At 43.2% G+C, this 72089-nt stretch overlaps 1 protein-coding gene across 2 annotated transcripts; it reads left to right on the forward strand.

The window, feature by feature from the left end:
• Positions 1-11602: 11602 nt before the first annotated feature.
• On the forward strand, positions 11603-18646 carry CBX4 (chromobox 4). Of its 2 annotated transcripts, XM_081943912.1 has the most exons (5): positions 11603-11798; positions 11923-11966; positions 13064-13129; positions 15592-15658; positions 16572-18646. In XM_081943912.1, the coding sequence occupies exons 1-5, from the start codon at positions 11730-11732 to the stop codon at positions 17931-17933; spliced, it is 1608 nt and encodes a 535-aa protein (XP_081800038.1). In that variant the 5' UTR covers positions 11603-11729; the 3' UTR covers positions 17934-18646. The 2 variants fall into 2 exon arrangements, with proteins under 2 accessions (XP_081800038.1, XP_081800039.1); XM_081943913.1 differs by lacking the exons at positions 11603-11798; positions 11923-11966; positions 13064-13129 and adding an exon at positions 13716-13821.
• Positions 18647-72089: the final 53443 nt, after the last annotated feature.

The raw sequence follows: 72089 nt of genomic DNA on the forward strand, positions 1-72089 counted from the left end.
TCTTAATAGAATAACTCTTAGTTATTAAGATAAATAAAAGCATTGTTCTAGTGAATGTGGCTTTCCTGTGGTTTCTTGTAAAATGGCATATTTTTCAGGAGATGGGTATCACAAAGCAAAAGTTCGTGAAACTCTCAGATACGATGAAGCCAAAGACACATTATAAGCCTGATTGTAATCATTACAGTGCTGTCAAATTAAGTGCAATAAGTCTGGGAAAAGAAGGAGGATGAAAGTCCTGCCAAAATCTATATGTCATACAACACTGGCTTTTTAGCCATTTGGACTCCTTATGGAATGGAATGATTCTATTAGTGAATGCTGAGATGCATCTTCTGCTTTTGTACATGGCTAGTTCTCCCTTGTATTTTTACCTGAAAAAGAATATTTCTTCTGAAGCACAAAGAATTTGTGTGTGTGTGTGTGTGTGTGTGTGCGGAAGAGGCCTTCATCCTACAGTGAATAGACAATGTCTAGAATAATGATGATGATATATTAGTGATTAATTGGCACTTTGGTCAGCATTGCCACCGAAGAGGAAATGGTGAGTTTTGTGAGATGCGATCATGAATTTAAAATTCAGAGGACTAAGGTGGATCCTGCAGAAAGGCCCTTGTGTACAATTTCACTTTACCTGTACACACACACACACACCTGCAAATATACCAATATCTGTGCACCTAGATCCAATGACTTAAGAGCATATGTTAGGTATACATGCATATGTATTTTTCTAGATTATAGAGAAATTTAAGAATTTCTCTTGTGTCAGAAGGAGTTTAACAAATTCTTAGCAGAAACATGTCGGTAGAAAAATTAGCATTGCTTAAAGAAAGCACTGATCTTTTTCTTTTAAGAAACCGGCCCTGCCATATCCTGTGGGTCCTCTATGTCAGCCTCTGTTCACAATGGATAATAATTCTTACATTAAGCCCCTTCAGGCCCTCTGGGAAATCAAAATTGTAATATCAGTTTGGTTTTTATTGGTTCAGGTCTGTGACAGTGCAGAGGCAGAGTCTTTGTTCAGCGGAACGTCCGAGGTGTCCACAAATGATTATCTCCACCCACCTCTTCCAACTGCAGACTCAGATCTCTGTTCTTGTTCGCTCTCAGGAAAAGGGGGCTGCCCTGTCTAATACTGAAAAATCATTCAGTGGCAATCCTTTCTTTTCTACTCAATTCTCTTTCATCCACTTGATTTGGTGATTTATTAACAGATGCATGCTCATACACGCATACACACACACACACACACACACATTTTTTTAATTAGAATTTTTGTCTGACAGCATCAAGATTGTTGGTTGCGAGTGATTTATTTTTTAAAATCCTTATTATTTTACAGCATATCACCCTTCCTTAGATTCTAATGAATATCCCTGAATTACTTTGAATGGGATCTGACCCAGCCCAACATATCTTATGCCTCAGGCAAAGAATCCAAATTATGCTTTGCAACCGTGCCCATCTGATCCACCATAAACCCAGGAGCACGCACATATCTGTACGTTGCTCATACTATGAAAAGTTAGACCATGAAATTAATATATAATGCTTCCCTCCTCCATTGCCTCAATGCATTAAACATCCATTTTTTGGCATTAAGCTATTGCATTATAGAATGGTTTCTATATGTAGATGTACATGTAAGAAAGTTTGTTTCGTCCTTCGAATCAGTCTTTGACTTCTGCTGACTACTTGGGCAAGTCCACACAGTTTTCTTGGCAGCGTTTTCCTAATTGGCTTTGCCATGGCCTCCTTCCTTTGATTGAAAAGGACTTAGTAGCTCAGAGTCACAGTTGGCTTCCATATGTTAAATAGCATTAGAACTCTCATCTTCCAATCCCGTACATTATTCAAACACACATATATGGCCTTTTCTCTCTGGTGAGTTGAAATATTATCTGCCGATTCATGAGTTAGCTAAATCTTTGCCAATATAAAATCTGCTATCTCCACTGTCAATTCCTATTCTGCCCCTCTTTCTCTAATAATGTGCTTCAAGGTTGCCCTTGAATGTGGCCTTGGAGCTTAAGCTATCATAGAATATAATATTTTTCTAAGCACAGGTCCCATTACTGCTATTGGACTTTCGTATCCATAAATTATTTGGATCCAAAATACTTAAAACAACATCCATATTACTGAAATATTCAGGTCGTTTTAAGCAGTCTCAGCTTTATCAATTTAGATTGGCAAAAGATTTTCTATTGTTTTCAAGAACGTCTTTTCTGCTCTGCTATTGTGACATAGTTTTAGATTAAGTAAGTTTGTTAGCATCATTTTGTTATAAAGTGTTGATGAATAGTGCTGAGTTACAAAGGAAGTCATTTCCTCACCAATGGACTTTAATGCACCAAGAAAGTGATTTGTGATCATTAAAATATTGCAATGTTCTAAAAGTGACGAAAGAATATAGGCCAAGACACCAGGGATCTATCTAGTTCAATTTGTCAATACAAATTTATAATTCCTCTCTGAAAAATGTTGGTTTGGGTTTTGTTTGCAGCTGTCCTGCCACCAAGTTGTCCCACCACTACAGCCTCAGTTCCTATTGCTGACATTTACTGCAATTTATGCTAACAATTTTGTTCTTAAAACACTGGTTTAACTCATATTCATTTGTCCTTGAATTTTCATTCTTTGGAATCCTATTTCAATTTATTAATTTAAATTGAAAACATGCCTTCACTTAAACACACACATACACAAAAATTTGGCAACATTTTATTCCATTCCATTCTCCCTTTTTCAAAAGCATACCTCAAATACACGCACAACTAAACAAGCCTACTTTCCAAATTAATGTAAGATGGGGGGGTGAGGGGCGGGAGCGATGGCTTGTCGCAATACCTGTCCATTTCTCCAGTTGTTTCACCAGGGTCTTCCCACTGAGAGGATTGCATTTTTAATAGACGGAAATATGAGCTGTTTTTTTTTTAATGGATACTAATATCCCTCAGTCTTCCCCACCCATTTGGAAGACCCAATGCTTTGTGCAATGATGTGTTTGCTAATTGACTCAAGGCAGGACACGGTACATGAAGCGCAACTCTGCTGCCCTTATCTTTTCATCATTTCTCTGTTTCCGCCAGTCTCCATGCAATGCCTTCACGCTTGTCAGTATCAATGGATAGCTTCTTCCATACATCCCTCCCCTGGTAATTCTAGGTCTGTCACTATCATTGTCATTACTGCAGGAAGATGTTTAAAAGACACCAACTAGTGAATAATGGGATATCTTCAACCTTCATTAACATTTGATAGTAAAAGAGGTAACTACAAGGGAAGTCCAAAATATTTTTAAAATAATGTAAATTGCAAGTACACACACACACACACCGACATATAATTAATATTATTGTTCTATGTTACTACTGGTCATGGATACATCATCTATTCTACTTACACAACAATACATTTGCCACAACTCATTCTACTTGCTGTTGCCATAAGAGAGTAATAATGGTTACCACTTTGGGACTTTTAAAACTAATGCAACTAGTTGCATGGTTATTGAACTTGCTCCAATTAATTTTTTGGGGATGGGTGTGTGTGTGTATGTGTGTGCATGTGTGTGTTTGTGTGTGTTTGTGTGTGTGTTTGTGTGTGTATGTGTGTGTAGATTGTTTTGCTTGGCTTGTTTTCATGTGTCACAAAACACAGACAAAAGTTAATGCAGCAACTGCTTTGTATAATTATAAGTGTTCTCTAGTATCACCAAGTAATTGTAATAGTTATTCCAGGGCTCATGTTTAGAGAAGCAACACATTTCTGTGACTGTCTGATTGATCCATACTATTTTTTGTAAGCTTATGCGATTCTTGCTACAAGATACATGGAATGGATCTTGGCTTCCCAACGGCTTTGAGAGAAAATGGAGACAGCATATCATAACTACACAATACACATGCAGACAGTCCTTAACTTATAACCATTGATTTAATGACTGTTTGAATTACAACAGCACTAAAAAAAGTGTCTTATGACCATTTTTCACACTTACAACCATTACAGCATTCCCATGGTCACATGATCAAAATCTGGGTGCTTAAACTGGCATGTATTTATGACAGCTGGTCATGTGATCACCATTTGCAACCTTTCCAGCTGGCTTTCAACAAACAAAGTCAATAGGGGAGGCAAGATGACTCACTTAACACCTGCAGTGATTTGCTTAACAACTCTGGCAAAAAGGTCGTAAAATGGGGCAAAACTTACTTAACAACTGCCTTGTTTAAAAACAGAAATTTTGGGCTCAATTGTGGTCATAACTAGAGGACTACTTGTGTAAACTTCCAGCATTGAAGGTAATACAGTATGTCTTTGAGTATCAGTTACTGGAAAAAATGACCTGCAGTGACTATTGCTTGTGGGATGGTTGATTACAATGCTTATTTTCTTCAAGCCACGACTTTACGCCAATCCCATTCTGGAAAATAACTACTTTTTTCTGCTTAAACTGGCAGAATCTTCCCATATAACACCTCAGCATTCTAATGTCAGGTGACATTTATAGGGAGCGATCAGGGGTGTATTTGGAGGAGATAGTCTCCCTGTTAAGTAATTAGCCAGTATGGGCAACCACGAGTAGGACAGGATGACAACATATGATGACATCACAAAAATGCCACAACTTATGTACTAGCATCAAGCAGGACACACATAACTACGGAATTTGATGACATCATCACACACCTGTAACCATTCTGATATCACTGGGGTTTGTTACAGACACTGTTGTCAGACAATGGGATTTACCTGCCATATCGTTAACCGGACATTAAGGAAACTCTGGGTTGAATATATTAGAACTTAGAATATAAGAGTAACAGAGCTGGAAAGGAGCTTCTAGTCTCATTCCTGCTTGGAATCTCTTCTTGAAAACTTCCACTTATGGAGCCCTCACAATTTCTGGTGGTAAGGCATTCTGCAATTGTTCTCATTGTGAGGAAATTTCTTAATTCTGGGCTGGCTGTCTTTTTAATGCTCTCCCACCCATTACTTCTTCTTTTTAAAAATATTTTTATTGAACAGGGTTTTTTCCAGTTTTACAACACCATTGTCATCTTTGCAACATTTCCACATTGGTATACCTCCATTATACCATTTTCCCTTTATATCTATACATGTGTACATATACTTTTTTTATACATATTAATCTAATGTACTAATTTATATACAATACATTTTATATCATATCTATTAATGTGGTTTTGCAATTATTTTCTAATTCCTTAATCTTTCTTCCCTTGATGCTTTCCTAATCTTTACATCTTTCCTCTAACCATTTATACCATATATTCCATACCAAGAAATATTCCAATTCTCCTTTATCTTTTCTTTCTTTTGTAAATCTGTCCATCTCAGAGCACTGTAACTCTTTTCTTATCACATTTTCCTCTGATGGTATATTTTTATTCTTCCAATTTTGTGTGTAGATAATTCTAGCTTCAGTTATGACGTGTGATATTGAATTTTTTTCTCATAATGCCCTGTAATTATTCCTAATAAAAATAGTTCTGGTTTTAATTCTATTGGTTGTTCAATTATCTCCTCAAGCCATTACTCCCACCCATTACTTCTTGTCCTGCCCTCTGGTGCTTTGCAGAATAGGTCGACCTCTCCTTCTCTGTGAGAGACCCTCAAGTACTAAGACGACTGTTATATCATCCCTAGGCCTACTCTTTATTAGACAAGACCTACTTCCTTCAACCATACATTGTATGGTTTAGCCTTCAGACCCTTATTATCTCTGTTTCTCTTCTCTGTATTCTTTCTAAGATTTTAGCTCTCTTTTTTTGTAGCATGGAGACCAGAACTCAATGCAGTATTTCCCAGTGTGGTCTCACTAGTGCAGTCTAAAGTGGCACCAACATTGATGCCCAAGCCATGAAGAAGATAAATTTGGGAGATGAAGCACTATGAATACGGAGGAGGCCACAGTCCGGGAAACTCAATGTATGTGATCAATACTTATTGAATCAGCAGTTGTTGGATGAGCCATTAAATTAATAAAGAAAGCGCCTTAGAGCTGGCTCAGCCTAATCATCATGCAAGTCTTCCTGAATGTTATGAATGGCCTTCGCAGAAGTGCCATCCATTTGAGAGGAAGGAGCCAGAAAGCTGGAAAAATCCAATTATACATTTGATCAAGCGCACCTTTTCCTCAAAGCACCTCATAACCCTGCAATCAGATAGTGACCTTGCAAACGTAAACCTCCCCATTAAATGGCGGGACACCCCCCCCACACACACACAATTCCATAGCGGTTTTCTCTTTTCTAACAAAAGTCACCAAAACTGCTTTCGGCTAGCGAGGCCCGGCAGCTTCCCGCGCGTTTCCTCAAGAACTATCCGCGGCCTTTTCTCCCGCGTTTGCGATCCCGCCTTCGGCTCCAGGGCGGGGAACGGATTGGCACGTTTCCCCGCCGCTCAGCCAAGCCGCTGTCGAGCCACTCGCTGTCCCAGCGGACGGCGGTGGAGACCGGGACTGCAGGGAACGATCGGCGCTGGCTTTCCTCCCCTCGCGAGCGACGCACGTGGCTGCCAACTCCGGCCTCATTTGCATGCGGGAAAGTTTAACCCCTTCGGCTCCCGGCAGACCAGGCAGCTCCCGACCGGGAAGAAGAGCCGGCGCCGGCGCCGTTTCTTACGTCGCTGGGAAATGTTGGCGGGGATCCTGGGATTGCGGGATTCAAGGAAAAGCCTGGGACGCTTCGAGACCGGGGATTAGGCCCCGCTTCTTACCGCTGAGTCTGAGGGAAAAGCAGCCGCGTTTGGGAATCCGGTTGAAGGGGACGAACTTTTTTCGGGTTGCATTAAATGCAAGCGTCGTTTTAAGCACCGTTTCCATCTTTCCTGCCCAGACTCTTATAGATCAGTTCTCCAAGTCGGTCCTGGTGGAAACAGGGTTCAGTCGAGTTGCGGGGGTTGTCGGGGATTCCTTGCCATTCATGTCTCCTTATCTGGCCTGTTCCGTTGGGCCTGGGAGCGACCAGCAACGTATTCTGGGGTGTCACATCGGAGCATCCAGCGAAACCCCCATTCAACAAGCGACCGAACCCCCAAAAAGCTGCCACGCCGGTTGCCTGCTGCTTCCAGGCAAAATCGGGGTTCCCTAGATATCCCAGAATCAGAGGCGATCTAATGATCAGTCTAATGAAGACTCCTGCCGAATTGTTTCTTTCGCCCACTGCAAAAGTTATTTGCAATAGTAATGGAATTTGCATTCAGGTATTCACAGCAGCTCAGTTCGGGGTGTGAACAGCTTCCTTTTAAACAGAGCAGTTGATCGATATTTCTGAATTGGAAGCTTGGTTCGGTCGACAAGCTTCAATAAATAGACATTTCGCTGTAGAAAGGGTTAGGGGGAGTTTAGGGTGGGTACATGTGTGTCCATTTATGACCCGCTCTCCTAAGGATTATTCCTTGGAAAGAAGTTCCATTAAACTCAGAGTTTATTTCTGCATAAGGACCAAGTGTCTATTTGCTGATAGCTACAAAACGTGCAGATCCCAATTCGGCGCGTATGTCTGAACGAGGCAGTCGGAACTAACAGCTCCTAATCCCTCTACTTCTCTAGGCGGAGAATTATTACACGTACGTTCTGCCCATGTTAGCCCATAATCACCGGCTACCTTTTTCCTTTGGTGTCTGGATTTCTAGCTGAGATTCTGCTATTCCCTTAAATGTTGTTGTTGTTGTTGTTGTTTTAAAAAGAGGCTATGGTCCAGGAAATAATTGAGGCAGAGTCCTACAAACAGAGAGCAGAGATCCAGCGTGGAAGCCGATTTAACGCAGTGGTGAGAATAATACGATCCGTATTAGGATCCCTAAAGCCTACGTTTCTCAGCAGGAATGCAACAGAAACCAGGAGAAAAGATCAGGACTAAGAGAGCCTATTTTGCCGGAACCTGGACCAAGAACGCTTCCTCAGCAGAAACTGACTGATAATAAGAGGCTGAAGTGAACTCAGGAAGTTATCGATCGGTCCCTTGCTAAAGTTCTTGTTGCTGGGCGATCCCGACTGCAGATGAGGCGCGCATGGAAGGAAAGAAGGCAGATTCAGTTCTCGGTGTGGGAAGAGGCTGCTGAAACAGGCTGAGATAGAAGAATCTTTTGGTGCCTGTTACCTTGCGATGGGGAGGGGCGGGCGGTTGTATTTTTCCAACACAGGCAGCCATTTTTCCTTGGTACATTAAATTATTACAGTCTTTTCAGTCGCCTTCCTCAGTCGCTTCCTATCAGCTGCCAACACTTGGTTTCGGCAGGCTTGATTCCCTCCAACTTCTGGAGGGTTGCGTATAAGATTAAGTCACGTCGGATGTTAGTGACGGAACAGCGAGTCCATCTCAGAATGCCGGCAGACGTTGGGGCTTCTACTGGACACCGGGGGGGGGGGATCTTTACCCTACCTAAATTACTCCACTTGGGACGAATCAGTTAAAAAAAAGATTTGGGGGAAGAGATGAATGAAGCAGTTACATGTAGCCGTTTTAAAAGTGTGCCATTTGCCATTTCATTTTGTTTGGGCTATTTGGAAGCGAGAGGGAATTCAGCGCACCCTTTCTCTGGTTTGCAATCATCAGCCCCAAAACCATTAGATTACCTGGCAACCCACCCACCCACCCCCCATTTCAAGCTGCGCTAAGAATGTTCCACGTCTACCTTTCCTTTTGCCGACAGCTGACGAAATCAGGCCGGTCCGCCCGAAGAAAGAAAAGATCTATGACGTTGCTTCAGTCATACTTGCAAACGGTATCTATAAGCAGTGGGATAAATCTTCACGCTTTAACAACGTATCCTAAAGACTGCAGGGCTAGAGCTACTCACGCACAAGCCTCCCAGAGCTCAAATGGGCGGGCTCCCAGGGGCTGACTTGAAGACTTCATCAGCCCCCTCCCTCCACCCCACCTGAAGCATCCTCACCGCTAGGTAGCACTCAGAGGACTCAGAATCTTAAAATGTGCCTCAGATTTGAGACGCATCTATGTTGGAAGGTATTGCGGACGAACGCTGGAGAGAGAAAGGCGCAGCCCACGTAAACTCAGTCTCGTCCGCCTTGAGAGTGAGACGGGAGGGGACGGGGGAGAAATCTACGCTGATTTGAGATGATTGACTATTACAAACTTGGGCAGCCCAAATTCACTCTCTCTATATTTTTGCAGGGGCACAGGAAGACATCCTATATAAGTCCTCTAACCGCTCTGTTCCTACTAAACTTTCTGATTCTCGGTTTTGTTTTGTTTTTTGACATTTCCCCCCAGTTAAATTAAGTGTTCAGATAGCCGAACGGTATTGAATTGTGCTAGACGACGGTAGGGGGCGCACTGCCGAGGAACTAGAATTTAAAAAAAAATCCAGCCATTCGCACGGAGAAATATATGTATAGAAAAGGGGGAAATGAAGAGTGAATTCACCATTTTAAACGCCCCATCTTCTTGTGTTTTGAAGCCAAAGGTGCTTAATAGCTAATGACGAACGATCGAAACCCAGCTATTTTTCCAATGGCTGAATGTGTTGGAAAAGCAGCGGGCGTCCCCGCCCTCCACTCCAGACGCCAGCTTCCCGGCGACTCCTTTTTCTAACATAGATGCAGATTAGGGGTCCCTTGGAGCGAGATCAGCCCGGATTCAAGTAATCCAGCACTTTAATGTCCGCGGGTTCTGTTTTTCAGGTAGTATGGAAAGGTCTACTCCCTTACTATTGAAAATCCGCCCCTTTATTTAGATTAATGCGCTTTCTGGACTCTCTATGGATTCCACCTGATCGCAGACCCGAAGCTGTTCTGCAACTCCCGTTGACACGTCGCATTCCGATCTTGGAAAAGAATTGCCCTGCGCCCTTTCCAGAATCAATGCAATATGGAGTGCGTGCTCCTTTTGTGGTGTGTTGGCTCTGTCTGTATGAAATAAATAGCTACGGTAGATTCCTGTTCGCATTGCCCACATAATTGTATGGAAGATTGACTGACTCAATCTTCCATACAATTATATGGGTTTCTGCCATAAAGCACCCCCATTAACCGACACTACTCTCTAAAGTTATTCCGGATAGAAAAGGGCATTTCTTGGACCCTCCATTTTTCCACTACTAGCCAAGAGATGGAGCTTTTCCCTGACACCTCCTTTTTGCTGACTGTCCCATCAGTTGTAGCAGGATTGCTCCGCAGTACTCTGAAGATTCTTCTTTGCTTAACTCCCGGGTTGACAATTTCGGCTCTTCACCAAACAATTTATTTTGATTCGCTCCTAAAATCTATGCCGATTTTGGGAAAAATAGGTGGTATTCCCCTCCCCCCCATCCCAGATTGCTGCTTTCCGTTTCTCATAGTGTGCGTTGATTGGCTTCCATGGTCTCTTTAGACCCAACTCAGGCAGTTATCTTTCTCCTACGCGTTGCATTGCTGTGTCTTCGTGGGATCGAGACCTGAGGACAGATAATGCAACCCTTGCGTCAACGCAGACGCCCATCTCTGCCGCCTTGGCATCCTGCCCGTTCTCCGCCTTTCCAGCTTCTCCCGCTCACCTTCCACTCTACATCCTAGAGCTCGTCACATCCCTCTCTTTCGACTTCTTCCCCCCCCCCCCTCCCGCCCGGTGCGCGCGGCACCAGTTAAAGTGGCCGAGCTGCGCTAATCAGGTGCGATAATCGAAGAGATATTCCTGATGTTCGGGGAAATGAAACCCCAGGGGCCTCTTTTGAAGGAGATCACAGCTAGACGAATTATTTTATGCATCTATTGGAGATTAATCCGGATTAAGAGACTTAAATTAATCCCGCCGCGAACTCGACGAAACTGTTGACTCTCAAAAGAGAAGGGAAAATGTCAGAAAGCCTACACAAAGAACTTCGCCTTTTCCAAGTTAGCCCCCCCCCCAAGCCAGCAATCTGTCCCGGGACCACCCTCTTAAATCACCAGGCCTTCCAATCCAAAAACTCATCACTCTTAGTCACCCCCAAAACTCTTCTCGCATGGCAGAAGGACTCCGTGGGAAGGGAAAGTAAACATAGAAATAAGAACACTAATTAGGTGTTTTTTTTTGAGGGGGGGGACTCCCAGGGTGATCCTCTTTGCTGACAGCGCCACACCGAAGCATCCCTGAAGTAGGTGCTTAATTCTTCAGTTAACTTTTTCTCCTGGTTGGTCCCCGGCGTTAAAAATCAGGGGTTCTGGGCTGCATCAGTAGGACCTTCTGGTAGGACAAGACAGAAGATTGGTCGGTCTCCACAGCCCTGCCGCTGCTATTACATCGGGACTGTATTGAATCCTGGCACTGCCCGCGTGGAAGCACTTCGAAACCTTACGGGCGGGGGAGGGGACCGAGCGACGGTAGTTTGGTGAGCAACGGAACAGCCAAATCTTTGCTGACACGCACACACACACACACACAGTCGCCTGCAAAAGGGAAGGGGGGGGCAAAGCCACTCCTCAGCCCCTCCTCCCTCAAATCCTCTCCCTTTTCCCTTTTCCCAGCCCTCGAAAGCCGGCGAGCCAATCGTCGAGCCGCCTCCCTTTTTGACAGGCAGCGAGGTCCCCGCCTCTTCTGACGTCCCCAGCAGGATTTGCATGAGTTGCGCCGCTGCGAAAGGCTGCAGCTCAGTCGTCTGGAAAGGCGAAGTGAGTGGCGAGCAAGAGCCGCCTGTCTGCAGGACGCCAGCCCCGGTTCCCCTTCTCCGGATCGCGTCCCACATCCCCCCCTCCCCTTGAGAACAATTCTACAAAAATGGAGCTGCCGGCGGTGGGGGAGCACGTCTTCGCGGTGGAAAGCATCGAAAAGCAGCGAATGCGGAAGGTGAGCGACCAGCCAGCCTTGGAAGCTTCAAGGGTGGAAACTAGAGAAGAGCCGAAGGGAGGTTTGAGGGAAGCCTTCTAGAGATCTCTCCGGATCCTGACATCTTTTATCCCTTCTCTTGCAGGGCCGAGCGGAATACCTCGTCAAATGGAGGGGATGGTCCTCCAAGTAAGTCCCGGGGAAGGGAATCGGGGCACTGTTAAGGACCCGGGTGTCCTTAAAGGCGGACTCCGGTGTCGGACTCAGCCCCCGCGGATATTCTGCTATGCTCCAGGAACCTAAAAAGTGCCTTAGTTTTTTATGCATGGCTTAAAAAGGGAGAGCTCGTTAATTGGGGGAGGCGGCAGAATAGAAAGAGGGCCGGGGAGGTGCAGAGCCAGCAGCTTCAGGGGGAAGAAGGCAAGGCGGACTGATGTGCAGCAGTTGCAGAAAATGGCTCCTTTCCCTTGGAAAGCAGGCTCCATATTGCAGAACCGAGCAGCCCCGGAGATCGGGAGGGGAGGGGGGAGAGAGGGAGGAAAAAACCCATTTTAAAAAAAACGCAAAAAAAAAAAAAACCACCCCACCCATGCTTCAAATCCTTGAATCTGCTCGGGATGAAGAGGGCGGCGAAAGGCGATCCCTGTCACCAGGTTGCTGTCCTGCTGGCAGTGAAGCTGCACGTTTAACCTGAGCAAAATGTTCCGCTTGGGCTACTTTTGCTGGATCGAAGGAGCTGCAAATGTACTGAGGGATATGGAGCGGGTCGGGGGAGGGGAGGGGGTTGAAATCTGGAATGATGGAGCCTGCCCGGGTGGACCGGGGGGGGGGGGGGAGATGGGCCAGTCAGATTTAGAAATAGCGGATGGAAGGATAAGCCTGGGAGTCTTTTGGCCGGCTCCCTGAGGGGATCGGCGGGGCTTTGAACCCCCTTCTCTATAATATGCATGGAATTCCTCTGGAATAATAACTGCACTAAATAAACAGATCGGCATAACCTCCTTCTCTCCCGCCCGCCCGCCAACCAACCCATCCCCCTCCTCGGGTTAGCGCCAGTCTTGAATGCGCAGTTTGAAGCAGGTCCTAGAAAACGGGAGGAAAGGGGGGGGGGGGCGATGGCTATTGCAGGCAGCTTCTAAAATGGCCCCACCGCACAGAGGGGGGGGGGATATCTGCGAATAAGGGCCCCTTTCCCAAATACTGCTGCATGCATCGTTTTCAGCTATTGTTCACGTTTTAAAATAGACCAATAATGCCATGTTTCCATTTATTTATTTTTTTGCAAGATATAACACGTGGGAGCCGGAGGAAAATATCCTGGATCCCAGGCTGCTAATCGCTTTCCAAAACAGGTGAGTTTGCCTCGGCCTTGGGGAGCTTGGGGGGTTGCTGACGCGGGGGAAGTCTGCCCCGATCGGGCTTCTTCGGAGGAGAAGGAAGCCTCCTGCAGCGCGGGTGGGAAGGGGACGACGACACGAAGGAGCCCGCGACTGTGGAAGAAAACGCCCCCCTCTTTCGGTCTGTGCAGGGAAGGTCGGCGGGAGCGTGGCAGCCTTGTGCAAGCCGCGCTGCATGTTACGGAACTTCGGGGGGGGGAGGTTTAACCCCTGCTTGGCTGCGTGGCGGGACTTCCTTTGCAAGCGCGAAGTTGCCTGGCTTAAGCTGGTTGCTGGGCTTGTGGTGCCTGCACGTGACGGAAGGGGGAGGCGGCGGGGTGTGCGCCGCCTGAGCCCTGCTGCTTCTGCGCTTGGCAGTTTTAGCCAAGCCTCCCGGGGTGGAATCGCCACCGCAAAAGTACCCGCGCAAGAGCCGCCGCCCCCCCTCCTGACAGCTCGCAAAATGCATGCGTACCGGGCGGGGCCTGGGGAAATCTAGGAGGAGCATCGCGAAGGTTGAAGGGCTGGGCTGCACACACACACACACACACACAAACACACACACACACACACACCCCGCTGTCCCTGGCTGCGCAGGCCTGGTTTCCTGCAGGATCTTGACTTCGAGGCAAATGTCATCTTCAGGCCTTGAGGAAGAGGCTGCTAAGGTCTTCTTGCCTCTTGCCTTTTCCCCAGCTCCTAAAATGCCCTTTGCCGGAGCCCCTATCCTGCTTGGAGGCTCTGACCTGACCTTATTCCTCTCGGTCTTGCAAAGGATTCAATGCGGGGGTCTCTAAGTTGCAGGGGGTGAGGAGAACCTGCACCCCTTGCGTGGTTTCGTCTCCCGCTCTTCTTCGTTTGTGGCACTCTGGCCAGTCCCTGTGAGCAAAGGCGGCACCTGGTTGGGGAGATGACCTTCCCTCTCCTGCATTAGGTTGATAATTTGGTTCCTTTGCCGTTAAGCAAACCGGAAGGGGGGACTACCAGAATCCCCACCCTTGGCCTTGTCAGCGAATGGGCGGCCTCTGAGGCTGCGGTGTGGAGAAGCGCCTTATGTGAATCCTAATGAGGTGATTAGCATCCAGTGCAGCGCCTACTGCAGCCGCCCTGGCAGTGCCTGGGTGGGAAGTTGGATGCATGTTGCTGATAGTTCCTACAGCACTGCAGCCTGTTCTTCTGGCCCGAAGCTTATCTGGTTTGCTGTTTCCTGCAATCGACTGCGTATTGCTGTTTGTACAAAATCTGGATTTGCCTTTTGGAGCCTTGCCTGCTTTTTTAATATGGCATGCTTGAGTGCTTAATGTGATCCCACTTCACTGACTAAAAGTAAGTGCTGGTTTGTTCTTGAATGGGAGAACCACCAAAATACAGATTTTGAATTAGAGGAATGCCTCCTGTGGCAAAGAGTGAAGGGGGCAAAGCAATGGATGTGAAGAATAGTTTTTCATAGTCTAAATAGTTTTATTTGGTTCGAAGCAGCTGTTTGTTTTCCAGGAGATTTGAAAGGCTGGCATGCACATCTGAAGCTGCTCCTTTGCTTTCAAATAAAAGCAGGTTGTTTGGCTGAGAACATACTTGCAGAAGCTTCATAGAACATGGTGGGATCTTACTTTTGGGGATATATGTAAAGCAGCAGTATTGGTAAACTCAAGAGTTTGCTTGCAGGTTCGGGTTCAAACTTTTAACAAAATAGTAGCCAGTTTATAAATCGAAGTGCAACTAAGGCCTTCAGAAGAAGTTTCTAATTTCAGCTCAGTTGAAATTTGAGCAGATAGATGAATGGTTTGCAGGAAATGAAAATAACTAAAATCTAAACTGGCTCTTTTGGAAGTCTGAGCAGCACTGGTGACATTCTGGGCACTGTGGGAAGGAGAAATTTTCAGACTTGCCTGTGTCTTCATAGATCTTAAAAAAGACTTTTTTTTTGGTCTTGGTGATTTATATTTGGAGTGTGCATGCCTTTATTGTAGCTCATTCCTGTGTCTTGATGTATGACATAACCTCCCCCACCCCCAAATCTTGGCTTTTCCACTTTCTGATCTGCCCATTTAATATGTGCTGTATGAAAATACATAAATTGCCCCTCCCTTCCTGCTTATTTCTGGATGTCATTGCTCTCTACAGCACAGGCCCTTGAGGGGAGCCATGCTTACTGACTAGTATTAATTCCTGTGACCTTTCAGTGTTTCCTCGTGTTTCCTGTAGTCTCTTCCTGCTGTTCTGTTCTAAACACTCAGGGCGGTCCCATGTGTCTCTCCTTAGAAAGACACAGTGATTCAGCGACGCTTATTCCCGGGAAGTCTGCTTAGGATTGTCACTTTCATCTTCTGTCTGTATTAAACTAGCATGATAGTAGTGGTCCATATACATATACATATGCCTCTGAGGTCAAACATTTCTAATTGTATCTTCGTTGATTTTTTAAAATCTCTCTTCAGGGAGAGGCAAGAGCAACTTATGGGATACCGCAAGCGAGGACCAAAACCAAAGCCACTGGTAGTTCAGGTAATTAATTGTGCTGCTTTTCTTTCATCGGAGAGTAAAATGAAATGATCTATACTAAAAGTGAAAGTAATTGACTCCTGAAGGTGGAATCTTCTGAACAGGCTGACCTGTTTTGTTTATTTCCCTTTCTTTTCTTTCTTTTCTTTTTTAAAGAGAGGCTTTGTTGGTGACTAGTTTGTTTTCCTTCAATTAATTAATATTCCCTTCCTTTTCTAGTGCATATCCCAAGGGGGAGAATTTCATCTTGATTTCATCATGTTCTCAGAAACCCGTGTCACACTTGCCTTGTTAGCTATCAATGCCTTAGGAAGCCCTGTTCTACCCATTCTTTGTCTGTTGCAACCAGCACACTTCACATAACAGCAGCTTCAGAAGGCCCCAAGGCCAGTGCAAACTCTAACATGGCACAATATTGGTCAGGCTTGGGCTGAACCCTGAAAGTCCATCACTGTGTCTTCCAGATTTAAAAAGTTTCTGGGAAGCAGCAGAATGAGGCCAGTTGGCTGCAACTCACTGGCTTGCCTTCCCTAAAAGAAATCCTAGCAGTTAGGAAGGATGATGCCTAGTTGGGATGTAAGGATTAGCAAAGCAAAGGCCCAAGGAACAACTGGCCAGAGAAAAGGCATGCAGCTGCAATGGGTAGGATGTTTTGTTCATCTGTATTCCTGGCTGCTGCTTTTCCTTGGCTTACCACATTTGCTGCTTATGTAGTGTTTCACCTTTGTGCTTAAAGGGGGGATTGGGTGAAAGAATGCCTTATTTGCTCTACTCTCCTTTATAGCTCTGTCAGGGGAAGGTTACAGAAAGAGTATCCCTTTATCGTGACTTTGTAAGGTCTTCTGAGCTGCTTGTTCTGAAGAGTTCCAGAAGCTTTTCTGAAATTCCTAATGTATTTTTTCCTCCCCACTTACAGCTGCCATCCTTTGCACGTCGCTCTAATATCCTCAGTGGCCTGCAGGACCCAGCCGTGGAGAACAGGCCCAAGCTGGATCTCAGCAGCTCAGGCAAAAGCCAGCAGCATCAGTACGAACTCAACAGCAAGAAGCACCATCAGTATCAGCCCAACAACAAGGAGAGCAGCATCAAACACCAGTCGCACAGCAAAGGGAAGTACTACTATCAGCTGAACAGCAAAAAGCACCACCACTATCAGCCAGACCCCAAGATGTATGAGCCTCACTACCCGCCTAACAACAAGGAGCCACAGCAAGGACAGGCCTGCTTGGAGCACAGCAAAAGCCCCTTAATGTCCCAATCAGACAAGTGGTCCCATGGCTCCACAAAGAGTTTGCTGAATCCCATCAAGAGTTTGACGGGGGCTGAAGGAAAGAACGGGGCAGAGAAGAACCTCTCCAGTGGTACAGGGCCACCAACACCATCTACCCGGGAGGGCGTCACCAGCAATGGCATTGGTGGCAAAATGAAAATTGTGAAGAACAAAAATAAGAATGGACGCATTGTGATTGTCATGAGCAAGTACATGGAGAATGGCATGCAGGCAGTAAAGATTAAGTCTGGAGAGGTCCCAAAAAAGCGGGTGGCCGAGGAGAGGACTACTAAGAGAGGGTCTGAGGAGAGGCAAGAGTCCTGGAAAAAGCCCGGGGAGGAGAGGTGGCTGAACAATGCTCTCAGAGGGAAAGCTGGCACAGAGATCAGTCAGCTTCCTTCTGAGACAGGGAGCAGCCCTTCCAAGACAGTAGCCTCCAGCCAAGAACTTCCTGTTCCTGAACAGCAGCCTCTGCAGCTGACCACCAAGCCCAACCTGGTTGCCTGGACCCTGGATCCCAACCAGCAGGAGCAGACTTCCCCTACCCCAGGGCTGAGCCTCTCACCTAATTATGGTAGCTCCCGGAAACGCTGCCTTTCTGAGCCCCAAGGAGACAAGGAGAGTGGCAAGAAGCGCCTCACTTCCCGGAGCATCAGTGCCCCCACCTGCCTGAACTCTCCTGCCCCGGAAAAACTTGAGTCCCCGGCCTTTCCCACCTCTCAGCCTGAGGTCATCCTGTTGGACTCTGACTTAGATGAGCCCATAGATTTGCGTTGCGTAAAGACTCGGGGGGACAGAGAGCTTGGCTTGGTGCAGGTGAAGCCGGAGATTGTGCCGGTGTCACCAGAACCATCGGGTCCAGAGCCGGAAAAGCAGGTGGAGCACTTTGAAGTGGAGGAGGAAGAGGAGCCCGTGCAAGAGTTCAAGCCTTTTTTTGGGAATATAATAATTACGGATGTGACTGCAAACTGCCTGACAGTGACCTTTAAGGAATATGTGACAGTGTGAGGAGCTTAGGGGAAAGCTCTTCCTCCTGTCTCTCCCTAGGCAGCCTGGCTCCTCCCCTAAGATACCGCTCTACCCAGAGAAACTCTTTGGCACTGCGGAGCAGCAGCAAAGAGCAGGTCCTCTGGAGATCAAACACACTTCACTGCCTGGAAGAAGGGAGGGTCGGGTGCAAGGCTTCCCCTCGGCCTTTAGGACTTCCTGCAAGGCGCTCTTGGCCTGCCAGAATCTCGGGCATCGGGATGCATCGAGGGGTGCCGGCTCCCCAGTTAACTCACGGGAGAAGAGTTCTATAGTATTATATTTTAACAGTGCTAACTTGTTCAGTGGTTCATGCTCCCGTTTGTATGTGGTGTTGCTAAAAAATGTATTGTTTGAACTGAAGGCAGGCCTCCCCAGGTGGGTCATGCAATTATATTTATTTGTAGGTATTTATATAATGAAATATAAAAAGCCTAGATTTATGGAGTTCCCTAGATTGCCCTATATATATATAATTATATTAAATACATATATATTATATATATATAAAAAGCTATATCAGAATATTTTCTTTCCTTCCCTTTTTAAAAGCCACTTCTCTTTTTGATTTCCTTGCTCCTTGTTTTTGTAAAACTGCAGGACCATCATTCATATATATATATATATATATATATGAATATATGTGTGTGTGTATGTATGTATATGTGTGTGTGTGTGTATGTATATATATATATATATATATATATATATATATATATATATATATATATATATATATATATATATATATATATATATATGTATATATATATATATATATATATATATATATATATATACATACATACATACATACATACATACATACATACATACATACATACATACATACATACATATGTATACATACACACATTTTTCTATCTCAGTGTGCAAACCCCCCTCCCGCCCCCAAATAATCTAAAGCTATTATAGAAATTGCTGCTACTAGAAATGTCTAAACTATAAGCTTCCAATTATTATGAATTGCTTGAATGTAAATATTAAATGGTAATATGTGGAAAGTGCATTTGATGTTCTGCAGCTGGCCTAGGCCGGGATGGCAAAGGCTAGCTGTGAAGCAGGAGGGACTCAGCCCCTGACAGGCACCTTGGTGCCTTCAGAAACCAGAGGGAGGAGGAAGGCAAACTCTGTGTCATGCAGTCATTACAAAGGTCTATAAACCTTTCAAAAAATGACCGGTGGTGTGGAGTCCTTTTATTGAAACACGGGGGATCCTGAGGTCTGGCTGCAACACATGCAGTTCAAGTGGCCAACCTGGTTACTTGCTTTTCAGATGCAGGCAAGAGAGACTCAGGTAATTAACCTTCTGGTACCACAACGAAGTTCTCTGAGAGTCCTCAAAAGTTGGCCTTGCAAATGATAGGTAAGCAGCTTTGCTCCGGAATGCTTTCTGAAATAGTGCAGGAAAAAAGGAGGAGCCATGCACATTTATTATCACCCAAGTGGTTAGTACATAATGGCCTGGAACATGTTATTATCTTGGCCGTGGTGTTCTATACATAAGAGAAAACAATGGTATCTTAAGAAGTCAGTTTTAATTTCTTAAGAAAGCTTAAATATAATGAATCATTGAGATGAAATGATAGCAAGAGGCTTCTTTCTCCACTGCCTGTGACGTCCAAGCCATAAGAATGATTTATATTGAACACAGTGGGTGCTCTGCCCTTTGTGTACAGGAAGGTGAATTTTACATCGGTAGCATTTACCAAATCATTCTAACTAGTTTTCCAACTACAGTCGACAGGATGCTGCTCACCATTAAGTAAACAATGTCTTTGCTTTTGCCGCTCCTTGCATGTCATGCAGAGATAAAGAACATGGCACCGTTAGTGGGTAGCAGCAGCAGCTTATTTGCTGCAAAGGGTTATTGAGAAAGCCAAATAACAGTCTTCCTCAAAGAATGCGGTCGAGCTGTGGTAACTGAAACCTCTGGTTCAGAGGATGTTTCATAACCCCAAAGTAATATATCTCTTGTCTCTGAGAAATCAAAATTAACTGAAAAGAAACTCTCCTACCAGATGTCTCCAGGATAAGTCCTGATCAGCAGAATGGAAGGTGCTTGCCTGTACCTCAGCAGGTTGGTTTCTCTAATTCAGCAATTGTCAGTACCAGCAGGGAAGGCTGCTTGGGACTTTGTGCTTTGCTAAGCATGTGTTTTGTCTCTGAACTAAGGAGTGTGGAGGAATTCCTTGAAAGTTGGGCCTAAGCTCTAGGATACACCAGATCTGAATCTAAATAATAATCAAGGTTGAAACACTTTGCTGAACATATACCGGGTTCTGTGGGGGAGGATGGGGGAGACAGTCTTTTGTGAATGCAGGTCCCTGTTTAACTTGCCCTGCGGTAGATAATACATATTTAAGGCAGCCCTCCCATTGCTGCAAAGCAAATAAGAATGTGAAGGAATTCATTCTAATTCCCATTTGGGCAATCAAATATGCCAGCTAGTGGGGGCGGGGAGGGGAATCAATCCTTTCTTGGAAGCAAAATAAATTGAAGCCAGGACATGCTTTCCAAGAAGCACACCTTCGGTTGGATTATGTGTGTCTGACTCATGCTAGCACCTCTCTGAGAAAGAGCGGAGGACTTTAATCGTGTCACAACATTGAACAACAGTTGGAAATAGAACAGAGTCTCTTTCAAAAAATGTTGGAAGAAGGATAAAAACCAACACAGTGGCAGTAATCTGACCGATGAATGGCCTGATTTGGCTTAACTGCTCAAAAGCAACTCCCAATTTTGGGAGGGTTTTCTCTCTCCTATATGTAAATATAGCTCGGTTTTTTTTTAAATCAAACCTTTCTTCCTGAGCCAAATTTCTTGTTAAATATAAACCAGTGGTAAGCAATAATATGGTAACATATATCTATACAGAAACAAGTGCCATTGAACTGAATCGGATTTCCTTCAGGTAAGTGTATATTGGGTTATGGTCTGTAAGAACAAAGTTGTATTTCCCAATTAAAATTTTAAGAATTTTGGGGGAACTCAAGGGGAAAATTTAATATTTTTAAAATGAAATTATGTTCCCATCTTCTTCCTCCTCTGTTTCCCATAAGTTGGTTTATTACATTTATTCCTAATTTAAAGGTAGAGAGAAATTAAGGAGGAAAAGCCCCTTTTATTTTTCAAAACAAAAGTGCTGCATTCTCATCCCCTGCTTCTTCTGTTTCTCATGAGTTAATTTATTTATACCCAACTTGAGAGTTTCTGAATCTCAAGCTAAGGTGTTTTTTTAAAAAGAAACCAAACAGGTTCTTGTCTACTGATCCTTCACTTAAAAAAAAACAGCAAGGGAAAAAACACTCAAGAGTCAAATAGGTTACTGAATTGTAGATAAGACGAAGTTCTTTGGATTTAATTGCTATAGTATTGTCAAGTGCAAAACATATTTTTCAAAAACTGAAAAAATACCAAACCATGAAATGGAATATGCCCCTCACGGCTCCTGCATTGCCACACTTCCTGCCACACTTCCTGTATCAGAAATATGTCAGTGGTTATGAGATGAATCTTCCTGTTTCTCTGGCAACCCTAATTACATTTAATACCTTTAATCATTGGTGGTTAGCAGTTTGTGCAAAGTGCATTATTGCTTGTATATTAAAAACAGCTTAATTGCAACTTGTTTTGAGCTCATCCAAGTGCTTGCATACTCCCTTCTCCATATCACCTAACCCCTGACTGATCTGAACAGAGAAGCCGAAAAAGCCCTGGGTGTTTTGGCAGAGTTTGTGGTGTGTTTCGATGAACGCCATTTCCTGTAAGCATTTCTTGCACCAAAGAAGTACAAGTAACTGACAGGCAGCTTCAGGTGCAACTGAGATAGGAAGTAGGCAAAACGGATGGGGCTCATCCGCTGGTCAAATAGCAAAGAAAGAAACTATATTTTTAGTGTATGATGTTTGCTGTTCAGATTTGCTTGCTGGCAGCTGGAGATCAGCGACTGAACAGAAGTAGTTGTACTCATAAATTGTCCGGATAACAAATGGAATGAATGATTGGATTGACATACTGTGCTAAACTATAATGGGATTGATTTTACATTGTGCTTGTAACGTGAATGCCTCTCTGTTGGTTTGTTAGCTGTGACTTATGATTTAATACATTGCAGCCAGACATTCGTAGCTTAGTCTGCAAAGTATGCTCCAAGTAACCACAATGTAGTCCAATATATGAATACAGCCCATATAAAAGCAAGTTAGCTCATTATTCCACACACTGAAATGTCCAGGAGGGGTACAAATTGCACTAAAACCGTATGTGGCTTGTTCGGATTTGGCTCAGGATTTCTACAGATACATTCGGTTGTTTCTTATTCAGTAAGTCATAAGTAAGTACATTATGATAGGGATCAGCTCTGAAGTAACACTAAATTGTCATAAGAGTTTAAGAGGGACCAATTTGTGTAATACATTAAGTGGGGGGGGGATCAGATCTGGGGCAGCTGTTTGTACAGTTTATTAGACTCTGTGATCTGGGTGAGGCAATTTCTCCCTTCTCCCAGCTGTGTGATGTAAATGGAAGGAGATGCCAAGGGCATTCCTCTGGCTTGCATTTCTGGCACATTCTCTTTGCTTCCCAAGTGAAAATAAGGGATTATCTGTCCAAACATATTTTCCCTTACAAATATTTCTGAAACACGTTTTGACAGAATCTTGGAATTCTTTTTTTCAGTATCGGCATTTTAGCATCCAAAAATCTAATATTTTGGGTTTTTTTAAATAGTCACAAATGTGCTTAAATTATTAACCTTGCTTATGTTTTTATCAAATTGTCAGCTATCATTTAGATTTGCCTCTTTAAAAAAAATACCTTCATAAACAAAAAGGTGGAGAGAAACATTTTGCTCATGGTGGAACTGAAGTGCACAGCAATCAGTCATCTTACTTTAGGTTCATAGCTCTGGGATGGCACACTGGCTTTCTGGTTATTTATTGATATTTATATCTCACTTTAGTTATTTTTCTAAACAACTTAAGGCAGCAAACATACTTAATACTCCTTCCTCCTATTTTCCCCATAACAACAACCCTGTGAGGTGGCTTGGGCTGAGAAAAAGTGACTGGCCCAGCTGGCTTTCATGTCTTTGGCAGGACTAGAATTCACAGTATCCTGGTTTTTAGCTACGTGCCTTATCTATCATTGCCATATCAGTGGTTTTTCAACATGTTTTTCTAGTTTTATATACTGTAGCAACACTAAACCATAATTAAAAGCCCCTCAGTCATCTCGAATTGTGAGATGGGTGGCACATTAATTTAATAAATAAAAATAAATAATTATGACACTGGCTGAATTCTCAAATATGCTACCATGTTTCCCTGAAAATAAGACAGGGTCTTATTTTCTTTTGACCCCCCCCCAAAAGCACTTGGGCTTATTTTCGGGGATGTCTTATTATTTTTGAGGTGTAGGAAGCAGCAAGCATGATCACCTCATGGCTGCTGCTCTGTTGCAGTATTTTCGGGGAGGGCTTTTTTTCGGGGGAGGGCTTATTTTAGTGCATGTGCTCAAAAGCCCGATTGGGCTTATTATCCGGGGAGGTCTTATTTTCAGGAAACAGGGTAGGTTAAACTGTTGTTCACATATGGTTCAGCATATCATCCAAGTGTATCCAAGACAAATTACATTACTTTACATCAGATCATAGTTAAAATTATACAAATAAGACTAGTATAAATAATATTGTTTTGCTTCTTTAGTTTAACAATTTCCCCCAAGGTTATCTGGATTATAAGTGCTTTTCAATATGGCAGCAGAATTGCAATAATCTGAAGCTGGCAGGAAGAACTTGTGAATGAAACCGTGGGGATGGTAAAACCAAACCATATAAACTAGTTTCTCAGATTTAGACTGAAAAATAAATTGACAATCAAAATATTAATTCTTGGCTGCTTTTTCCTGTCATTCAGAGTTTTGCAGCCTAGTAGCACTACCACAAATAACTCTTTTTAATCTTGATGGCTCTACTCTCAGAACGATGTTATTTTTAGTAGAATTGCACTAAGGCATCTCAATGTGAAATGCACAAATCTGAAAGACAGAGCTTCATTCAGTTTTCTAAAATCTTGTAGGAATGATATGGTCTGCTTGCTTGATCTTGGCCAATAAATGCAATTTTCCTATGTAATGGTTAAACTAGGTATTTAAAACTGATTATATTGAAGGAAAAAGGAGAATGTGACAGCAGATGATGAGATGTCATTGATGCAATCAACATGAACTTAAAAAAACTGCAGGAGACAGTGGAGAGCAGGAGGACTTGGCATGCTATCGTCCAGAAAGACACAACTTAGTGATTTAGCAATAACAAAGTATTTTGGATATTCACTCTTTTATGGAGGCACAGATATACCCATCAATTACTTAATTTTTTACAATCAGTGATATTATGCAAAGAGTAAGAAGTTAAAAGCAAATAAATTAAGTCATAAGATATGAAAAAAATGCACACCTAAATCATATTTACACCAACTTCATTCACCAACATATCTTTCTATTTTAGCTAAACATAATTGCTTCTACTACATCAATTTGTTGCTATGTATGCAGCTTTTGTTCTTTAAACTTCTAATCCTCTCTTTGGAGGATCTCATTAAGTCCATCCAGCCACAACTCCAACCTATCTAACATAATCACATGTGTTACTTACAGAGTTATCCATTAGTTATCCAGTTATCCATCCATTAACAGTTCAGGGAACTCCCTGCTTAGCATTGAGAGCCAATGTGGTAGAGTGGTTATGGTGCTATACTAGGAGCAGAAAGATCCAGGTTTTAGTTCTCCTTTGAGCATGGAATCCATTCCTTCCCCCTCAAACTTAATCGGTGATTCTAGGCAAGCACAAAAATAGCCATCACTATACACAGCAGAACAAACAGCAAGAACAATTCTCAGTGTTGAATACTGTTCTCAATGATGTGCTAAACTCAATGAATGTGCCCTTCCTCAGCATAAACTCACAATGCACCGCCTGAAGTTGTCCATTAATATCGCATTTGCTGTCATTTGCTGTCTTTGCTTTCATACTTGCTATCTACCCTTTATATAGGAGAATAGCAATCATAAGTCATAATTTCAATTGTGTAACGTGTGTGCAGTTTTCATCCACATTCTGTAAGTAAACCATAACTATATTTCAACATTTCTCCAGTTATTCCATCTATTTTTGTATAATTTTTCTTAAAATTATGAAAATGCCTAAATTCCCTGAAGTTTAAATGCCTAAACTATAGACATTTATGGACTTCCCTGTTATTAGGTTTTCTTGGGCATCAACATTTGTAGCCCAACATTTCAATTCTGCTCCTCAACATATGACTATTTTTGCATGCACATCTGTGAGTTATTCTTCAGCATTTCCTCATTGGTGTCATAAGAATAATTTCAACACTTCTAACTTAATTCCATTCATTGCTGCAGGCTCTTTGGTTAACTCTTTTCGTCTATTTCTAAAACCATATTTTAATTTCCATTGAATCACTTCCCTGTTGGGCTATATTCTTTTTAAACTGGTTTTCTCTCTCTCTAGAGACTTAAAAAAATAATTGTATTGCTGTAAGCATACAGAGAGTCAATTTGATGTAGTGGCACCAGGCTAGAAACTGAGAGGCCTTGGGTTCTAGTCCATGTTGGCTGGGTGATTTTGGGTATGTACAGTTCTCTCAACTCTAGGAAGGAGACAACGACAATCCACTGCTGAGATCTTGCCAAGGAAACTGCAGGGATTACTTCATGCAAATCGCCAGGAGTTGAGACTGGCTTGAAGGCACCAGGAAAAGTATAGTACACAGAAAAGAACAAGGCAGAAATAAAGAATTAAATATAACAAAAATACAGGAGAAGAAAAAAACGATACATCATAGAATACATAGATACAAGAAAACACTTCACTTTTCAAACAACAAAACAAACATTGACCACATAAAAAGATAGTGGATTGCTTTTCTTGCATGTTGATGTAAAACAAATTCCTAGATAGAAGTTGAATATATACAATATTAACAATCCAGCATTTATAATCCAACATAGTAGAATCTTTCTATCAAAATAAACCAACACTTTATGTTACAATCCATGCGGGATAAATTCAGTCTTCATTTTATACCAGTGTTAGAAATTTGGGCTATTTAGTTCAACATCTTTAAACCTTATTCTTCTTCTGACCATCATATTAACAAATGTATAAATATTAACACTAGTAGGGCAAGCTCCAAATGAATGAAATAATACCTCCTTCACCATTTTACCACAAATTGAATTTGCCATCCAAGTTTAAATTTCCTTTGAGGTATCCAAAAAACTGGAAAAAGAATATTTGTTGAATTAAATGCATCTAAACAACAGTTGCATATTTCCCTTAAAATATTGAGCAATTTATTTTTAAACAAATCATCTTAATTCTTTATTCAATTTTTTTTAGTAAATTACCAAAATCTATTTTTATTACAGGTAGTCCTCAATTTATGGCCACAATTGAACGACAAATTTCTGTTTGTAAGTAAGACAGTTATTAAGTAAATTTGTCCCCTTTTTACGACCTTTCTTGCCACACTTGTTAAGTGAATCACTGCAGTTGTTAAGTTAGTAACACGGTTGTTAAGTGATTCTGCCTTCCCCATTGATTTTGCTTGTCAGAAGGTGGCAAAAGGGGCTAATATGACCCCTGGACACCACAACCATCATAAATACTAGTCAGTTGCCAAGCATCTGAATTTTGATCATGTGACCATGGGGACGCTTCAATGGTCTTAAGTCTGAAAAACTGTCATAAATCACTTTTGTCAGTGCCATTGTAATTTTGAACGGTCACTAAATGAACTATTGTTAGTTGAGGACTAGCTGTATATCTTTCAGTTGTTTGTAGAATTCAACCATAGGTTTGGAAACATCTCAAATTCTTCAAATAAAAATAATTTAGGAAATTCAGACACTGATCATACATTTAGTCCAAATGTATGACCAAAATATGCTTTAACTGTATGTGTCAGCGTTCCAAATATCATGCAGAATTAAATCATTGTCCAAGGCAAAGTTATCCTTAAAACTCCAATTTAATAAGACAGACATTTTGGCATTATGCTGTTAAATTTCAACTCTAACGTGCATCCTGTGAGTTCACCCAGTTAAAAGTTCATCATCTAACCCCACACCCCATAATTCATCACATGGTCCAATCTTCATCTTCCACGCTGGCATGTACCCCCCTCTTCTTCCGGCCAGGTGTCGAGGTGCGGAGACAAAATACGACCTTGAGCTTCTAAGAAAATCCATAACAATACATTCCACAATCCTACTCCTTTCTATTCCCCCCTCCCAACTACTACACTAATGAAACAGCATAGAAAATTATAAGAAAGTGTGGCAGGCCAAAGATCCTAAAAAGAATATAACTACAGGCCTGACAGTATGTATTGCCTTCCACAGACTTGGACAATCCAAATTCTTACTGGAAATGCTTTGACAGGCTGCTTAGCAATGTTACCTGACGTAAAGCACTAATACCACACTTTGCCTGTTAACTGAAAAACAAAAACAGTTCATCAGCAATTTGAAGCTAAGATTATTATCCCTGAGTCTTCATTTTTCACACCAAGGGGGATTAAACTTCCTTCACAACAACATCCAAATATATCTCACAGACTTTAATGCAGAAAATAGAATTGTTTTTCGACCAGAACAAAACCTTTGTTTTGTTAAATAGTATCTTTCTCACTGCTTCCATAGAGCTTCTTCAGAAAACCTACATACTTCCATACAAAGATGAAAGCCAAAGAATACTTTCAGTGATAAAGCTGCAAATGTAGGAAGTTTTAATGCGTGAGAGCTGTGAGGAATGTCTGGCCATCCCACACAATTTTCTCAGTATCTTATCAATCTGCTTTTGGAAAACTGGCAGGTATTAATATGAGAATCCCTTCAACAACATATAGGACGTCAGTATTGGAATGATAATAATGGAATGAAGAATAATAGCATTTATTCGTCACTGTAAGCTAAAACCATTTTAATCAGCTAATAATATCAATATTAAACTGAGATGAACAAATAAAAATATTTGTACATACAGGGAAAGCTAATGATAATTTCCCAAGGTACTTAAAAGAATTAAAGCAATATGTAAAACATCCATCTTTACACATGTCTATGTACAATGTTTTGTCTAATATATTTCCCACAGTATATTCTGTTAGATTGTCCGAAAGGTGCTTTTTCCAAAAGACAGCTGGACTTTTTTGTTTTTATTTTTCTTTGAAAATATTTCTCTTCTCATCCAGGAAGCTTCTCAAAACTGAAGAAGCTTTCTAAATGAAGAGCAAAACAGTACATCCTCTTATAAAAATTCTCTTTCAAATTATAATTAAGTGTAAATTTCAATCCGTTTCTCCACATATTCTTCTACTGATCAAGCTTTACATTGTATTCAAAATGGGGGGGAAATCAGTTTAATCACACAATCGTCAACCTATTCATCTTCCATATTAATTTTCAATAAACATTTATACATCTTAGCAATCATGTGCTTTTTACATTCTAATTTTATTAAACTTATCGAAGTATAAAATACCAATAAAATAAAAGTAGTGGGAAAAGAGTGGAGGGAAACGGGGAAAGAAAGAAGTGCAAGGAAAAGAAGAAGAAAAGCATTGACTTCGGACTCTTTTTAGCATAGTAGAATAAAATAATAACAATATATCTTCAACTTTTAATGAGATGAGCCCGTACATAGTACACACTTACTAGGAATAGTCATTCAACGATTGAACTACGGTCAACTATGTACTAACCATTTCTATAACAATAAACCTACGGTATCTAATTATCAAAACGCAAAGTTAAAGTTTCGTTTTTTTCCCCCCATCTCAAGCACAAAATCCAGAAATGGTTTCTAAGGAGAAATAAAGTTGGGTATGTTCTCTTTTTTTTATCAGAACAGTGAATTTAGCCATCTCTACTAGTTCCATCAGTTTTTCCACTCATTCACCCTTTGTGGGAATTAGAGTATTTTTCCATTTTTTACACATAAAGCTTTTCTGCTGCTGTCAACATATATAACAACAAGGTGCGTTTTTTTTGCAAGTTCTTTGTCCATTAAACCTCAAAGAAACATCTCTGGTTTAATGTTTATATTCATTTTAAGAATCTTCTGCCTTAAAATATAAAATTTACCCCTGTATTTCTTTGCTTTGCTACAAGTCCACCAAGGATGGTAAACAGTTCCTTCTTTTTATATTTACATTTTCAACATACATTTGAAATATATTTCTACATCTTTGACAATTTATTGGGTGGTAAATAATTACAGTACATCATTTTATAAAAAAATACTTTTAGATTGCAATTTAATGTAAGTTTTAAACCCTTGGTCCACAGGTTTTCCCATTGTTCAAGCATTATATTATAACCAAAATTATTTGCCCATTGAATCATGCAATGCTTCACATATTCATTCTCCAAATTCAGTTTTGATAACAATTTATAAACCTCAACAATAATAGGCTCATCCTTCCCACACCTTACACTTTCAAACACATTTTTACAAAGTCAAACCTGTAAGTTTTTTTGTCCAATTTAAGCCTTTCTTTCAGTTATAAATATGTAAACCAGTGGCACATATGTCTCTCTGACTCCAAATCTTTTTTGGACTTGAGAGTAGGTTCAGCTTGATCGAAGCATATTATTTGACCATCAGTCCACCAATACCAATAACATGCCTATTATTAATACACAAACTCAAGTCAAAGTCAGTTTTCTCATCCACAAAATCATAATTCTTTTCATCCAATTTAAATCTTTCTGTCAACTAAGCATAAGCAAACCACTGGCAACCATGACTTCCCATTTCCAACGTTTCTCTTGTTTTTAATATAGGTTCTCCTTCAAGAAAGTCAATACAGCAACATAGGGCAGCCAAGTCTGTGTAACTATAATTTCTCTTCTAAAAAAAACCTCCTTGAGTCACAACAATAGAGGAATTTTTGGAGACAATCTTGCTTTATACCTGTTCCAAACCGTCAATATAGCATGCCTAATAAAATGGTTTTTAAAATCTATATTAATCTTACTTTGTTGCACCATAACTGAAACATGCCACCAAAATCTCAAATCATATCCTTCTAACTCCCATAACCTCTTATTTCTCTGAATCATCCAATCTTTCAACCATATCTGGTGACAACGACTGAAGTACACTTTTAAGTCAGGTAATCCTAGTTCATCTCTTTCATTAGCACCTTGCAACAATTTAAATTTAATTCTTGTTTTTACATTAAACTTAGAAATATCTGTTTGCCATTGTTTAAAAGGTACCAGTCATTAATACCTGTATGGTTTGAAATAAAAATGGCATCCCAGATAAAACAGTCCTTTTAATTACAATAAAGTCTACCCAACATTGACAATTATACAATAATACAATACAATAGTAGAGTTGGAAGAGACCTTGGAGGTCTTCTAGTCCAACCCCCTGCCTAGGCAGGAAACCCTATACCATTTCAGACAGATGGCTATCCAACATCTTCTTAAAGACTTCCAGTGTTGGGGCATTCACAACTTCTGGAGGCAAGTTTTTCCACTGATTAATTGTTCTAACTGTCAGGAAATTTCTCCTCAGTTCTAAGTTGCTTCTTTCCTTGATTAGTTTCCACCCATTGCTTCTTGTTCTACCCTCAGGTGCCTTGGAGAATAGTTTGACTCCCTCTTTTTTGTGGCAACCCCTGAGATATTGGAACACTGCTATCATGTCTCCCCTAGTCCTTCTTTCTCTTAAGCTAAACATACTCAGTTCCTGCAACCGTTCTTCATGTTTTACTCTCCAGTCCCCTAATCATCTTTGTTGCTCTTCTCTGCACTCTCTCCAGAGTCTCCACATCTTTTCTACATCGTGGCGACCAGAACTGAATGCAGTATTCCAAGTGTGGCTTTACTAAGGCATTATAAAGTGGTATTAACACTTCACATGATCTTGATTCTGTCCCTCTGTTGATGCAGCCTAGAACTGTGTTGGCTTTTTTGGCAGCTGCTGCACACTGCTGGCTCATATTTAAATGGTTGTCCACTAGGACTCCAAGATCCCTTTCACAGTTACTACTACTGAGCAAGGTACCATCTATACTGTACCTGTGCATTCCATTTTTGTTGCCTAAATGTAGAACCTTACTCTTTTCACCATTGCACCATAGTAGTAACCGTGAAAGGGATCTTGGAGTCTTATAATTTGTGCCACCTCAATAAGTATTTTTAATACCATCCCATATCTTAACATAATTGTTCTGAAAAAACATGCAATTGATGTTAGCCAATGTGATTCTCCCAAGTACTTTTTGTTCAATTTCAAAGCCAGTCTTTTTCCTGAAAATCTCTTGTTGTCTACTCATTTTTTAAGCAAATATCTTTGTTTTTTGTTTGTTTATTTTAAAACTAATGTATCAAAATTCTTCAATATCTTTATTACATTTTCAATATCATTCTGAAGCTCTTATAAAATCAAAGCTAAGTCATTGTCAAAAGCCCTCAATTGGTAATCCTCTTTTTAAATTTTCAAATTCTTAATTTCATCATCCTGGTGTAATATCTCAATTCAACATTTGCAAAACTAAAATAAAAAACAAAACCTGTGGTGTCCTTTTCTGTATCGCAAGATTAGTTAAATCACCATTAAGAATAATATGTGCTTTTTGAGATGTATAAAAAAGATAAAGGAATCCCTGCAGATTTTACTCCACTAGTCATTGCTGACTTTAGGAGACAGTGCTCATCTCTGTTTCAAGACCATTGATCCAATGTTGTCTAAAGACATTTCCTTGGTCATGTGGCCAGGATAACATCACAAAGTGCTATTACCATCCCATCAAAGTGGTATCTATTTATCTTTTCATATCTGTATGCTTTTGAACTGCTAAAGTAGAAAGAGCTGGGATGACGATGGGAGCTCACCCCGTCATGTGGCACTCGGATCTCAAACCTGGGCGGCCTGCTTTTCAGCCAACAAGCCCAGCATCTTAACCACTGAGCCACCACGTTATCCCTCTTATATATATTGACTTAACCCCTTGAATAAAATTTTCCCTGAAGACCATATAGGACAAATTCAAATTATCAAAGGCTTTCTCTGCATCCAGAAAAATCAGCTCTGGTTGCTTCCCATTCTGTTGTTGTAAATATTGTATTATATCCAATACAATTCTTGTGCTATCTCCTAATTGCCTTTTGGGTAAAAACCCGCATTAGTCACTGTGAATAAAAAGCATGTAAAATCTTTAACCTATCAGCCAATATTATTTATGACTATAAAACATTCTTTAAAATTTATATTCTTTTGTCTCCATGAAACTATCAGCAACAAACTGTTCTTCAAGTTAAAAAAATACTTTGGTTGCTTTCCTTGATTAAAATAATTCCCTTGCCTGAATTTCTATCAAGTTGTGGAAAAGCCACTCCATTCCCCCAACAAGCATCAATTCTCATATGAAAACAGTGACAATTGGTCAATTTTTAAAAAAAATTTCTCTGTCATCATTTGGCACCTAAAATCCAACAGAGATTGAATCCTTTACATCTCTAATTCTACTACAATATATGTATCATGTTCATCAGAGACTAGAAGCTGTGTTTTCAGTTATGACTTAATATGCAAAACAGCATCATTAGTCTTAAAAACAAGAGAGAGGGTGTGTGCGTGCTTGTGTGTAAACAATTGGATTTTCTTTTCATAAAACAAATCAAAGTAGATAAAGCATCAATTCTGGAACACTTTTCCACTACATTATCAACAGAAGACATCTGTTTTTAATGACATAAGAAACTAAGGGGATATCTATCTATCTATCTATCTATCTATCTATCTATCTATCTATCTATCTATCTATCTATCATCTATCTATCTGTCTACATGTGTGCACGTACACTCTCTTCCTAGGAACTAATCAGGATTATGCACATTTGTTGCTTTTGTGTGTGTGTTTACCCATCTGAGCAGGCCTAACTACATGAGATACTCCTGTGTGTAGTGCATACATGTGCATATCTGAGGGTATGAAAAGAGGGAGCAAATATACATTGTGTCTCTATGTGTTTGAATGGACGTGTCAAACACACTGGGAAGCCCAGGGCTGGCTGCATTTGCTCCACTCTGGATCAGATATCCAAGATGAACAGAGACCCCTTCCCAGCTGTCTCTTCTTCATTGTCTTTCTGAAGACCTGCAGCACTGGACCAGTGATATATAGCTGGGGAGACAGTTCCAGAGGGCAGGTTCAGGACAGCACAAGATATATGTATTTGTTGTAATTATTTTTTTTATCATATTTATTTTTATTTTTATATGTAAATGGGGTTTCTGGGAGAATTAGATAGATATTCAAATATTGCTGGATTGTAGTTTACAGACGTTTAAAATAAGATGGCCAGAGAGGGAGGGAGGTAGTGGAGTTGCAAGTCAACATCCTTTGTGGAGTCACAGACTGTCCAGACTTTTGCTATCGAACGAGAGAGGGAAAAAATAAGATGTCTATATAGAGAGACATATATACTGTATACTTACAACCATAATTGAGCCCAAACTTTCTGTTGCTAGGTGAGACATTTGTTAAGTGAGTTTTGCCCCATTTTATGACCTTTCTTGCCACACTTGTTAAGTGAATCCCTGCAGTTGTTAAATTAGTAACATGGTTGATAAGCAAATTTGGCTTCCCCATTGACTTTGCTTGTCAGAAGATCACAGAAGAGGATCACAGGACCCAGGACACTGCAACCATCATAAATACATGTAAGTTGCCAAGTGTCTAAATTCTGATCACGTGACCCCATGCTAAATTCTGATCACGTGATCATGGGGATGCTGCAACTACCATAAGTGCCCTTGTAACTTCAAACAATTACTAAATGATTTGTTCTAAGTCGAGGGCTACTTATAGATGGGGAAGAGTTCCCGTTCTGGACATTTCCCTAATAATTTATGACATCACCCAACACTGCTGTATAGCTGAAACAGTAGTGACAACAGGTTTTATATTGCCATAGCAATTTCTGGGGGACCATTTAAGATTTACAAGCCACTGATAAGAGAGGTGAGTGAATAAACATTAAAATGAAAAATGCAGATCCAAATAGGGTCAAGAATAGCATGCATCTTAAAATAATCAAAAGTTTTAACTTTATAAATGTAATATAATGGGGACAGCATTGGTACAACATTAACTCTGCCATTACACTTGAACTCTTCTGGAGAGTTTGGTTGGCAGTAAAAAGAAAGAATGGGGTGATAATTTACAGAAAAGATGGATCAAAATTATCAGGATACAGGACCTCTTCTCTTTGATAAAAAGTGATAGTATTGGACTTCTTCCTTTAGCGGAAGAAAAACAAGGTGGCTGAGAATTATAGGAATTGGGTACAATTCCTATAATTCTCAGCCACCTTGTTTTTCTTCCGTGATTTTTCCGTGAAGCTGTGATTTTCTTCTGTGTTTTTCTTCTGTGAAGCTGTGATTGACAAAATGAGGAATGGTAAAAAAGAATCTCTTGCCCATGTTTTAGATCAGGGGTGTCAAACTCACGCCCTGTGGGCTGAACAAGCTGTCACGCCCACCTGTTTTATCAAAGGGGGAAAATGTAGCGATACGTCACGTGACAACAATGTGATACTGCAAGTTTGACACCCCTGTTTTAGATTATGGAGTCATTCGATTCAAACTGATAACTTAAAGAAGCTCTTCATGTAATTGAGGATTAATTCATCTGCACCAGATGTGGTAAAAACTACTATCCTGAATCTATTTAAATGAGAGTTCAGTGAATTCCCAGATTATGTCTCTATTGCTGAGTTATTAAAGATCTTAAATTTTAATGATATCACCAGACATGCCAGCATTCCTGTGATTTATTTCAGCCATCCGGTATTTTAATTATGTTGACAAACATCTTCAGTACTATATTCAAAGTGAATGTTGAGTAGTTTGTCCTTGACTGTTAGACCAGTGAATGATTGATTGATTATGTGCCATCAGGCCATTGTCGACTCTTAGTGATTACACTCTGTAGTTTTTCTCCATGATCTGGTCTTTCAGCTCTCTCAAAGATACCCCCATCACCATTGTAACTGAGTCTACTCACTTTGCTGCTGGTTGCCCTCTTCTTCTCTTTCCTTCTATCTTTCCTAGCACTAGGTTTTTGCATAATGTGCCCGTGGGGCCCCAGCTATAGCAACCTTCATGTAAGTAGTATGTATTTTTAAAAACCAATATATGTCTGGTGGAGTGGAGAAAATGAAAATGAAATTCTGAGGAGCTGGGCCTAGCAATAAGAAAGAGGAACAATTTGACTGTAGAAAGAATTGGCTACAGTTCTGGTGATTCAGAAAATTATACAAACAAATCCATGCACATATATGTTTCTCTTGCTCTTCCACCTTAAAAGAACATTTCAATATCTTCAAAAAGTACAATAGTATAGAACTAAAGGTACTGAGCATCTCTGGAGGAAAAAATCCAATCAAGATTTTTTAAAGAAAACTTTTAAATTCTTGATTAATATGATCTCTGCAACAATGATCCATCTGAGTACTCAAGCTCACTCAACCCTTCTACGAATAAAAAGGAGGGGGAGGAGGGAGGGGGCACTTCACCAGGGCTGTCCTGAGGGTCATGAGGGAAATGGTGGAGGCCTATATTCCATGTCGAAAGAAGAATCACCCAATGGGTTATGGATTATCTAGTACTTGATAATTTGCAGCTGCAAGGAATTACTTTTTGTAATGTGAGAATTAAGCAAGATGTTTAGACATTGTAATCTTTGTACAGTTTGAAAAGCAATATGATTGATTCATCAAAACTTACCTATTTTTCATTATATCAAAGAAAGAATGTAGAGTAACTCCAAGGCCTACATTTGAGAATCATAAACATTATTTTTCACTGACAACTTATGGGACAGTTGTGTATACTGTATCTGTCGCTCATCCTATACTACCAGTTGTGAATGGATTGGGATTAGCAACTCATGCCTTTATCAGCATACAATTAGACTACTAATGTATAATGCACTCTACACAGGTCTGCCTTTGAAAATTATTTAGAAACTACTGTTGATCTGTGGACACCCAACTGCTGTGGCCACATTTTGTGCACTGAACTGGCTATTAGTAGGTTCCCAGGCCCAGTTCAAAGTCCAGGTGCTTACCTAAAATGCCCTCAATGGCTTGGTTCTCACTTATCTTCAGAGATATTATGAAAATCAGCTCACCCTTAGAGATCTTCCTAAGAAGAGATGTTCAGCATTCCCACCCCTTGCGGGTAACAGCCTATAGGCCAGGGGTGTCAAACTCGCAGTATCACATTGTCATCATCTGATGTATCATGACTCCCCCCCCTTTTGCATGGCCAGCGCATAACACATTTGACCCATGGGCCGCAAGTTTGACAGGCCATCTTTCTTACTGGTGGCCTCAATGCTACAGATCACCTCTTCCCCTGACCCTGGAGATGCTATCTAGCCATCTTGGTTTGGGTCTTGTCCATTGATTATTACATTCTTCGTGGGCCCAAGATGAAGAGAGAAATCATGATCTCTTGAAGCAAGTCTGGGTCAGTCAGTTCTATGCTATCTCTGGCTATGTCCCTGCTGGATGCCTATTCTAAAGTCATGATTCTACTATCAGCATCCACACTGTAACAGCTGTGGAAAAAAAGTTAGTCCAATTTCCTGCTAGGTAAAATCCAGGATAAGAGACCACAAAGTCAACCAAGTTAGGAGAGGAGGCAGAACCAGATGGGTGTGTCTTATTTAGATAACAGCCTGACCCATCCCATTATTGGCTTTTTGGAAGGCTGTAAAGACAGTTCTCTTCCCAGAAGCTTTTTATTTTTTTATATCTTGTATTTCTTAACCACCCATCTCCCTCAGAGAAAGACATATGGACATTTAGACAGCAGTGATGGTGCCAGGCTGCCTTTTAACTGAGGGTTTTACGTCTGGTTTTTCTCCTGGTTTTTCTCCTTGCTTTTATTCTTATATAGTTTTGATGTCACATGTTTGAGAGTCTTGTGGAGTGTTGGAGAGAAGTATATATATTTTTTTCTTTTGGGTTTGGTTTTGAATTTTTTTCATCTTGCGAATTGTCTTGAGTCTGTTTGATTAGTCAAGATATAGATACATAATAATGAATGAAGATAATATGCATTCTCCTTGGAGTTTTTTTTAAAGAGGAAAAAGATCTTTAAAAGATCTTTAAAAAGATCTTTCTAATGTGAGAAAGTAAAGGTTTCACTTTTTCCCCAGTTTTTGAATTCTGTTTCTTTTCAGCTACAAATACGGCAAAGAAAGATTTTAAATATTGTTTTGCCACACAGTGCCCAACCAAAGAACATGAAATGCAGTGAACGTTTTGGCTGCTCGTGCTGATTTAGTAGGACTTGCATAATGTTTTTCTACTTTTTTAATCATGTGCCTCAATAGTAGACATACAAGGCAGCTGCTAAACACAAGTTAAGTTCTCCAACATAACGATATTGGATGATAACTGATAACAATAATACAGGAAGTCCTAGATCACAATGGAGGCCAAAATTTATGTTACGAAGTGTTTGTTAAGCGAACTGCCCCATTTTACGATATTTCTTGCCACACTTGTTCAGTGAATCAGTGCCATTGTTTAGTTAGTGACACGGTTGTAAAGTGAATCTGGCTTCCACATTGATTTTGCTTGTTAGAAGGTTGCACAAGGTGATCACATGACCCTGGGACATTGCAATCGTCATATATAGGAACCAGTTGTCATGCATCTGAATTTGACTATAGGGATGCGGCAACGGTCATAAGTGTGAAAAATTGTTATGTCACTTTTTCAGTTGCTGTTGTAATTTTGAACGGTCACTAAATGAACTGTAACAACCCATAACACTTTATATTTTGTGGTGCTGGAATTTTGTAATGCTGGTTATGCATGGATTGGAAAGAGCTAAAACTATTCAGTCAGCCGAAAGTGTGTGTGCGTGTGCATATGTGTGCGTGGGTGTGTTGCATTTCTGCAGCAAGTAGACACACAACATACTTTGGGGATTTTCTTTGTGCATAGTTTCACATAGTGTGAAAACTGATTATAGAACATTTCATTTCTTCTATCCCCTTTTTGTTGTTATTATTTTTGTATACCCATAACGGAATCTGGCTTCTACCAACTAGAATGTAGCCGAGTACAGAGTATCCTTAATCCCACTGGGAACTCTGCGATAATGAAAAGCAGGTAACACATTTTACTAATACATTCATAAGGAATTTAAAACAACAACACTGCACCACATTCCTTAAGCTATTGTGCAGAATTGTTCCCATTTGGGGTACACAGAAAGGCAGCTGTCTAATCAAAAAGGGGATACATATGCCTCCCGCCCCCCACCAAACAGCTGAGCAATATACATGGGAGAATCAGAAGGTGTTCTCTGTTCAGAGCCCATATTGAGTATAGGATCTAGTATAGAAGTGAGATAAGGTTTTGTAGTATGTGTGTGTGGGGGGGGGAGATTCTGATCTCTCAGCACAATGCATCCTCACAGGGTTGTTGTGGGTGGAAATTAGAAGAGGGGCTCCTATAGGTTGGCATAAGGCCAACCCATAGGACTAGAAGACCTCAGAGGTTCCTTCCAACTCTATGATTCAATCTTGAGCCCCTCTTGAGATCCTGGAGAAAATGTGGGCTTTAAAGGTAATATAGGATTTTGAGCTAATAATCTGTACTGGATCCATTTTTTACATTAAAAAAAACTCTTCCCTATCTTGCTCAGAAAACGTTTAAAAACAACAACAACAACAGAGAGTGGATGTCATTTTATGAATGAATGTAGGTTGTACGGACATGAAAAGGAAGGCGGCAATGCCCAGGAGGCAAGTTCTTTTAATTAAAACCTAATGGCAGCCATTAGAAAGCTGCTTAGGCGTTATGATGCTGGAGATAGATGAGAAAGCAGGCAGAGGTGTAAAATGAGGGCAATTTATCACCTGGTCAAGCTCTTTCCCCAAGGCTGCAGGCAGCAGAAATGGGGGTGGGGGAGATCAGGCGGGCACATCTGCCCCAGTACTAAAATGAATGGTGCACTGGGCATTTTGGCTGCTGCCATTGGGAAATACTGTTCACTCAGCTCTATCATCTCAAGGATGCTGCAGTACATTACACTCTCTGTGGCCCATCTAACTGATTGGTGACTGGCTGAAGTGCTGGAATGACCTGGGGAAGTTAAATACCCAGATAACCTTGGCTCTCTATCTGCTATTTCCCTATCAACACCCTCTCATTGAACAGGTGGAATGACTTGGGAAAGTGAAACACCTGAATAACTTTGGTTGTCTATCGGCTACCCTTGGCAAGTACCCAGGACCTCCCTATAGCTCCAATTGCCAAGAATCTTAAGAGCTCTCCCATCCTTCTGGTGTTCCTCCATCAAGGGAAGCTTGAGTGATGGCAGTAGAGGTAGACCCTTCTCATATTCTGCCTCTTTTCCTCTTCATTTTCCTCTTTATTTGTGTGTCTGAAAGACAGCTCCAACCCATTTCTTACTTTTCAGAACTCCTACCCTTTCAATTGCACTAGCAAGTACTGAGGCCAAAGTCCATTAAAGAAATTTATAGGCTCTTGGCTCATGGCTCTGTCCCTTCATGCTCTAAAGTGCTTTAAACACAAATTGCGCAAAGTGCTTGGAGATGCTTAAATCCCCACCAGTGGAGCTTCAAGAGTCTGTGAGCAACACAAACAAATGTAACAAGTGAACAAAAAGTATTGGATCTTGAATTTGTATTTATGTAAACCTCCAGTAGTTAGAAGGAGTAAGCAGGATAGATGGATAGAGATGGGTAGGTAGGTAGATAGATAAATAAGTAGATTCACCAATAGAGATATTGCTTTAATGGTTAGATAACAAGTAGTCACTATACAATCCTTTTACAACAGAGCACTATAGGATGGTTTTTTTTGTTTTTTGTTTTGCTTACACATCTCCTTAACACTGCAGGTTTTGTCCAACAAATAAGGGACTACTTTAGCTACTCTCCTGAATGCATGCTCCTCCTGGGAAAATCATCTTACTTCCTTTCAATAATAAAATAAATAACAATCTGAAAATCACATCTATTTCAAGTATTTAAAAGGCATCCTTTGAACGTATGCTTTTAAAAAACAGACAAATCTCTCCCCCACCCCACCCAAATCTATGTATTTCAGTGCAGCTCTGCCGGAGTCTCCTGAAATAGGAAGGCAAGAGAAGCAACTGAGAATACTTAGAAAGAAAGTAGGGCATCAGTGTTATATTTGGAAGGAAAGTAGGACATCATAATGGGAGCTTTTCCCAAGAAGCCTTTGTTTCTCAACCTTGGCAACTTGAGGACGTGCCGACTTCAACTCCCAGAATTCCCCAGCCAGCATGCTAGGAATTCTGGGAGTTGAAGTCCCTACATCTTCAAGTTGCCAAAGTTGAAATACCCTGCAATAATCCATTGGGGCATATAGCACCGTCTGGGCTGCCAGCTGAATAGATGTTTGTGTTCAAAGAACAACTACAGTCTGTCTAAAAATAATGCAAGCTCTCCTTCACCAGCCCAGCCCTTACAAGCTTCTTACAGTCTAGTCTTTCTCATTACTAATTTACTTAGCAACTCAGTCTGGGCAGCGTGTTGACTTTGTTTTCTTTCCTGCAATGCCAGGACTGGCCTTGAACTGGTGCCTTGGCCTCTTCCAATCTTGGTCTTCTCTGAAGCAGCTGATCTAATGATCTGATAGGGAAGATCTCAGGCTGGCCTTGTGGCCTTCAATGAGCTGCCCTTGGGCAGCTTATAATAGCAAAAGTAGCCAGTCAGTGGGACTTCATCTATTGATTCTTTTTCTTTATACCTGTTGGGGAAACAATCTGGATCATTTTTATCAGGAAGGGGAAGGAAAGGAAAGAAATAGCAATATCATTTCCTGCCAAAAGGAAGCATTTTGAGAGTATGCGAGGGGCTCCAACAGACAATGGAAGCCACTAAATGGCGACCGTGGTAGGGGTAAACATTCAACTAAAATAGTTCACCTAACGGCAAATCTTATTATTGCATGCGCGTGCACACCCACCCACCCTTTAGCTTTTCAAATGGTTAATTATGCCAGGTTAGCCTTTGGTGGAGGGGAGGGGGATTTTCAGGTTGCTTTCAATCAAAACCTTGAGTGCAACCACTCATCATTTTAATTTCTTAACAATGTCCATGGGGCCTACATTGCGCCTATGAGGCCTATTATTGTAAATGAAATTAATGCTAAAGGCTGATCTATCACATTGTACTATGAACACTTTGCGTTGGTTAATTGGTTGGTTGGTTTATAATGTTTAAATCAAAAACTACCCTAGAGTATACCATTTATGTTAACTGGAATCTCACAAAGAAAGAGACAGTATTAAAAATACAATCAATGTTTTTAATTATTAACATCTTTCCTTTGTGCCATGGCAAGTAATCGTATATCCACTTTTGTTCCATGGAACTCACTAGAACTTCTTTTAGCACTGTGTAATGTTTATTGTTATATATAAATTTCCTAGAATTTAATTTCCTAGAATTTAAGCCCTACAGGAAACCTTTCTTTTTAGACATGGATAAAGATTGGTTTATCATGCCTTGCTAACTGCTTTCTTCTTCTTAATATAGAAATTGGCTCCTCTGATATTGTCTTACATGAGGCCTGAAGTTGAAACATCACCAAAAAGTCACCAGACTAATAAAGCATGACTTGATATAAATCTGCTGGTTTATACAATATCTTTTGGATCATGTATGCATTGGATTTGTCTCCAAATGAACAATCTAGTATTATTCAATAATTATCTGATCTCATCTCTTTCTGGGAATTTGCTTATCACTTCGGGTACATGGGTCACATGCATTACAGAATATTTCAAAGGATAATTGTACAGAAATCCTGCATCACTAATTAAAATTTTCAACGAACAATAAATAAAATTGTTCATGCATCCACACATACATATGACAGTAGAACGATCATGTATTCTCGGGAATGAGGCTAAAATCGACAACACATAGATGCCACTGATACAAAAACGAATTGCTTTTAATAGACACACCCTGCATCTTGTCCCACTTTGAAGGAAAGTTACAGCTGGGCTGGGTGTGTTAGCCAGAAGTGACTCAGTGTGTTTTAAGAGAGAAAAAGGAAGTTTGGCCTCTTCAGGTGGCTTGAATTCATATGAGGCGTGGAAGGGATTTGACATATAGAAGAAAGACTTTTTTTCAATATTCTGCAACTACTGGCAATGAGATTAACCCAAAACGCAAAATAAAAACCAGGAGTACTTTGGGGTGGGGTGGGGTTACTTAACTGACAAGAAGGGCACTGGAACTAGATTTGAATAGTATGGAGGATCCCTATATGACCCTGAAAGGCGAGAGCATGACCTCTCATTCAAACCTAATTTCACAGAGCTTTGCAGAGCTGGCTGTCAATAGGGGCATCTAATGAAAGGCTAAAGTGGGACAGCAAGATACCAAGCACTCCTGCATTATGTATCATGTATTGATGATGATGATGATGATGATGTGTCTTACAGCACAGGTGATTTGTACCCTTCATTTTACAAGTAAGGAACTGAGATCAAGAGATTAGCAGTGGCCCAAGATGGCCATTGGGTGAATTATTAATTGACCAAGTATAAATCAGTAATACCATGTCTGAAATACTTTTTTGTGGGGTATTATTTTGCTAGTCAATTGCTTTGTACCTGAAATCTTGCTCCAGGCCAAGGCTGAACAGAAAACAGATCAGGATCACTTGAGACCTGTCTGGTTGAACTGCAGTAAATTAACACAAATTTCTGACACCTGATTGTTGAAGCACCAAATGATTTCTCCACCTTCATACTGCTCAAGTTACACTGAATAAGAGGGAGAGCAGGAGTGGACTGCTCTGGTACTCAAAATTAATGCCTTATCCATGTCTTTTGCACTGGTCTCACATACTGGAGCTCTAAGTTCTAGGATTTTTTAAAAGTAGATTCCCAAATATTAATATTTGCCTAAATATTTTAATTAGATATGCTGTTAAAGGCTTGCTTAATGACAAAGTGTATTTTGGGAGGAAACACTATTACATGATGATTATATAAAGATATCTGTCAAAAATGTCTATTATTTTGGGAAATATCTCGATATACTTTATAAGATGAGAATATATTTGTCTTTGTGATTAAGATAGTTGTTCCAGTATAATTCACAAATACATACTTGCTTTAAGTGTTTACCAGTGTGTGTGTGTCTGTATATACTGCTTCCAACACACCCTGCAAAGGAATATTGAAGAAATACTTCTAAATTAATAGAACATCTAGTTATTTTTAGACTCTAGAGTTAATGATCTAAGTTGAATTCTGCAATGTTGGACTTTTGCCCCCAAATCCTGCCTTTAGTGAATCTCTCTTGCAAACAGTAAGATGAGGTTTAAAGAAGTGTACTATGGATATGGAAGCTTAAATGTATTAATGTACAGTACAATTTTTCAATGTGTATTTTGATATTTAAACATAAGAATGGTGTTTATGGGGACAGATATGTCTTAATAATTATCTGATCCCACAAAACAGGTAATTCCAATGATGGCAATTTCATACATTACCGGTTAAGAATTTAGTTGATCATCTTATTGTGGAGTATATCTGTGGCACAGGTGCCTAATTATGGGTGAATATGGTAGATAGTGATGGGGTGTTTGGGGGCAGTCTAAAATAGAACTATATTAGAAATGTTTAGGTGAAAGTCAATGACCCACAAGGATGAATGTAACCAATTTGATCACTAAATATACTCAGAACAGCTGAAAGATCTCTGGTAGGTTTTCTTTCCAGAAGATGACCATTTCCTGAACAGGCCTACAGATAAAGCTGATGAAAAGTGAGTTTTGTTTAATTATTCCTTCTCTTTATTAGCTGTCTATTATCAGTCTAGAAAGAAAGAGAGGAAAATAGTAGTACAGCCAGATTCATAACAAATCTTTCATAAACCTTGCCTCAAATTTCTGCTAAGAATTCAACTCCTTCTGACATACTTTGATTCTCCAACTTTGAAACTGTAGGTGGGAGATTTTTTAAAAAAATCTCCTCTTATGCCTAGGCAGTATTAAAAAGGCAGTGAGAAGGCATAGTGTATATTTAAGTCATATGCACTTAAGTCATAGTGTATATTTATTGCTAAATTCATATTCTCCAAATCTTCACTTTGATTCAGAGCTATACAGGAATCTCAATCATTCAAAATAATGGATTTATGTAGATCAGGTTTCTCTTAGCCTTAGCTGGAGAACTTTGCCTAAATTCAAACCATTGCTCATCATTAAAATCAGGTAGAATACTCCCTGCCTTTACTAGAAAAGACAAACAGCTTGCTTATTGTTAGGGAATTATCTTAAAAGAAAACTGAGCCAAGTCTGCACCATACCATTCAGAAGAAGGTATCTATAAGGCCTTTAAAAAAAAAAAGTAGGGTTATAGCCAGTAATTCTAACTCAAGTTTTACCTCCTGCAAGAACTTGTATTTTTCTCATTCTATGAATGTCTGCTCTTCAAGCACCCTTCAATTCAATTGGATAACTAAATAATAATAATAATAAAGGCTTGTCCCACTGCCGGTTGGTTGTCCTTCACCTTAAAAGTCCCAGCTACTCATGTTGGTTAGGACTTGTGGAAATTGGTTCCAACATCTAGAGGCCCCCGGGTTGAAAGGTACTGTGTGTACCATTGCGGCCCAGCTCGTGGGATGCAGTCTAATCCAAATAGTGGAACGCGGTGGGCTGACAAACAGGCGCCGGGAAAGCGACCAGGGAGCGATCACTCCGGCGCCGGACGAGCCGTAAACCACCCAGGGGTAAGTGGTCTCAGTTTCAGGCCAGGCAAAGGGCATTAGGACTGCAAATGGGACCCCCACCCTTTTTGGGGCGGGGCACGAAGCCTCCCGGAGGGGAAGGCTGAGCCGAATTTTGCAAAATGGAAAGTTGCATTCTGCCAAAATCGCTGCTGCGGCAGGAATCTCGCTAAGCGCCCCTGCTAAAGTGAAGCGCAGTGGGACGAGAACTTGATACTTGGCTTGGCCGACGCAGAGCGCACGTTGGAGCCGACAGTGCGCTCTGTGCATGCTCAGAGGGCCCGCGGAGTCGCATTCAGAATACCCCGAAGCGGGGACCAAGCGGCGATCATCAGCTCTCCAGCTTCCAGCGCGTCCAGCCTGAGATCCCCGAGACCCCCATGAGCGTGGCGCCAGTGGGGAGGGGGGGAACCTGGACCTACGGGAAAGCTCCCCCCAAAAGCTGGGATCGATTACAAACTCTGACAAATTGAAATGCAGGTTAGGTGTGTCCCGCACACAAAACCTAAGCAGACCACCCACAAATCTACCCAGATCTAGCCTCGAACAAAGTAACTTTGTGGCTGGCTCAACGCCGTGGAAAGACAGTCGTGGGAGTGCGGCTTCTGGCGAATTTGGGGACTAATCCCAAGCAGGTCACGTGGGTGACTGGCTCGCCCTCCTGTTAGCTTGGCGGTAGATCCAGTGCTACTGAGCTTTTCCTTGCCTTGGGGAGAGAAAAATAAAGCCACCGAATTAGTAGGCAGGCGATCCGGGCAAGAAGCAGGACCTTTCCAAGGGCGCCCTTTCTTCCTGGCTCTTCCTGTCGGAAATCCAACCAACCGACTGTAGCACATTGACTGCAGTTGGTTGTCACATAGCGAGCATTTCAGGATTTCATCGCTGGCAGAATGACACCAAAGTGATGGACCTACAGACTTGGGGGGGGGGGGGGCCGCCACGCTTGGTTCCAGTGGCGTGCAGTGCATGTACTGCGTGCACCCTAAGGACTTACTTCCGAGGAAGTAGCATGATGTTGCCGAGTTTATCTCGCAGTCTCGGTTGCTCCAAAAATAAGCCTTTCAAAGTTGAGTGACAAGTTTCTAGTCCGTTGTGTTTATTTAGCTACATTTCATTCCTCGAATCTGGGTGAAGACAGGGAAGCACCAGGTTCATATCCTGGCTAATTCCGAGGAGATCACTAAGTACCTTTGGGCCCGACCAGGGTCTTCTGCCTTACAAAGTTTAAAGAACAGAATGAAGGCGGTGGGGCAGGGGGGAAAGTCTATTGCGCTATTCCCTGGAGAAAAGGCAGCGTATAAATAAATACACGGGAGGAATGCAACTAAAGGGCTGAAGGAGAATTTGGCCTAAGCCCTCACCACACTGAAACCTATGAAACTAAAGTGGGAAAACGGGGCAGTTTCTTCCCGGGGCCAAATGACCACTTCGCTCTCTGTTTTCTGAATGGGAAACCCGGGGACTCTTCCTAGGAGGCTTACTTGAAGCACAACCCTCTTCGGAAAGTGGAAGGTTCAAGAAGCCCACCTTTCAAACAAAGACAACCACAGCATTCCTGGTCACAGTCTCCGCCAGTCGTAACCCTGTTTGCCCCAGTAAGGGGTGGACCACGGTGGCTGGGTGAGCTAACACTCGCAGGGGACAAATAGCCCGCAGGGAGCCATGATTTCAAGCCCCAGCCGGGTTTATCAAGAAATGGCAGACTCTGTAGAAGCTCTTCGGAACGGCTTCTTTTCAATGGCTCAAGCCTTAAGTCCTTGTCTCTTCCCCGGGTCTATGGGCGCGTGAAACCTGGTTTGCGGACTCCCATTTCTAGCCTGAAAGCTAGAACCTCCTCGGTGACCCCGGAGCTCTGGGACTGAAGGAGGACCACCCCACCCACTCCCATCCCATGATTAAGAGTCCAGGTTTTTAGAATCGAGGTGGAATTGTCCCAGCCCAATTGTCTTGGTCTGAGGCTTCAGACCAAGTGTTGTTGAATGGACCCCTCTTGTCTCACCCGGCGGCTGAACGCCTATGGGTGTTCCTAATGGCTTAGGCTAAGGGGCACAGACAGGAGAAGGGAATGCGTGGGTGACGACCTTTCGGGCCAGGTGAGGCCCGAAAAGCCGAGCTGGTCCAGCTCCGGTCGCAGGCCAGCTATACAAAGGCTCCCGCACCTGCATTGCAACAGCAACAAGTCCCTCCTTGCGGTTTTCTTTAGGCTGGCAATACCCTGCAATGCAGCAATGCAAACGCCCCTTTTCCTTCTTAGCACTATATCTCAGTAAAAAATGAACGTCCTGCGCGTCCCCACCCCCCAAAAAATCAGATAAGTCCATCTGCTCTAGAGGCTTCCGATTTAATTTTGCGAATACCGTCTCCGAAAGCTTCGGCACCTAAAGAGTCTTGCCTTTTGCAGAGGAATGCTTAGCTTGGTTGCGCATCCCCTCACCCTGGAGGCGAAGCGCCCCTTCTCAAAAAAATATCTATATGTGGCCATTTCAGAACCAGCAGGGTGAGGAAGAGCCAAGCGGCTTCGGCGTTCACGGTGAAATACCCAGGTTTATTTCTCAGCTGCCTTAAAACGCTTGGAGGAGAGGCGGCAGAGGAAACTTCTGCCGAGAACTGGTGGCCTTTCTAAGACAACCAGGTGACACAAATAACGTGCGCTGTGCAGATACAATGAATGCTTGCATGGCTCTGCTAGAAAGTCGTTGGACTGGTTTGGAGATGCAAGGACAGGACAAACCTGGGAGGGGTTCATCTGCCAGGCCATTTCAGTCCTAGTGATTTATAGCTTCACCCAATTCTTGTCTTGCCAATACACCAGTTATGAAGCCAGGCTTCAATTCGATGGAAAGATGGCTGAGTAATGTTACAATTTGGCTTCTTTATTGGAAACACTATTCTTGTTCTCACCTTGACTAACCCAGAGGTGCTCTCCGAATGGTTCTTTTTGCCCCTCTCTTTTTCTCTCAATTCCCATTTTCCATAATGGTTATGGGGCTGTGTATGGATAGCAAGAGACATCACTTGGAATCATGGAGGAGCTAGGGTCCACTACCTTCCTGGCTAAAAGTAAAATAGGCTGCCATTATTTTAGCTCTCCAATGCATGGAGGGTTCCATTAGGGACAATTTTAGATTCTGGATTTAAAGGCCTCGCAAAAGCCTTTATTCAGACAACAGACCTTCTTACTGGGAAACATGCTGCATTTTGCTGCAAAAAGAAACAGAATAAAAGGAGCATCTATAATTATATGAATGCATATCCAGCCTTTCAGTGATTGAAAAGAAGAAACAGAAATAACAATAAACAACTGGAGTACCACTTCAATATTATCAGCATTGACAACACCATCAAACATCATCTGCCTCTCCCAGGGCCCTGGGAAGGACTGACAGGTGGACAAAATGCCAATTCTAGTCTAAACTTTTGACTGTATGGCGAACCATAATAGTAAGTGTAAAGAAACACTGCAGTCCCATCAGGATGCTGCTAGTTTCCCCTCTGAAAGCCAAATTGTCCCACTCAATTGCAGTTCTATCGAGATTAAGGTGACAATCCCCCGGAGCAGATCCCAGGGTTTGGGAGGATGGCACTTCACTGGAGGGCACTGGGTGGCACTTCACTGGAAGGCACTGGGTGGCCCCATAGTTTGTCCCCCCAGGCCGAACCATTTCTTGTTGGTTCCGAGGATAGCCAGAAGCGAAGTGGGGCGAGGGATGGAGGCCCTGGAGCTTGAAAGGGGCCTTCTGAGAGGAAATACACGAGGGGGGACGACGACGACGACGACCAGCCCCTCTCCTCGGGCGAGGGTGGCTAACAGGCAGGCTCTCCAGACCCATTTCTGGCGGGGCTGATTGTTTTGGGAGCGGCAGCTTCACGGTTATTCCCCGAAATAAAGGCACTACTTGTGCATCTATGTGAGGCGGAAGAAGTCGGTTTTGGAAGCTCGGAGGCCAAGAAGCCGAGTGGATCCGGGTTGCCTTTCCCCATTTCCTTCGCTGCGCAAAACCCTCGAATGAAGCCCCGCATCTGAACCCAAACCCGAGCTGGGGAGGCTCGCCTTTGTTCCTTGTTCTCTCGGGCCCCGTTCCCCTGTTCGGGGAGCAAAACGCCTCGCTCCTCGACTGCGCAAACAGCCACGCATTTGGCGGCACCTTCCGCCTTCTCGCTCCGCTTGCAAGAAAAACTGCGAAGGACAAAATGGCGGGACAAGGGTGGGCTGGCAGCCAAGCAGAAGGGAGTTCTTTCGGCGCCGCCTCAGCCCCAGGCGGGCACGCGGTCCTCGGCGGCGACAGGAGTCTCCCGCCTTCCGGCTGCAGCCTCGCCGGATTCCCGCTGCCTTTGCCGCCTCGGTCTCGGTTCCCGAGGCGATCCCATCCCAAAGGCAGCTCGCCAATGGAAAATGGCTGCCTTCGCGCTTCCAGCCCGGTTGCTTTTTTTTCCAGAAGCGCGATCGTGGCAGGAGAGCGCTTTCGCTTCCTCTTTCCCCTAGATTCCGCCAGATTCCCAGCCAGACCAAATTGGTCCCGGACCTGGGGGTTGGCAAGGGTTTTCCTTTCGGGCTGGCCATTTCGAAAGATTCAAGAACCGCGAAGTGACTCGGTTGAAATTTTCAGTTTTACCGACTTCCTTCCTTATTGGGTCTGGTGGGACCCCCTCCTCCCCCATTGCAGGATAATCACCCCGAACCTGATGTGGGGATTCCTCAAAAGTCACCTGGGTCCAATAAGATTTCCTTTTTAGTGTTATTATGGGGGAGTCTTGGATGGCGTGGAAGGGGGAGGGGGTGCCTTGGCTCAAGTGCTTCTCTGTCTAAAATAGAGATGGGTGGAATCGGGGCCAGTTAGCCATCCTTCTCCTGAATGCATGGACGCTGTACGGGCCAGTATCTTGCTTCTACTAACGCCAGTGCGTTTTACTAGCGACGGTCAGTAAACACCCACCTTCCACATGAGGGGTTCTGAGTTCCATTATGGGCGTCGCGACACCATTGTCTGCAGCGCCGATTTGGGAAAGATTTTTTGGGGTCTCCGAACCCCCTGACGTCCTGACTTGTACAATGCTCTGCTTGGGGGAAATCCTCAGGGAAGGAGGCGTGTAGCTGGATCAAAGAAAGTTGAAAGCATAGCTATCCAATCCGAATCGGATCTTACCTCCTATCCCTTAAAAAAAAGGCAGGCTGGGAGTCCCTGCCTTCTCTCCCAAGTTGCCAGAGCTAAACTCAAGCCGACCTCATTCAGATTTGGAGATACGGACCCCGCTTTTAATACTGCGACTTGAAGTCGAGATGGAGAGCTGAGTTGAAATATACTCCAATAATGATGGGAACGATCTTAGATTGGGGTCGCTCTCAATTACAAGATGAAGAGATAGTGGCTTACTCCATCGCTGCTTGATGGTGGGAGTATAGATTTGACCATTCAGTAATCCCAGGACTTGATCGGGAAGGATACAATATAAGGTTGCATTTCTTTTTTCCACCGATTATCTGAGGAATTCTAACGGGCTACGAAAGTTGCCAGAGCCACAGTTTGACTGGCTTGAGATGTGCGTGTGTGTGCATATATATATATATATACACACAGAGACACACACATAGAAATCAAAGCCATTTTAGGGGCTGTATTTCACCCAGGATTAAACAGGTCAAGAGGAAGACGGCGTCATTGCAGGGGTGGGTGGAAGGCAGACTTCGAGAGACGTGCGTCCAGCTCGGCTAAAAACGCTGATGTCTAAGGGTATATAAAAAAAGGCCAGCGCTGGTTTGTCAACCGTATAAGGAAACGCTGAGAAGACGGGACGGGTAGGGGGATCCTGCATCTCATTGGCAGGGGTGGATTTACGGACAGGGCAGCTGCGAGGAAACCAAAAAGGCTGGCTCCTGCAACTTAACTGGAGCACTTTGGGGCGGGAGGACCGAACTAGCTTACAAAGTAAAGCTGCCAAATAAAATCACAGGGGGCATTTGTGTGCTGAGGTTGGAGGCCATGCTTCAGCCAATGCGCTAATGTTGGAGTAGTTTAGATTATCCAGCCGACAGATGTTTCTTCCTTTCTTAGTCGCTCTCGAACAGGTCTGCTCGGCACGCGCAACATGTCCCCTCCGGGGAAAATTAATCTTACTGAAATTCCTTTGCTTAATAATCGAACTTACTCTGACACATGGAGCCATGAACCAACCACACAGGCTGAGGTCGCGCAGCCCACAAGGCTGCAATGTGCTTTTCCTGTTTGAGGCTCAGCCTTGTGCGAGAACGCGCCTATGCCGAATCTTTCGGTGGCAGGCCGGGCTATGGGGGAGGGGGAGGCACAGTAACAATAATAGCAGCCTTCCGGTGCACGGTGCACGTATGGCCACATCCAGCTAAGCAGGGTGTCTCTCATCAAAGGGTGTGCGTAGGATGGCAGCTTTGACCCGGCGCCGGCGCATAATCAAGAAAGATGGTGCCCCTTAGCTGTCCAAAATTAGCTCAAAGGATCTCAGAGTATCACCGTTCTGGCTGGTTCCGAGTGTTCCAGTAGGGACATTTGAAGGAGAGACGGGAGCCTTTTTGCCTGATTTGGGGAGAATGGGGAGAGAATGACGCAAGAAAAGTCGGAATAGATTTGCAGGACGATCCGGTGCTTATTTCGGCACATCAGACATAGCGACATCCTGTCTGTCCTGTGAGATGCTTTAGTTGCTGTGGTTCAGCATTAGCATTACATCGGATCTAACCTTCAGGTTGACCTTCCTATTATTATCGCCCATTATTTCTCATTTCTGAGATCCTAGAAAGATCAGATTCCCTCCCATCTCTTACTAGCTATTTCTCCACCTTTCCAACTCCCAAGCACTTAAGAAAATGGGGTAGATCTGTAGCTGAGGCGGATAGCTTTTTGGCTTTTGATGGGCGGTTAGCGAACTACTCAGAAATGTCGGGATTTTCTCCTTTTAATTCTCTTCAGCAGTGCCTGCTTTCTTGCACCCAGCACTTTGAAGATAGGGCTGGGAATACTGCAATGCTGAAAATCTATTTTTTGTCTGGGAATGGGGAGGGAGAGAGAAAGTTCCCCAGCTAGGAGCTTCCCCTAGTTGTTAGGACACTAAAACTCAGCATTTCCCACCTCACATCTCTGAGATCACATTGTGCAAAGATGCCCATAACCCCAGAAAGGCGGCTTGCAAGTGGAACGCTAAGGATTGGGCCAGGACAGTGGGGCAAGGGGACGGATCTGGTGGTTTTAAGCTTGCTATCCCCGCACCAGCCGTTTTGCTGCCACTTGTCCACCATAAGAAATACTGCACCGCTTTTTCTCCCAAAGAGCAATCCTAATCAGAGGGTAGCTGTCTCTGCCCGTTTTTTCAGGCGTCTTGCATGGCAATCCCGGACAGAGAATGCCTTTGAGGAAATCCCTCAGCTCCTGACACTGTTCCTATTTCATCCAAGACTCGGGAGGATCCCTATTTCTCGGGCTGCTCTCTTTTGGGAGCCACTGAAATGGGGTCCGTGCTGCACCTGCTTTCCAAGGCCAAGGCCTCAAATTGGTAGACTTCCAAGGGGACTTTTGAGTAGATGTGGAAGGCCGAGCAACGGGCAGGGGATGGGAGCTTCAGTTTGCAGCATTTTAGGGCTTCAAGGCCTCCCAGCGCTGGCAAGGCCGACTCCTTCTGAGCCCCAGTAGTCCTCGGGACAAGTATTAAAAGAGGTTGCCATGATGCCTGAGAGGCGAACCGCTTTCAGCCATGATCTATATTGTGAACGGAAGAGGAAGTGAACAGGCCAGGCACAGAGGGCATTAAAGCCTTTTCTTCCTTTTCAACCTCTCTCTCATTGGAAGGGTGGCTGCCCCCAGATAAAGGGGAACGAGGACTAAGCTCGCAAAGGGCAAATCCATAGGGCTAAGGAATAGGGGTCTCAATGTGCTTGAATGTAAGTGAGAAATTGGTTAATTAGCACCCTTGGCCAGCAATTGGGCAACCAGGAGCCTCCAGCGTTACCCCCAAGAACCCTCACTGCCCTTTCAACAGCCAGTTCTGGATCTCTTCTTCCTGTATGGGATTCCAGAAAAGGAACTGGCTTCATCCATGGCTGCCTTTACAAAGAGGTGCCTTAGATTAATCCCCGCATGTTTATTGTACCAGGACGTATCCTCTTGCCTCTTGGCTTCACCTTGTAAAACTGGTTTTCCCTCTGCTGCATCTCCGCCCACACAGAATCTCTCTTCTAGCTCCTTTTCGGACCACAACAAGCCGCTGCAGAAGCTGGAGCCCGAATAAAATGCACCTTCTCCAGCCGGTGGTTGGAATGCCTTACAATACAGTGCTTATCATTCCCGTTTGCTGAGGTTTATGGGGGGTGTAGTCCCTCATATTTGGGGGGTCACCAGGTGGAGGGAGCTTTATCGAATTGGCAATAGAGGCCGCTGAAGGTGTACAGCGTTCCTTCAGTCGAAGGTTTGGCACTATTGGTGTTTAAATGCAGTTTTTTTTTTTTATAATTTTATTTTCAGAACGCTGCTTTTCATCCCTCTTTTTCCAGCCGGTCTCGTTTTCCTATGTATTGGCATCTGTGCAGTTGTACTAAAAAAAACGATAGGAAAGTAAGATCCGTTCATTGAAAGAAAGGATTTGAGGCTTGTAGCTTGAACAACGTGCCGATCTGCTTCAGCTCCCGTTCGCGGTTCTGTAAGGCCCAGTCGCCATTGCTTCCTTCTCAGATAAGGGAACTCAGGGCCTCCGTGATCTTCGTCCTCCTTTATTTCCCGTCTTTCGCGTCCTCCTAGATCAAATTGTCTGCTGGTTTATCTCAAGGCTGGTAGAGACGGCCGCGATGCTTGCCAAGGGAACGGCCTTCGCATTCTCACACTCCCCCGTTTTTCTGCCCCATGAAAGAGAGTTAAACGCTCCTGGTTGAAGGCATTCCATTGGGCTGATATCCCCAACTTCTTGAGATTCCACGGAACAGAATCTAAGACTCGGATGAATGCTCGCCTGCCTGCGATTACAGCCAGCGGGGTGTATTCAGCCGGGCGGCAGGGGAGCATGGGCCCAGGCTGATCTCTTGGAAATCAGTGGATTTCCCGAAGCCTCGTCCTTTGGGACCCACTGCCAGCAAATATTTTGGGAGATTGACCTCTTCTGGACCCGATTCAACTTTTCTAAGGTGGTGACCCCTTTAAGCTTGGGATATGGCAATGCCTCAGGGGGTGCTCAAACATTCCGGCAGCTGCAGCTGTCATTGCTGTTCTGAGGATACTTCGCTGAGGATGTTTGTGGTTCACGCGTGAAATTGCACAACGTCCCTAAACAAGGAGACGTCTCTTGCTTATGGCCGCCTCCTTCAGCCTCCCCCAATACCTTGTCACTATGGGCATTCCGCTCTTTCTCAAATCAATGCAGTTATCCATCTACTTCGGCATTTTTCCTATGCTCTCCATCGAGCATACTATCCATACAGCCACCTCTCATTCTGAGATACACGCCCATCAATCAGGCACACCTATGGCTGTTATCATTCCATTTCATCGGCCTTCATCTCCCACCTTCTTTTACACACACACACACACACACACGTCCACCCAGCCAGTCCTTCTCTGCTGCGCAGCCAGATTTATTCATTATTGCTCTGTTCCCGATTTCCAGGCCGGAGATCTACAAGAACGGGGGAGGGGGGGGGAAGAGAGAGACTGAGCTGGTGTGTAGGAAGGCGAGAAACATTGTCCCTTCGGGGCCAAATTGGCCCCTGATGAGGCCCTTTGAATAGCACGCCCTTTTTTCATGCGCGAGGGTCTACCAGTAATCCCCGTTCTCCCCCCCCCCCGTTTTTCCGCATTCGCCTTTGCAAGGGGGGAAGCGAGAGTGGAAAACGAGCGAGGGACAAACGAGCAGGGGAGGGGAATGGCAGGCCCGTTTCCACCACTGAAGTCTGGTTGCCGAGATACGCGCGTACCAATCAGCGGGCAACAGCTCACCCGAGTCTCTCGCGCCGCTTCCTTATATGGTGCAGCTAGTCTGCAGGGCGCCCTGCTCATCACCATATAAGGGCATGAACCAAAATACAGTATCTACCTTGTTCTCGCTGCGCTCTAGCCTTCCACCCTCCCCCCCGCGACCCGCTCCGCCGGCTCCCTCCCTCCCTCTCCCTTCCCTTCCCTTCCCCATCCTTAGATGAATTAAAGGCGATCGATGCCAGAGCGAAGAACAGCGGCCGCCAAGAGTCCGGGTGCAGCTCCGTGCCCAGGCAGAGAGAGGGTGGGGAAGGGAGGGGAGGAGGCAGGCTGCAGTTTCTGCTGCCTCGCTGAGTCTGAGAAGACGTGGCCAGACACAGATGTTGCCGCCCCCCCTCCTCCCTCCCCTCCTTTTCAGGCTGCTGCAAATTTTCTTCTTGCTTATTAGGCGGCGATGCAAATGAACTGCACTCGATCTTCTCTTGCATTCAGTAATGGCTTTTGTTAAAAGGTTCTGGGCTTTTACTGCCAAAGCCGAAGAACAGAAGGGAGGGGGAGGAGACTATGGCTGCGGGTTCCTTCCTGCCGCAGTCACCTGGGTGTCCTTGGGAACCCCGGAGAGCTAGGAATCCCCGCATTTTAGAGGGTGGTCTCTTCTCACACACACACACCCCAGATCTTCCGTAGGCGGGGGGGCAAAAAGGAGTAGATGCGTCCACGCCAAGGGCGGCACTCGGCAAGGAAAGAGGGCAGCGTATCTGCTCAGTTTAAGGGGTATGAAGAGGAGCGGCTGTTCTTCAAAGGAGGCGTGCCAAGGCGCATGCTTGCTTTGGAGTCCTCCCGTCTGAATGGCAGGTGGCTGGGGGGGGGGGAGCGGGCGGGAGAGGAGCAGGCTTTTGCCACGAGCATCCAGCAGTTTGAAATAAGGATGCTCTGCACATGCTCAGGGGTCCTTCGCTTTTCCCTTGTTCGGCTTTGTTTTACGCTCAAGGTTTCAGCTGCGCCAGCTTTTTTAGAAGCAAAGCTGGCGGTCTCCTGCCTGGCTTTAATTATGCCACAAATGACACGAAGGGAGGGGGCGGCTGGGCTACTCCAGAGCAGAGCATGGCGCGGGCTCCTCTCAGAGCCGCGGGGGAGGCGTTGCCGTCACACCTCTTTGCAGCTGTCAGATTCCAATTTATTCTTCCCTGCCTCCTCCCCGGGAGTTGACGTCAGCGAGCTGATGTACTATGGATGGAGGGGGGGGGAGGCTCATTCAAATACACTGCAGCTTCTCTCCCCCCCCCTTCACAGCAGGGCTTTTTCACCCACGCCCGGGAAGAGGGGGGAGGGCATGCGTGCCCCCGTACAATTATTCGGGTCCATTTCAAGCGCTCTTTCCTTCCCTCCCTTCCCCCATTTTTTAATGCACAGCTGGATTTTGCTGGCTCTTTCCAGAAACCAGCGGGGAAGACAATTCCCGAACGAATATGGCTCCGTAACGCAGACAAAATGGATCCAGACTTGGGGAGGGGGGAGGGAAGGCGATCGCCAGCACCAGCCCTCTGTCATTGGCTGTCGTGGAGACTAGAAAACAGACCCTCTTTTTTTGCGAGGGAACACGCATGTTTATATTACTCGGCGGGCCTAACCGGCGAATTGGTGGGTGGGTGGGTGAGTGGGGGGTGGCCGTCGTCACCAGGAACAAAAGGCGTTTTGTGGAGAGGCGTCCTTGCACTGCTGGCTGAGAGTGTCAGATAAATGGCCTCCTCCTCTTTATCGGAACCGGGCGTTTCATTTGGATAACACGGGCTTTCGCCTATCAGGCTGGAGAGGTCCCGCTTCTAAGCGAAAGAGCCAAGCGTCCCTTTTTCTCGGGCGCTGAAAACGGGAATGAGGAAATCTAATCAGTAAGACGAACAGGCGCAGAAAGAGAGAGAGGGGGGGGGGGTATTTTTTAGGGCGATTGTGAGAGAGAAAGCTGCGCCTCTACCTTTCCTTTGGAAGAGTAGCCCATCCACGAGGATCTGCTCTGGTGTAAATGGCCCGAAGCATTCTGCAGCCCCCCGGGCTTCGGTTGCGCTATTTCGTTGCGCTGCATAGCGCCTGGTACGCTGCAGGGCGCTAAAACTGTAATATATCTTCCCTGATATTAATGTCATGGCAGCTAAAAATGGGCGACTGGTTCCAGAGTGCCACTGCCACTGCGGCAGAAGTAGAAGCACAAGCACTGGGACCCAGAATGAATGAATGCGGACTTTATCCCCCTCTCCGCTATTATTCTTAAGTACACCACCTTCTTTACTCTAAGTACATCACCTTCGGACTCATAGCATAAGTGTACAGATGCAATCATTCATTCCCATCCCATCCCGTCTGTCCTCTCCCCCCCTCCCCCACCCGCGGACAACTAAGAATACGCCCAAACCTCTCCCGACCAGTTTCCTTAATCCTCATTGCATTTCTGCCCAGGGAGTGACAGCCTTAAGAAGAAGCCTCTTGGAACCTGCAGCCGCACAACCTGTTCTGCCAAAACTCACTTGATGCATTTGCTGTGGTGGCTGATGAATTAATAAAATAAATAATTAAACAGCCGAACAATCTGTTTCAGAACCCTGGCTACTTCTTCCAGACTAGAACGCAGTTATTGATTCTAGGCTTCCAGAAGAGAGGTAGGTGTGTGTGTGTGTTTGCGTGTGTCCGCGCCCGAGTGAGACACGACAGGACACGACTAACCGCGGGTAAAATCGATTAGAGCTGACTCAGTTCTTTACATATCACCAGATTCTTTCTTCTCGTCCCAGAGTGAATCTTGACCACTACATATCTTTGACTCGCTCCCTTTCTCGAAATGATACAGGCACCGTCCTATATCTACGAATCTTTAAATCTTTATGCAAACATTTATTCTCACATTTTATTCTAATCCAAGGGCAGCTCGGAGCTGAAGCAAACGGCAGACACGGTCCAACAAGCTAAACTGAAGTCCCTTGGTATTGTATAGCCGCAATACACTATGGACCAAATGAAATTGATATTGTGTTCTATCATTCGCAAAGACAAAGAGAATGGGTGTTTGTTGTAAAAGTGCCCGGAAGCAGCTTGCCATCCCCTGCCTAATTCAGTGCTAAGAAGTCCCACTTAATAGATTGGGATTTCTTCAGGCACTGGATTGCGCAGCGATAGAGGCAATCTTAAAGGATCTTCTGGCTACCGTGGAAGAGAATTCCATTGCACAAACACGATTTACTTCTCAATGAAAGTACATTGTGATGCGTATAATTAAGGTATAATTAAGGTAAACGAGGTTGACGTTCAGCCGGCACTGAAAATCAGGAGCTACCTCTTCAGTTTCTGGTCTCATGGAATGGAGGTAATCCATACTTTATTGATTTAGGATGCAAAGAAAAGATAACCGAATGTTGACACATTGGCTAACAAGAGATTGGATTAGACAAGCTCTTGGCACGTGTACCCCAGATTCAGGTCAGATAGACCGTCCAGGGATTTCCAAGCAAAAGCAAAGGACCACCACACATGGTCTCTTGAAACAACGCAGGGGGTTTGGGGTTTATTTTTGCAAAAAGGAGACACATCTCTGTGACTTACTCTCGTAGACACCATTTCTAGTAGCACGGTGCCACCTATGGAATGCACCTGGAATTATCCTTTGCCACACAGCGATCCTTCTTTCCCACTTTGGAAATCCTAAATCAGGGCAAGTGATACATTAGCGCTTGTTACCAAAAATCCAGGAAAAAGGGAAGAAACATTTAAAGCCGTTTTTGCCAAGGGTAATAGCCATTATATTAACAAAACGTATTGCCACGTTTTTAGAGCGGCGTTCAAATCTCCATGTAATAACTTCTCAAACGGTCCCTGAATACAGGAAAAGGAACTTTGTGTGACGTTTTGGGTCTATCTCTCCCACTACTCCAACCTGCTGCCTTCTATATGTGCTGGGAGCCATTTCCCCGATCCTTCTGGCTTTCAGATTAGGCATTCTCAGAATGCTGAGCATTGTAGCAGGCAATCTGGAAGAGCACCAGGTTGAGGAAGGTGCTTTTTCAACATCTGCTTCTGAGGGAGAGAGAAGAAGTTAAGTTAGTTAAATTAGCTTTCTCCACCTCTCCAGATATTTTGGACCACGGGACATATCCTCCATTTTCTAGCTGGCATGCATGGTGGTCCCAAAGTGAGAAGACATCGTTGACCTACAGTCATGCCTTTTTGAAAATATAATTTCAACTTCAGAAGTATTTCTGACCTCCACACACTGGCAAATATGTAGCTAAAGAAATTAACTTTTGAGGCATATCCAGAGGGCTGAGTTTCACAACTCAAGGATCCTTGCTTCAAAAAGTATCTTGTTTCCTTGGTGGTCATGCAGAGTTTCAAGGTGAGGAGCCTGGTCTCTCTCCAGAAAGGCTTTTTGGTCAGCACGTCTTCCTTTTATAAAATACATTTGGCCTTAGGGGAGGAGAGGACACAACCTGTTCTTGCTAGTGTATGAGTAGTATATGAGTCAACTCACAGGAACTAGTTTCCAAAACAACATCGCGAAAATCCACTGAAGTAGAGATGGGTACGATATTTACAACTGCTGTCAGTTTGTAAACACTTCAGTCACAGAGTTTCCACACATTTTGATTTAAATATCCCTCCCTCCCTCCCTTCTTTTCTTCCTCCCTCCTTTCCTTCCTTCGTTCCATTCCTTTGCTTTCCTTCTTTCTTCCCCTCCCCTCCTTCCCTTCCCTTCCTTCTTCCCTTCCTTCCTTCCTTCCTTCCTCCCTCCTTTCCTTTCCTTTCCCCTTCCCTTCTTCCCTTCCTTTCCCAAGGCAGCAACTAATTTAAAGACAGACGATCTGCGATGCCCACATGAATGGATCGCCTCTGAATCTTTAACTTAGGATAAAGCATCCCTAAATTTAATGGGATATTTTTCATGCGCAGGCAGGTGGAGGGAAGATAAAAATCAAGTGGTGGCAGATTCTTTACCTGGAAGGGCTGGGTTATCAGTGCCTCCTTCCCACACATCCACATTCACCCCTGTAGTTCCTGAGAAGAGAAATCCTCTACTTTTCAACACACATACACACCCCAACGATTTCTCTGGGCGATTGGTTGCCCCCCACCCCTTCAACATGCCCCCTCCCTATTTATATTGTGGAGCACTTAAGTTTGCTGACTGGAAAGTTCCAGGAAGTCCAATGAGATTCAATCTCAGGACTGCAGCTTAAAATTTCTGGGGAAACTGCTTCCTAATGTTTATCTCTTTCCTCCTGTTGTCCACTGTATTTCGCACACATGGGACCAAGTCCCCTCCCCTCTACTGGCCCAGCCAGGATTTTCCAAAGAGTTTTTGAATATTAAAGTTCAACAGGATGAACTTTTCTGTTTGTTCTTCCCCTGAATCACAATGCAAAACATAAATCTCCAGACGGGAGCACCCAAGCAAAAAATCTGCTAGAGACCAAAGTCCAAAAACAGATGCGGAAGTTCGAATAGGTCCAGGAAACACCCTCTTTTGGTTGACGTCACAAAAGCAGTTTCAGGCCTACGGAAGATCTCTTTCTCCCACCCCCCCTCCAACCCGGAGCGCGTCCGACCACATGCCCCACTGAACGCAGACTTGTCTCGGAGGACGTCCGCCCTAGGACGAAACGGGAAGATGCCCAACCATCTGCTACTTCCTTGATACTTTAGACCTGAACACTGCAGTGTTCTGCAAATTTTCTTTAAAAACTTGACTAATAAAGCTTATTTCAGAAAGCACCTGTGCCGGATTCCACCGCATTCTAATTTTAAAGGAAGAAAGAATCTCAGAAAAGAACTTGGTGAGAATTCCCCACCCTGATTCCCTTCCATGTTTTGGGGGCTTATACACTCATAATCAACAGCCAAGCTGACTCTAGGACAGGCTCTGTATGAATTATGGGAATTGTAAATCTGATTAAACGGGAAAGCACTATATTGAAGATTGCTCCATAAAATTATTGCCCAGAAGGTGATTCTAAAAGTGAAGCAGGGCTTTTGCAGTGAGAAGAAGATCTCCTGTCTAAACCTTTTAAATTTCACCAGTTGCACATATGGGTCTTGATATCTGGGCACAGCATTAGCCTTCTCAGCTTGGGAAAAAGTGGAAGTTGGTTCAACAACTCTGGACAGCCACAAAGTTTGGCAGGCCTCTTCATGGAAATACCAAGACCTTGAGGATCACTTTAGAAGTGCATCCCCAAGCAATTTAATCCGTTTTTTGTCTTTTTAAAGAAACCCAGGCTTCTGTCCTCCCACTGGCAAGGAAGAACTTCCATCTCAAACAGTTTGCAAAAAGCAGCATGGCTATGACATCTTATAGTTATGTATGGGTGCTGTCAGTTGACAGGTCAAAGGCCCTTCTTGGTCCTTCTGGAAAGAAAGGGTATGTGTGTACATGCATCCATGCATCTGTGCACTGGGAAGCAATGTGTAGGCGCTCTTTGTGTAGGAACATGATGTAGAGTCTTTCCTACAATGAACCTCATGTAATGTCTTATGATGCAAGATTTCAAGAGAAAAAGTTAGGATCATAATGCAGGTATAAGATAACTATATCATCTAATTTACCAGGCTCAGCATCTTGCAAAGACTGAATTCTTACTTATTTTACCAGAGAAATAAGTCAAACTAGAGGCAGTGCTGTAAGCAAGCCACTAACCTCAAGCCTCTTCTCTTCCTCCTTCCCACTACATAGGCACAGTCCTGGGATAAGAATTACTGAAAGGATAATACATTGGTTTATGAGGCATGCCTAAATAAAGCTAGTTTAAGAAGTTGAGAATTATAGCACTATACAATACTTAATAAATGGTTAGATCATGGAAAGGAACTCTAGTTCTCCAGGTGTGGTTGGCCTCTGGCTACCTACAAGTTCCTGTACTGTCAAACTTCCAATTAGCCTTGAGACTGAAAATGGAAGCGGGGCAACATTTTGGAGGTGGCCATGAGCTCAGTAGGCAGAGTTTTGCATGACACAAGAGAATCTGGGGTTGCTTCCAGGGGAAATAAATAGGACATAATAAGCTGATTTAGGATGAGACTGATTGTTGGTCCATCTAGTTCCATAGAATTTGGATTGGATAGCAGGAATCCAAAGTTTTAAACAAGAAATGCCAAGGCTTGGAGAGCAGATACTTCATTTGCAAAGTATGTGCTCTGCCACTAAATTAGGGATTGTCCTATGAAATTAATTTGCTTTTTTTTAAAAAGCTGCCATCCTAAATTCAATGTCTAGAAAGTAAAAGCAAGGTGCTTCCCAAATTATGACCACTTCCTACAGCTTTCCCTGTGGGGATATGTTTGCATTCTTAATTAGCTGTGGCCTAAGAATGCTTCCATTATAGAACTGTGTCAGTTCTAGTTCATCAGGAAGACCAGCTTGCCCAGAGCAGATATAAATACATAAAATTCTCGATTAGCCCTTTCTGTCAGAAGCATTTCTCTTGAACCTTTTCCCCTTTTGCTAATCCATCTTTTTCTTCTAGAAAGATGGCCACACTCTGTTTTTTTTCTCCCTGATTCATCTCAAAGTATCCTTTCTGAGTTACAACAGTTGCTTGAAAAGTAAGATAAAAAGGTCCTGGAGCAATAACAAAGTCTTGTTAAGTCAAGCAATATTGGGATCTGGTAGAATGTACATTCATTCCAAAATGCATAAATTTATGGAGCAAAGAAGGAAAAACAACAAGTAACCTTCTGTGTGTGCCACAAGATGAGTATTGTCAGTAGTGGAAATTGAGATCTTATGACTATTCCTAGTGCCTAGGCTTTAAATGAAAGAAAAGCATTGCAGAAATGGAATGTGAGATTCAGCACTGATTAAGGTTGGGCTCGATGTTCTCCTTGAACCCTTTCAGTTCCAAAGTTCTAGGCAGCTATCATTTTAGAAGGCATATGCTGTAAGTTAATATCTGGGTTTTTTTTAATCTGCCTGGTACAATGGGCTGGGTACATATTAATGGATATTCCGAGAATAGAATACAAGACTAATGCATCAGTGAGACACATTATGGGATGGCTGAGCTCTCTGGAGAAGGCTCTGATTCTGGGAAAGGTGGAAAGAAAGAAAAGAAGTAGACAACCAGAGCAAGGTGGATGGACTATCAGTGGATGGACCTGAAGGACCAAGTAGGGACAGAACATCCTGGAGAAAAACCTGTCTATGTGGTGGCTAAGAGTCCATACCTGCTTGACCACACATAATCAATATCAATGAGAAGATTGCCTTCACTGCCCGTATTGGTTCAATGATACAGGAACCTGTAGGCATATACTGTATAAAACGGAGGTTTTCTAAGTCAACTTTGCACCGCGAAAGGATACCTCCGCCACTCCGTTCTCTGGATCGCTGCTCGCCCCTGCGGCTTCATTAAGCGGCAGAAAAGACCGGAAGAAAGTTCTTCGTTCCTTGCTTTTCCAGCGCTTGATTCGTTGTGCAAGTTAGTGGTTGCTCAGGAAAATCTGCCCATTTGTTCTTGAAAGCATTGCTGCAGCGGTGGAGGTCGGGCGGATGTTGAGTTTATTTATAGTGTCCGACTCGCTGGGTTGCAGGCGTGCCCCCGTGTCTCTTTCCTTCCCGCATCTCTTCAACTCCCAGCCGGTTCTGGTCCTTTGACTTGAAGCCAGCAAAAGTTTCGGTTATGAATCAAATGGAGCGGAGGTCGCTAGATCCCTCTACTCTAAATGGTTCCGCCAGAAAGAAGGGAAAGACTGAATTCTTCCTTCCCATTGCTAACCCAGGTAAGGACGTCAATCCAGAGATCATCTCAGCCGCGGATACCTGCACCGGATTCACCGACTCTCGCTTTCTTTCTCCCCACCCCCACCCCTTATTCGACCTCTCCGATTGTTTTCCTCTTGGGGAAGCTTTGAGTGCAAGGTGAGCGCTGCTCTAGAAGAGATTTCAATTTGAAACTTCCAGAGGTTCAGCTCTACAGTCCCTTGCCAAGACCACTCCTGCTTTGCTCAGGAATTGCTTGCAGGGTTCAGAGGAAAGAGGGAGCAAAGGAAGCTAGGTAAGTGCTTAGGCCAGAAAGCTTACAGCTTGGGGATGACAAGGAACACCCCTCACTTGCCTGGCAAGGACCTGATGGTGGTGGGGACATCAACAAGTCCTGGTATGACTACCTTTCCTTGCTTCTGAGATGTCTGTGACATCATTGATATTTTCCCCCTAAAGCACAACAGGGTGTGGTTTTAGCCCTTCCAAAGGAAAGGAGTGAATGGACGCTGCAGAGCTGGGAGAAACTAACTTTTGAGGGATGCTTGAAGAGAAAGACAAAGGGATAAAGGAACTTGATTCTGTGAATAGAGCCACTCCAGCTAGGAACTAATGGAGCAAACAAGCCAAATCTAAACATTAGTGACTTACCATGATTCTTCTTGTTTCAGAATCAGGTGTTAGTGATGCTTTTTCAGAACAACCAAGGAATATCTGACCCCTTGATCATACATAAGTTGTTTCCATTCAAGAAGGTTACATATTGTTGAGTGAACAAAACAGTTTCCTGGGTTCATAGGAAACCCAGGCTTTTGCTTAGGCATTGATAAACCAAAAGAAGCTTTCACATTTAAGGGTATGTGGAGATATATAATGGACTTTCTTCCCCCCTCCCCCGATTTTTATTTTTTATTCTCTTACATACCATTTTAAGTATATATTCACATAATTGTTATTCTTCTTTACATTTATCATTCTTATACATTTATTATTTCATTTAATAGGTTATAATATACACTTTGGGTTGCTTTGTTTACCATCCCTTCCTCCGGCTGTAACACCACCTTACTTTCCCTTTCTTTTCTCCCTCCGCCCCTTCTCTACTTCCTTCCTTCTTCCTCTCATTCCCCTTCCTTCTTCCCTTCCCTTTCTCCTACTTCTACTCTTCCTCTTCCCCTTCCTACCCTCTCTCCTTCTCTTCCTCTCCCTTCCATCCTCCTCTCCTTACCTATTTCTTCTTTTACCCATCTTCCTCTCATTCTCTCCTCCTCTCTCTCTTTCTGTTCTATTATTGTGGGTGTCTCTTTCAGGTCTCAATTTATGTTATGATGGACTTTCCATGCCAATTAAAATTTTCACGAGAACATTTAACAGGTAAAGATTCTACATTTTTAGGGCAGTGATGGGATAACTTCAAGTTTCTGAACTATGGCTCGTTAGATAATTGTGGTTCAGCAGAAGTCTTGGTGAAGTGGAATAATGTCATAGCTAAGTAGTGGAGAGACATCCAGGTCTACTTGTGCTCCTGCACTTTTGTAGGGATTAAATACCACAGTCATTTCCAATATATTTCTTCTTGATTGAGTGAAATAACCACCATCTCTTTACTTGTCAGTTACATACCAACATTCTTAAAAATCCTAGGCCTATACTCCAAGATGAATTGTAGAAAGTCAATTTAAGTGCTTTTTATACTTCCCATTCTTATGTGCAGGATATCCCTTTGATGTGGAAGAATATCATGTCCACATGAAGCATGTGTGCTGGATGTGTGTGTTAAAAGGCAGGATCTCCACCCATCTTCACTGCCTTGCTTAATGCACCTCCAACTTTCTCTTTCAAAAGTAAAATAAATTTGAGACTCTAGTCACACAGCTGTTGGTGGTTTCCTCTTCATCAGAAAACCAGGCAGCAGATGTGATGGTATTGAGGAAGGGGTACCTTTCAGGCATCTGAAGCAAGGATTCTCAATCAAGCTTGAAAAGAACTTGAAGGAATGGAGTGTGCTCATTAGATAAGAGATGGAGCAGATAACTGAAAAAATGGGATGGATAATCTCCAGCCAGCTGGAAAGAACCACAATTCCAATAAACCTCACTCAATCTAGTAAATTGGCCAAGGATTATAAGCACGGTACATTGAAGACTACTGTACAGCATCTTGTTGCCTTCCTATGACTCAGATACACACATAAAAACTTTGAGGCAAGTTTATTTTAAAAATCAGTTCAGAGAGCTCAAACAAGGCTGGAATTCACTCTATACACAAACTAGTTTGAATTACAGTCATTGAAAGCAGTGAAATACCCAAGTGTGTACTGTATTTTGTATATGTACAGTATGTATGGGGGTGGTGGCTATATATGCTATGCAGCCTATGTACTGTAAAGGTATGCTTGATAAGAGTATAGATACACAAAGAGATGTGTGTGTGTGTGTGTGTGTGTGTGTGTGTGTGATTCTAATAACTAACTCTTATTCTGTTCAGAATTTTTTGGGTATTAATGTTATAGAGTTCATAATATGCACATACTGTACATTATTTCACCGTATAGTCATATTTGTAACAAAATGGAAGAATTTCTAACCAGAATATTGCCATCCCAAGGTGAGGAGAAAAGAAGAAAGGAAATCTATGACTTAAACTCTCTCTCCCTCCCCCCTCCCACCCCCCCTCTTTCTCTCATGGTAGCCATTGGATGGCTTTCTTTTAAAACCCATTGAATTCACTTGCTTTCCTTTCACCCTTGGCCTCTGGCATGATGCAAGAGGAAGTCCCATGAACTTGGGTTTCCCCTTCAACAAATGCAGTTGACTGAATTTAACTTGGAGAAATGCAGAGGGCCTTTGTGCAAAACTGAAGGAAGAGCACTGGTGTGTTTAGAAGAAGGCAATCTCTCAAGACCTGAACTGGATGCTGACACTCCCTTACTGTCCCAATCCATTTCCTAGACTTGCTGATCTTCATCTACCATCATTCACTAAGCTGGATGAGGCTGGTTATTCAATGTTGTAAAGTGATCTGATTAAAGATGGGATGATGGTAGAAAACATCAGAACTCACCCAACAGTATTGGAAGGCGTCAACATTGTTTTGTCCTGTAGTGTGTGTGTGAGAGAGGGGGGGAGGGGGGGAGATCCATTTCTATTAAATTTTCAGTATGTGGGTTGGAGGTGGGAGTAGGAAAGCGATGTTCAATTATTAGATTCTTCTCCCATGCTATATTCCTTCAAACACTCTTTTCTCCAGTTCTGCCAGAGTCAGGATTTTTCCTGAGTTTCTGTTTGAAATAAATGTGGGCTACAGGAAAGGCTTTGTCTTTCTTTATTCAAGCCAGGGAAGAGTAGGTTAGATGGCATCAACCTCTCACCTTGAGTGACATTGTTAGCTTATGCAGGTCTTTCTGAAAGGAAATGGCCTGACTTCAGGAATAGGGTGTAGAATAAATAATTTGCATACAGAAGATAGAGCCTACATCTCCTCCCTGGTATCTTTGGCAGGCCGGGAGAGACATCTTCATAACCCCCCCCCCCCTTACGTATCTTACATTAATATTTGCAAATACACACACGCACACACACACAGAGAGATTATATGTGTGTGTACAGACGCACATAATTTATATATGATTTACACACATACACACACGTACATATCTTCTATACACATATACACACATATACCTTTTACCTATCTATCTATCTCAGATATCTATCTATTTATATCTCTCTATCTATCTATCTATCATCTATCTATCATCTATCTATCTATCTATCCATCCATCCATCCATCCATCCATCCATCCATCCATCCATCCATCTCTATCATCCATCCATCCATCCATCCATCCATCCATCCATCCATCTATCTATCATCTATCTATCTATCATCTATCTATCTATCATCTATCTCTATATCTATCTATCTCTATATCTATCTATATATCTATACCTATATATCTAACTATATCTATATCTACATCTATATATAATTATATAATATAATTTTATATAATATATTATATAAAACCCTTGGCTTAACCAGACTTATTATTCTATTAGCAAGGGCCTTTTTATCCCCCTACATGTCCGAAGAGGCTCTGGCTCCAGGTTCATTGCAAATAGATCGGTGATGTAAGGGAGAAGACATACCATTACCGTGTTCCATTATAGGGATTACAACCAGCCATAACACGAAAGAGGATTTAGCCACAATTCCGCGGGGGCGGGGGAAAGAAAGAAGAGCAGTAGCAACAGCCAGTAGGCAGTCCTCCGCCAGCCAATAAACAACCAGCTGTGAGTCTATTGGTCCAACGCCTGCGAGGCGCAGAATCAGTGATGACTCCGTTTCCTTGGTTTTTTTTTCCCCTTCCTTCTTTTAATTATTATTATTTTCCTCCAAAGAGCCACGGGAAATCTCTTAGTGGAGGCTGGTTATCTGCCGGGTGTAAAACCCTAGAGCCGGAGGTTAACTGTGGCTAAACGTTCAGCTACACTTCCCTGCTTTGGAAGAATGCAAGGTGGAAGGAAATAAAGGTTTACTGTATTTCCATTTTTACTTGAACGTCAGTCTTTACCTTCCTGCACAATACAAAAGGTTGAAGGCTTGGCTTCCACGCGTGTGGGAAATCACCCTTGCCGCAAAATATGTAAAATATTTCCCATATATAAAATATCTGGAAAAAGGAAAAAGGCTGAGTGAGGGAGCGCGATGCGAATGCCGGCTGTCCTGCGCTTCTGAACTGCAGCCTTATCTGGCTGACTAGCGAGCTTTGGAAAACTTCGCCGCTAGTGATTTATGACGTCTTATATCCTGTCAATTGTCAATCGGCATGGAAAGCCTGCGCTATCTCTGCGAGAGAGGAGTGCTTGTGTCAGAAGTGCAATTGGATCCTAACTTGTCCCATAAGCGAGTCAGTTCATTTCTCAGCCGCTGCCTGATGTCGCAGGGTTGTTGGGATACTAACACAAATGGGACGCAGTAGGTGGATGGGGCGCAAGGGCTCGCGCTTCTTAGAGTGATGATAAAAAACGCAGACACGCCAGTTGTTGACATCTTTCTTTTAAAAAGAACCTCCACAAGGTTAGCTTTGACTGAAATGTTTATTAGATCTAAAACCAGAGGAGTTAAACATAAGCCTTAAGTAAAGCTAAACCTCCCCACCGATGCTCCTCACGCTCTGCGATCATTTATTTGAAAGGTAGTTATATTGAACTGAACGGGGCTTACCATTACCTTATCTGAATAGAGATATATACCTTTTCACTTCTAGTATGGACTGAGATCTGAGCAAACGCTTGGAAATCCCTTTAAATCATCAGTCCAGAAGAAGCCTATTTAGAAAGTACATGAGATCTAGATTGATAGAGTCACGCGTGTCTAGCTGGGTGGTATCTGGAACATTACTTGATGGTTCAGAGTCTCTGTCCAATTGCTTTCGGGGAGCAGCTCAGTTCTAATGGCGGTCATTCACACGTCAATATTATGGCCACCAAAGGAGAAGAGAGGGCTTACTGAAGAACACTCTGACGTTGGGAAAGATAGAAGGCAAAAGGAGAAGGGGACGGTAGAGGAGGAAATAGATAGTGTCATGGATGCAGTGAGCATGAATGTTGGCAAACTCCTTGAGACATTAGAGGACCAGTGTGTGTATGTTTGAGGTGCTATGGACCATGGGATCGCTAAGTCGCGCGAACAACACCTTCAGCCAGTTAATTGAGAGTGAGGGGGAATCCCATTCCTCAGTCTCTTTTTCATCTCTTCACAAACGGAGCTCTAGGGACCGTATGGTGGACAGTGGGGCATTTTGTAACCTTGATTCCTGTTATACGATCAGAGTAAAACTGGAGCGGTTCTATTTTGCGGGTAAAGCAGGCGAATTAGGAGCACAACGCTCCACAGCCCAGACGCTCCACAGCCCAGACTGTGACCGGATCCAGGATTGAGCCATTCGGGGGAAAGTCGGACCCGGACGTCGAAGGGGCAGAGAAAGAAGGAGGACTTCCCCTTCGGTGGATTGCAGTATAGGCATCCTCTGCAACAGCGCGAAGTTAAGCCTTGCTGCATCGGAAAGAATCACAGCCGAAATAATCCTGAGCCCCAAACAACAGGAAGGGACTTCCTTAAACCGGTGGTCTGCAGCAGCGCGGCTGCGCTGGGTATATCCACCCTGTCTGGAAGGCGCTATGTTTGTGAAGATAGATGAAGTGATAATAATCTCTCAGGATTCACTACCAATCCTTCCTCCAGGCTGATTCCCCACCTTAGGGACAACGGGGACCTTAAGCTGTACGACCCTCGCCCTCCCGCTGATGTATGTCTCCCAGGTCCTCCGCCCAGTCCCAGAAAGGTCAGCGACGTTTCATTGTCCCCGGCAGACAGAAGATCTGCTTGGCCACAGCTATCCCAGGGCTCAGCCTTGCGTGTCTTCTCTCATCTGTTCCGGAGCCTCTTCTTTCCTGATCCCGTCTCCCCTGGTTTTCTTTTCTTTTCCTTTTCTTTTTTGCTTTCGTTTTCCCTTCTGGAGCAGCCAACCGCGCTGATGGGATTGGACAGACACTACCCGACTCCCAAACAGCAGCGGTTTATGGGCAACTTAGGCAGAACTTCGCTTGCCAACAAGTCTGCCACTTGCTAAAGAGCGAATGGGCACCACTGGCGGACTTACTAAAGCTATGACCACCCACCAGCTGGGAACTCGGGGGCAGGCACTCCAATGATTCTGGAAGCCTCTGGTGAAAAAGAGTACTCAGCCTGATTAATGGGAAAGGGAGTGACCTTAGAGTCATCAGAAGACAGCCAAAATATTTGGTTCACAGCGGTGGTGTTTACAGGACAACATTTCTATAGTTAGCCAGAGTCACTTAACTCACAGGCTACACAAGAACGATAGATAATATGCTCACCTGGTTTGTTATTCACACAGTGTGCTTACATTGATCCCTGAATCAAGTAACTGAACAAGGTAGGTTTCCTTTGTACAACCCACTAAACCCTTCATAAACATCAAGATTGAGACTAATCAAGTTTAAAACACTTGTGAGAGAATTATAGGATTAAGCAAGTTACATGAACACAGATGCTGTCAACCAGCTTCCTTGCCATTTGCAGACCATACACACAGCAACATATCTGTTTAAATCCACTGTCTTTTCAAACTGAAGTGCTAATGAGCAGGAGGGCAACAGGATTATGATTACTACAATCACCCTAACAAAGGAATCGATGGTCATAGTCCCTTCTTTGAAGAGCCTGAGCCATGGGATTATGGACCTAAACCCTGAATCTAAAACGTCTCCATTTGGAATGGGCCATCCTCAATTTGCCATTCAGAACAAGCCAGCAGCTTTAGGGTTTCTTAGCAGGATAAGTCTTCCACCTAAGGCCTTGGGACAGTAGAGGAAGGCCTGGGGTTGTGTGAGAAGGTCCAAGAAAAACCACAACTATTAATTTACCCACTTCAGACAGATACCTATCTATGTATTTCCTACCAACTACGAAATCTGTAAATCAAAAACTTGTTTGTATTATCAGTTTTGATATTTAACCTACCTTTTGGTGAGATATTGTATCTAACAATATATCATTGCTGGGATATATATTGGCAACTATGCAAAATAATGAAAATTGGAAACCAAGAAAGAAGATATTATGATTCGCTATGGTAAAACTAAATCTGGATTAAGAACAAACTGAATATATCAGGGAGATAACAGGGAGAAACTTCTGGCTCTTTCATCCTTCTTTGGTTTAAATCTTCAACAGAAGCTTCCTCACTTTGGTTGATTTCTTTTTCTTGTACCCCATTCTGAGTGGGGAGTTCCAGATTTCTGCTGCTCTAATCAAAATCTGATCTGAACTTTAAAAAACTTAATGGCTTTGACTTGATTAGCACTTGAGCACAAAGCTACCAGGACAACCCAGGTTTGTAGTCAGACTGTGAAGATGAAGACAAAGACAAAGGCCAATTATATGTCACTCTTGCCAAGAAACTTGCCTGGTTGTGTCCATGTAGGCATCATAAAGCTAGTTCCCCTGAAACTGCCCTTTTAGCCTACATATGTATGTCTGAGCTAGATATTATGCTAATTGTCATCTAACACACCTATAGAGCAGCAGGTTAAAGGGGAGATATTTTGATACCTAGCCCTGGTAACTAGTGGGCAGAGATAATTAGATCACAGCTTTCTTGGAGCCCAGAACGTTTGGTGGTAGCAAGTAGGATGAGAAACTTGCTGGTACTTCCCTTCACTAGAAGAAAGAGCCAATTGGAGAACCTTATATCTCCCTTATTGTCTCTTGGTTGTCCTGTTTATAGAAGATGTCCTTGGTACCCATTAACTTTTCTTATCCCCTCAGACTGAGGCTCCCTAACTCCAGCTCCTTCATTAAAACTAAAAGTAATGTGATTTGCACCTGATAAAAGGCTTCAGGTTAAGCTCGATTTGTGGGGACTACAGGGTCCATGCAATCTTATTGTTAGCAGGAAAGAATTTACCATTGTCTTCTTCCATGCCTACACTAGAAATCTGTTGCCATCAAAGGTGATGGCAGTCACTAGTTCAGATAGTTT

The sequence above is a fragment of the Natrix helvetica genome, assembly GCF_964273705.1.
Source record: "Natrix helvetica genome assembly, chromosome: 1".
NCBI lineage: Eukaryota > Metazoa > Chordata > Lepidosauria > Squamata > Natricidae > Natrix > Natrix helvetica.

Coding starts and splice junctions, on each gene's coding strand:
- CBX4 (XM_081943912.1), top strand. CDS start 11,730: ATGGAGCTGCCGGCGGTGGGGGAGCACGTCTTCGCGGTGGAAAGCATC. Junction 11,799..11,922: donor AAAAGCAGCGAATGCGGAAG/GTGAGCGACCAG, acceptor CTTCTCTTGCAG/GGCCGAGCGGAATACCTCGT. Junction 15,659..16,571: donor CAAAGCCACTGGTAGTTCAG/GTAATTAATTGT, acceptor CCCCACTTACAG/CTGCCATCCTTTGCACGTCG.